At 45.2% G+C, this 51,294-nt stretch overlaps 5 protein-coding genes across 6 annotated transcripts; 1 reads left to right on the forward strand and 4 right to left on the reverse strand.

The window, feature by feature from the left end:
* Positions 1–1,512: 1,512 nt before the first annotated feature.
* Positions 1,513–4,530, reverse strand: LOC130115899 (protein FAM181B). The gene is given in 4 exon segments (XM_056283756.1): positions 1,513–2,716; positions 2,719–2,780; positions 2,782–2,822; positions 4,510–4,530. Coding segments are annotated over 4 exon segments (1,263 nt in total). The 3' UTR covers positions 1,513–1,577.
* Positions 4,531–8,964: 4,434 nt separating this feature from the next.
* prcp (prolylcarboxypeptidase (angiotensinase C)) lies at positions 8,965–21,507 on the reverse strand. 2 transcript variants are annotated; one of them, XM_056283668.1, is made up of 9 exons: positions 20,975–21,507; positions 16,806–16,946; positions 16,616–16,717; positions 16,164–16,345; positions 15,066–15,223; positions 12,682–12,854; positions 10,507–10,674; positions 10,205–10,392; positions 8,965–9,854 (listed from the first exon to the last, which is right to left on the reverse strand). In XM_056283668.1, the coding sequence occupies exons 1-9, from the start codon at positions 21,155–21,157 to the stop codon at positions 9,650–9,652; spliced, it is 1,500 nt and encodes a 499-aa protein (XP_056139643.1). In that variant the 5' UTR covers positions 21,158–21,507; the 3' UTR covers positions 8,965–9,649. The 2 variants fall into 2 exon arrangements, with proteins under 2 accessions (XP_056139643.1, XP_056139642.1); XM_056283667.1 differs by having other exon boundaries at positions 10,205–10,674.
* A 1,095-nt stretch (positions 21,508–22,602) lies between these two features.
* Positions 22,603–28,186, reverse strand: rab30 (RAB30, member RAS oncogene family). Its single transcript, XM_056284108.1, has 5 exons — positions 27,855–28,186; positions 25,748–25,849; positions 25,339–25,422; positions 25,055–25,238; positions 22,603–24,441 (listed from the first exon to the last, which is right to left on the reverse strand). The coding sequence occupies exons 1-5, from the start codon at positions 27,855–27,857 to the stop codon at positions 24,191–24,193; spliced, it is 624 nt and encodes a 207-aa protein (XP_056140083.1). The 5' UTR covers positions 27,858–28,186; the 3' UTR covers positions 22,603–24,190.
* Positions 28,187–28,374: 188 nt separating this feature from the next.
* ndufc2 (NADH:ubiquinone oxidoreductase subunit C2) lies at positions 28,375–34,025 on the forward strand. The gene is made up of 3 exons (XM_056283752.1): positions 28,375–28,605; positions 28,892–29,035; positions 33,830–34,025. The coding sequence occupies exons 1-3, from the start codon at positions 28,467–28,469 to the stop codon at positions 33,877–33,879; spliced, it is 333 nt and encodes a 110-aa protein (XP_056139727.1). The 5' UTR covers positions 28,375–28,466; the 3' UTR covers positions 33,880–34,025.
* Positions 34,026–34,176: 151 nt separating this feature from the next.
* On the reverse strand, positions 34,177–34,858 carry thrsp (thyroid hormone responsive). The gene has a single exon (XM_056283751.1). It carries the CDS (start codon positions 34,833–34,835, stop codon positions 34,416–34,418), a length of 420 nt encoding a protein of 139 aa, XP_056139726.1. The 5' UTR covers positions 34,836–34,858; the 3' UTR covers positions 34,177–34,415.
* Between the last annotated feature and the right edge of the window lie 16,436 nt (positions 34,859–51,294).

Here is a 51,294-nt window from a genome sequence, read left to right on the forward strand (position 1 = left end):
AGATAGATAGATAGATAGATAGATAGATAGATAGATAGATAGATAGATAGATAGATAGATAGATAGATAGATTATATAAAGTAACCTGTTAATATCTTTATTCCAGCATCTTTGCTCTCTGCACCACTGCACTATTGTCTTCCTGTTACAAAGTCATTGTTGTTTTCTGATAATATATTGTATATACTTCTATATCTGTACATAGTAGTTAAATGTTTTTGTTCACTTTGTTGTCTTTGTTTTAGCTGTATGTCTATTCTGTGTAAGTACGTGGAGAGTACCGGAGTCACATTCCCTGTATGTGTAGGCCTACAGGTACTTGCCCAAATAAACTGATTCTGATTGTTTTTCACTACAATTTTAAAACCCGTTGACGTCGTTTGTCCAGCACAAGGTGATCAGTACTCAAGAGCCTTCCCAGGCCTTTTGTTGGGATGTTTTGAGACCTCACATTACCAACCCATACATTATTCCAGACACATAGTACAAAATACCGCCAGAAAAAAAAACATTGCTCAAACAGTGTTAAGTGTGATTGCAAATGCATGTTCTGCCGATCATTGGACTTCCTTACACTATTTAATACCTCTGAGTAAAGGCTAAAATGTTATCTAAATCATGGAAGCTATAATATAAAAAAGGTCCATAATATACACAAAATCCATTTAGGCCACATAAAAAGAACATGCTTTAGCTGCTGTGCGCCTGCCGCTGCTCCTCACTGATCATCACGTCAAACTTGAGGACCACGTGACAAGTTCATGCACCATTTCTCATTCATTTCTTGGAATTTTTACCTGCCGAAGACATCTGGAGCTCTGTGCAGACCGCCTCGCCCACCGTGATCAGAGCTCCGATAAGAACAGCAACAAAGACACCATGATTAAAATAAAGACCAGCTTTATTTTGTCTTCTCTCGTTATCTACAGATCATTGCAGGTGTTCCCAAAGCACCGGCTTCAAGCGGTCACTTCGCCACCTGGAAGTCAGCTTGACGTCGATCTTGAACGGCACAACTCTCATTGTAATCACGGCGTCACAAAGTATTTTAGCAAATGAAATATCCCTTTTACTTAGGCTACACACGACCTCCATCCTCACCACACATGTACCCTCCTTTTTATGTAGACCAAAAGAAAATGTTCCTTGTTTTCTGAATGTTTTACAGTTTGTGTCATGTGAAACATGTAGTGGTTATTTGTCACTAAACATTTCTAAAAAGAAACAGACAAACAAATAGTTGTGCTTTCCACAAGAGTGAAAGAGATGCGCTTTCTCTTTAGGTGCTGGAACTATTTTTCTAAATACCATCCTTTTGGCCTGAGGTTGAGAAAACCAAACCCATACAAAGCAATTTTCTATTGTAAAAAGAAACTGCAATATCCTTGGGGGGGGGGGGCTTTTATGACTGCTGGGCAAAGATTATACAAAATACTCAGACTCACTTGTGACATCTCTTCCACAACTGATAAGCAAACGGATACAGAAACATCAAATTCTCTTAGACCACGGTTGAATTCTTCACAATTTTATATCCTCTCTTTTCCAGCAGTACTAAATACAACACTGGCAATGTCTCATAGAGATGAAAAGTTCGCTCTGCTGTAACCACCGATGGAATCATAAGTGACCTGAGGTACGGGGCAGTCTGTGAAGAAGTTAGGAAAGGCCAAAGTGCACAGCGGGTTGTCCTCTGCAGGCCCAGAGACCGAATCTGGGGGACAGTAGACAGGAGGCTGGGCTGGGCCTGTTCGCATGCTCTCCCCCAGTTTCTTGGACGGGGCTGTGCAAGTAGTCCACGGCTCGCTGTAGAGGAGGCCACCAACTAAATGATGAGACTCGTAAAAAGTAGAATCTGGGCCTACGATTTCCGGCTGCATCCGAACAGGCATACTTTGAAAAAGGTCTTGGTCAGTGACCATATTGCTGTAATCCGGCCCCAAGAGCTCAAAGAAGTCTGCAGCGTCTGGATTGCCACGTTCCAAATCCTTCAGCGTCATCCCGGATGTGGAGCTGACTTTAGAGCAGTTGGCAGGTTCTGTAAAGAATGAGGGGGGGAGGTTGCGGTGCCTCAGGGGTGGCTTCTTGGCTTTTTCACTCCTAATATCCTTCACAGGGTTGAAGAGCGCTGCCAAGCTCTTGCTCTGCAAATTGGCCTGGACTCCATCACGCTTAGGTAGAGTTTTGCCTTGCAAAGGGCTAGGCTGTGCTACAGGAGAGGCCTGCCTTTTTACCGGGGTTTCTGCTGAGTTCCCTGGTGTTATAATGCCGGTGCACCTTTTGATCTGCTTTTGCAGATACTTACGATGGTTAACTTTCCTCTTGGACTTAACTGGCTTGTCCAGAGCCAATTTAATATTGCTGGAGGCTGAGTCAATAAAACTCAGCAGGTCCCTAGTGGTTTCTCTGTAGTCACCCTCATTGTCTGTCTCACCCAAGAGACTCCCATCCAGACTTTTCTCCATGTCGTACTCCATCGCCGATCCAGGAAAGCAGAAACTCATGAACTGGGAGTTCATGATGGCCGTCTGAACAGCCATTACTCTGTTGAGCCCGGCGGCTTTACCTGTGGCATCCGCTGTGATCCCCAAAGCAAACGTTTCATCAAAGCATGTTCCTTTCCTCTTATCGAGTCACTTGCAAACTCTTTGGTCCTGATGCTGCTCATGAAGTTCCTGTAAACACTTGGGAGTAGAAGTGAGGGACGCTGAGGAAAGCGGGGAGATCTTTCGGGGGGCCGGACCAATGATGTCAGAACATCAAAGAGGAGGAGCCGAGGGACCACACGACTTAACTCTTTGCTTATGCCTGACCACCTGCAACTAAGAAGGATTTGTCTGAAATTCCCCGCTGTGTCAAAGACAATAGCCACTGCTAGAGCTCTCCTTCTCTAGTTTAACCATTTATATGTGCTCTGAACCAAAAACCCTTTCAAGGAACTGGAGGATATTACTGTAACCCCAGCCAGGCAACCCTGTTTAATGCATATGAAAGGGCTTTTCTGCTCTATGGAACGTGGTTTTTTTTTCCTACATGTTTCTGTGGATGTAAAGCGGCACTCGCTATTCATTCATACTGATACTTTGTGGGAAACCATTATGTCACAAACGTATGAATAAGAAATACAGAATTTTAAACTTACAAAAGAAAAAAAGAATTCTGGTTCGATTCATTTCCCAAATGAGCGAGCGGTAATCTACCACACATTTCCCAACACATCGACAACATGCCGCTAAAGAATAAAGTTAAGACTACAATATACATATATGTTTTCTGTGGGAAAATCTTTGTGCCTAAACAGATGCCAGTGTTTGGGAGAATCTTCCCAACTGCTTGCTTGTGTCTTAATCTGCTCATGGCAAAAGTTGATTTCTAGTGCATTCCCAGGCCAGTGGGAATTTCTGCCCTTGCTTGACAACTATTATGGGCTGCCTTTGACATAAAGCCCTACAGGGTCTAAATAGCCCCTATTCTTCGCCCGGCAGTGAAAGGGAGCTTTGTGCCAGGGATTCATTAAACTGCACCTCACAGCCCCTTCGTAAAATGGGTCTCAATAATGAACAGTCGATTTAACTAGAAAAGCTGCCGGAGCTGTTAAATTAAAGGGGAATAAAGTGCAGTTCAAGCTCAGTGTGCCAGAAGAAATGTTGACCTTAAGAAATCCTGGGTATGAAACTTGTGCTGTAAACAATAATGCATTTACAGCACAAGTTTCTTGGGCAACAGTGAATGCGCTGGAAGATGCGTCCAAGTCTGGTCGTTTCATGGTGCAACTTCTCAAGCGACATTTCTGCAAGGAAACGGGTCTTTGTGAATTGTTCCACACAGGAAAAAGATTTAAAAAGAAATCCCACTTAAAAACACACAGTGTTATGCTGTGATGGGTATTTTTATCTTATATTTACTCGTAACTCAAAAGCTTTAGCTTTTTCCTCCCCCACATCATTATCACTGATATCTGTTTTCCATGTCAGCTTGCAAAGTGTTCAGCCAAATTGAAAGAGGATCTTTCCTTTGAAAGTGTACATTGAAGTGAGGAAGTGAACATGAAGAGTCACAACAGAGGGGGGGTTAAGCATTGACGTAAAGGGACTTATTTTCATGTAAATTCCCAAGGAGAAAAGAGACAGTGAAACTGATAACACTGATCTAATTATCACCTCGCACAAGCTGCTGCCTGAAAGAAACCCAGAAAAGCAACAATTCAACAAACAATATGAAACAAGGAGCGTTTTTAATCCGTTTCTTTGTTCTTCGAGTCAAGGAAGATCCAAAATGGCATGTGGGAGGAACTTTTGGACACTCCAGAAGTGCAGTCATTGCTTTTTCTTTCTCGTACTTGGTGACATTTTCAGGGAAAATTTCACACAGTTAAATTATTTTGGCTTGTAAGAGTTAAAGGTGCAAGGGGAAATGGAGGCCCACAGCTGTCCCCATCGTGGAGATGTGCAATCGTGTCGGAGCTATTTTGGGGCGTTTAACACTTGTCCGATGCAATTTTTCCCTCACCCTCTTTGGAAAGGGTGCCATTTTGGCAAAGTGACATCACCGCAGACATGGGCACCCATAACCCCCTCTTTCCAGTCAACGGGGCTTTAGTTTTTGTGCTGGTGGGTTATTCACATCACAGAGCCTCAGATCCCGGAAACAAGCCTCTATTGTCACATAAAGGCCGCGAGCAGGAGAAGGGATTGGCTGAGGCAAAATAACAGAGGAGAAAAAAAAAACATGAAAATAAATACAAGCACAAGAGACAAAGGAGGTTTTTGACTGATTTCATGTTACTCCTTTTTCATGAGGTGACCAGGAGTTCATTTTTTACAATTCCACCAATGCACAAGTGTTTGCTTTTAAACCATTAACCACAAGGGCCGGTTTCTAGAGTATGATTACAAACACTCGCTGCGGAAATGTTAGGGGAACTTCGGTGTGAGGGGGAAGGGAATGAGCGGTCACGTATGCCTCTGCAGTTATTCCCGCAGACAGGTGCTGTGCCAAAAAAGTGGTCGTCCGCCAAACACTCATTGCTGCCCACGATTTCCGCTTGCCAAAAAGTGATTGCAGCTCCTACCTTGAGACTGAAAGGTTGTTTCTGCCTCAAAATGACTTGATTTCATTCATGGTGGTTATATTTCAGAGGTTATACCTCACCCAGTCCTTTTTGCCGGTTGACATACCTTTAAAAGGGATCATACAACCCCATAAAAAGGCCCTTTTGCACTTGCAAAAAAAAAAGGGGGGGGGGATTGATGCTCTAAACGGTTTCCGCCTCGGAATAATTTGACCCACATTTTTAAGACAAGATTTAACGAATATAAAAACGGAATACTTACATACTTAAAACTGATGGCCTACTGGTTTAGCAGCAGGCTATCAGGCTTTTTGGAGGACGATCACTTTTTGGCATGACACCGGCAGCGTCGTCGAGTACATGGATCCATATTGTCGAGATATTGTTAAACACGACCACCACGCCCTCTGTCGCGGGAACTTACCCATTCAGCCCCCCGCCCGCCCGCCCCCACCCCATCCCCCAAGGCGGTGGAGCACAACGGCCCTCGGCTCGGCCCGTCCCCGGCTCTCGACGCGATGGGTCGTGACACACACACACACACACACACACACACACACACACACACACACACGGGCTTAATCTCTTCCTACTGGTGTGTGGTCCCTGTCTGAGCAGGGACATATACGCAGAGCACAGGGTCAGCCGAATACTAATAACACCTTTGATTGATGGCAGTGTCGGGAGATTTAGAAAAGGCTTGCGAAATTAATGACCTCTCAAAGTCCTGAGAAAAGTTTAAGGAGGGCTTTTAGTGACGGGGGACCCCCCCCCACACACACACACACACACACCCCACCCACCCCGTTTAGCTGTATTTCTTTCGGCAGGGGTGTCTGAAATTCGGTCAGCCCTGTGACAAGATGTGGGGAAGGGAGGCTTTTGTCCCCCCCCCCTCCCCTCTCCCCTCTTCCCTCTCCCAACAAAATAAATCCACAAACTGGGCGCAGGGGCACTGCTTCACCTTCTGCCCGACCGGGTCGTGCGAAGAAGAACCGCCGCTCGTTCCACACGAACGGGGCGAAGGAACACGGAGCAAAAATAGTCCCCGGAAAAATATTCACGCGAGGAGACGTTTTGTAGTTTTTTTTATTCGATGAGCTTCAGTCCCCCGCCATTTTTTCCTCTTGTAAGCCAGAGTCTTTCTGTCTTGCAACTGACAAAAAAAAGGGTTAATGGTGAAATGGGACACGCTGGATCCATGGCAAGGGTCATAGTACTTGCATTTGAAAGTGTATCCAGCAGCTATACAGTACATGTGCATACTATGAACAGCTGACCATGCATGTTATTCGAGTCATCCATTAACCCCAATGCACCGCTGGGTGTATACTGGCATACTATTACTACATATAGATGTACATAAATTAACATATTTTATGTCCATTTCTCCACAATTGTGATTTTTTTCCCTCTCCTTTGGTTGATTTACCATTTAGAGCTGTCTTGCATGGATGTTTGAAGTTCTGTGTTTTGGTAGTATGTACTGTGTTGTCATGCCATTGTTTTAGTTTGTGCTACTGCTATTGTAATGTTGCAAATGTCATTATATAGACCCCAGGGAGGAAGAGTAATGTTTTTCTGCAGCTATCAGGGGACTGAATAAAAGATACACCACAAGAAGCCTGTTGCCACCCCTTTCATCTACTCGCTGCCTCACTCTTTAACCTTCCATCAACTCCTCCAAACCTCTCTGGCACCCCATGTGTCGTATTAATAATAATACTAGCAGGGGGGGAACAAACCGTGGACCACGGGCTGTCTTGGTACTACATTTAAAGCCTTAGAGTCTGCCAGCGAATGAATAAGGGCCAGGGGGAATCCCACAGGTTGGTCCACAGGAGCAAGGTCAGCCGGCGTTGCTGCAATAACCTCCCACCGGCCTCTTTATTGGCCTCCTCCGATTGAGCTCTTATTAAACCACAAGCACATGGAATGACTTCCACTGGATGGACGACACCAGAGTGACCCAGCCTTTCCAACATTTTCAAAAGATCCAGCTGGCAAGTTGACATAAGAATCATATCCACACCAGTGGCGGTTGCTGACCAAATCTTTTGGTGAAGCAACCACCCAACCAACCAAACCCCCCCCCCCCCATTATATTTTTAAAACATCCCTCACTGATTTCAAGTGAGCAGCCAGAACATCATCATGGCGGGAAAACGCCTCTGCCGTCTCTCTGCAGTTTCCTTTATTATCGGACTTTTCACTCTCATCATGCCCCCTAAATGCCTGCTCCTGACGACCCCATAATGACACCGAATCAATCAACCTTTTCACAATGTCACGGTTTTTCCGGGCCGCGTCGTTATGCTTTGCCAACTGCCTTCATCAATCCGCATACCAATGCTCGGATTTCCCAACAGACTTCATTGCACGGCTGCACTGACATGCCCCTTTGCTTTTTCGTGAAGCTTAACAGATCTGTCAACATTTCGCAGATCCTCACATCGATCTCTTGAAACTTCTTCTGAAGAACACCCACCTCCCCCAGCAGCACACTTACACGTCACGCTGGGCCAGCCATACAAGCGCTTTGTTAGCACACTCCCCGATAGCCACGCCACCTCGTCATACCTAGAACACTTAACATTCTGACTTACCGAGCCCACTCTCTGCGCCAGCTTGATGGGGGGGGGGGCGCCTTTGGTCGCCGATGTGCCTTCACTCCCAGCCTTTCCTCATAGGAGAAAGCGTGAAAAGATTCCCGTCGGATCCAGTCCACGGTGTTTGCATCCATGAAAGACAGGACAGGAGCTAGCAGCTAGCTAGCAACTACTAACGTTGGCCGAAACTACTGCAACAGGTTATTTTCTTGCCCGGTGCGGGATTCGATACGGAGTGTACTGCACCACAAGGCGACGTCACTAACCGCTCGGCTAAAGGGTCAGACCCGTTAGCTAGGGGCTAACGTGTCTTATTAGTAGTTTACACTACTATAGTGTAGAGGTGCTCAAGCAGGAGTCGTGACAACTTTATCTTTCGGCTACACGACGTGCACCATTTATTCCTTCCACCATTACAACAACAAAAAAACCCGCGCCGCGGAAGTGTGTCACTGTAAACCCGAACCGAGGAAACAGCAGCTGTAAACTAACGTTCCTACTAGCTCAATAAGGGGAATTGTGTAGCCCCATAACCACTAAAATAGTGCTAAAATTATCTTAATTTATTTTTCCTCATCTTATCTTTCACCGTGCTTCGAATACCAAAAGGTATTGTCGTTACCCGATGCCCGTTTCAATGTTACTCGGGTCTGTGCGATCAACGTTGCAGGCAAACACGCCTTTTAAGAGGCATTCCTGCAAATGACGGTGGAGGCAGAAGAATCTATATCAGACGAGGGGATGAACTTTTCCGACAATGCCGTAAAACGATAGCGGTGACAGGAAGTAGACGCATTTTCACACATGCGTAAAACAAATCGGGTTTCCGTAACGAACCGGGTAATGACAGCTATGATGAAGGCTGAGCTGGTGTTCTCTGGTTAGATGGGTGTCAATCATTTTCAGGTCGAGGAAAGTCTAGGGTGAAGCACCGCTTCAGTGGGCGGGCATTAAAACGCGTCATAAACCATAACTGTCCAATCAACAACGTGTAAGGTACTACGTCAGCTTAAATTCGCTTACGTTGGGTTAGAGACGGAACACTCCCGTGTCACCTGAAGATGGCGCTGTTTTGCACAATATCCACGACACATTTAACTGACACGTTTTTCTTTTTGATTCAGAGGAAATGGTCATTCTAATGAAATGTTGGCATCTGAAAAAAAAGACGTTTTATGTGATACGTTTTGTTTTCTTTGGTGAAGCACTGCTTCACCTGCTGTCTTATCAAAACCTCCTCCTACCCACACGAGGGAAAAAAAACCCAACAAAACTGAATGCAAATGTCATACTTCCATTTTTAATCAGCCTCATTGGTGGATATGTCCCTTGACAAAGATGGCATGTAAAAAAACACGATTTATTGGAGTGTCCTTCATAAAGCACTGGAAGACACACGCTCTGTAAATAATTACAAATTGTGTTTAACATTGTACATAGAATAGTGCAAAATACTCCCAAACTGAAGTCCCTTTGACACATTAATCACTTCCTGAAATTGCTCCTGAGACTTGGTTCAAAGAGTAATTTCTTTTGGCTGTTTAAACACAAAATGGCAACAAGAAGAAAGAAGAAAAAACACACTGATTGGAAAAGGTTTTGTTTGTATGGCTCACAAAACTATGAAATTAGCCCTTTCATGCACTGAGAATTTCAAAACATTGTTTGGTATGTTGCATTGAGATAGTGTCCGATTAGGTAAGAACACTTACTCATATTCCAGCATTTGACAGAAATAATAAAGCCAAAAACTCAATACAAAAGAACTACAATCAAAAAAACAATTTTTCCAAAGTAAGGCTTGAAATTCATGTTTTCACATAATCTGACAGTACTTAGAAGAGTAAACTCTGACATGTAACAAAGAGCACCATAGAAAGGAAATCAAATCCAAACAAAACCTGAACATAGTCAATATCTGATTTGGCTAAGAATTGTGCTGCTCTTAGAAGCATGTAAGCAATGTAGATTAAGGTGCCTTTTTAGCCTGCATGATCCACTTCTTAAAGTACATCAGCTCCAGGGCCCGGGCTGTGCGGACTGAAGGAGGATCATTGGCATTGTTGTAGCGAAGGTCCAAGTGATGAGCTCCTTCAGGAATCATGATGGCTACAAGAGAATCTGATATGTTCCGAGTCACACCACCACTTGACCAGGGATCAAGTCCTCCATTGCTGAGAGAGAACAGCAGAGGGAAAAGCAAAATGTCACTCAACACTGGATGATACGAGTACAGGTGTTGTCAAACAAAACAAAAAAAGGGCTTTTCAAACGGTTTTATTTTTAAGGTACTATTTTATAGGGTCATGTTACTAGTCAAAAGTAAGATATGCAATCATGCTACAGACATGGGTCAATGATGCATCGTTTTACTTAGCCAGGAAGATGATGGAAATATTGAACTTTAGGAGAGTCTAACCAGTATTACTGTACCAGACAAGATCCAACAATTCCAGAAAAGCTGTGGAGTCAAATTCAAACTATGATGTAGCCTCAAGTCTGGCATATTACATGGAATATTTACCTGAAGATGATGTTGCTGTGAGAGGCTATATCTTTTCCCCCATAGACTGTGCCTGCCCAGTCAGCCCGAGGCCTAATTCCAAACAGGGAATGGCACTCATCTGAGAAGGCCTGGAAGTTCCACTCCTGGGGCTCAAACATGTCCTGGATACCATCCGTACACATAGGCATCACCATCTCTGTGCAAGCCTGGAGGATGAGAGATTGAGCTTGAATCAAGTCTGACAACTGAACTTGCCCACTTACAGCTCTCACTGTTGAATAATTCACCAAGGGAATAATGATTTCTGTCCTCTGTGCTACCTGATAATACCAGCCGAGGAAGCCAAGGCTGCTAGTTGCCGTCTCGGATGTGTTTAAACAGGAACTTCTTCCGGTGTAATTGTAGTACAACTTGGCTGCTTGTGAGATCCCATGAAGTAGCTGGTAGTCCGATACCGCAGACTCAAATCCAAGGTACTTGCACACAACCTTTGAAAAAGACCACATTCATTGCTTTTAATGGCATAAAAGAAATATGACAGAAGTTGATGAGAACATAAGTTCGGATAATACAAGTGCTATGTTGGTACATAAGTAGGAAAGAAATCAGACAAAAACAACTACAGCACCAAGATCAGAGTAGGTTACAACACTTTTGTAGCCCATGAAGCGTTTTTCCACAGAGAGCAGTGGCGCCTGATTTGCATAAGAAATTCACTGGAATGGAAATAAAGCCTAACTTGAATTTATTGCTCTAGAGTTGGCACTAGAAGCAGAATGATCTGTTTAGCTAATGCAAACAATTAAAAAAAGTTTAAAAGTTGTCCTCTGATCAATTGTGTCATTCGACCACATTTCATTCATCACAGTTAAACGTGTGGTCGTTATTAAATGCACTGGTTGCAATTTTTACTTGATTTCCCTCGTCACCAGACTGCTTGTTGTTATGGTTGCAGCAGCCGTGTTGGCTTTGGCCGTTGTTGTTCACTCTTTGTGAAGCTGAGAAACCGGGCTGGCTTGTTTGGCGGTTGGAGGGGAGCAGCGCTAGTTTGGAGTCTGTTACTAAAGCCTTTGTCTGCAGGCTGGGGAGGAGTTGGTGGTCGATGGATGAGGAGGGTTACAGACATGTCCAAGCAAAGATTTATACGGTGGAGGGAAGAAAAAAAAACTGCAATCGCTCCAAAGCATCTTCTCCCTACTTTTCAGATAGGATTAGGCTTATACATTCATCTCTGCCAACAGATTTTCCTCCTTTAAGCCCTCAATACCCCGTTCTCACACTCACTCAGATAATCACATTAGCTTTGTCATTAAAAAAGCTCCTCTCTGCATCCCACTGCCTAAACCGCTTTAACCACCCATAGGGGTCGTATACATTAAAAAGCAAAGAGCCAAAAAAACAAAAAACAAAAAAACACAATCTCTAAATGACCATTTAAGCATTTATCCCACACCTACCTTGTTGCAACAAGAGCTACTTGTGGCAAAAACACATACACTGGTGCAATGTAAAAGTTGGAAAATAACCAATTTTAATGGATATACAGGACAAACAAAAGATCTCTTGCGATAGTAAACAGTTTTGTGTATGGGGCCAATCTGTGGGGCACCCCAGAAGGCTGTTCAAGCACTAGACTGAGAGCGGTGGGTCAATAGTGGGGCTTGGTTTATGCACGTGATGTGCCAGGGCACCCAACTGCATCCAAGTCCATCAGGCTGCTCAAAACAGCCGCCGGGCTATCGCAAGTTCTTTTCCAATAAAAAACAAAAAGGACGGTGATAATGTCAAGCAGAAAAAGAGACCCAATTAAAACACCGAAAACAAATTAACTTTGCATTTTGCCACATTTCACAAAACGTCTCCCGTGCAACATTTCTGAAAATTATTTTTTCTCCCCCTCCACACGAGACATGTTTTGTTTAAGCTAATCATTCGTTAGCGAGCCGGTAAAACGACTGTGCGCGGCGAACCTTTGTCTAGTGGCGTCACAAGTTGTGCGGGTCAAAATGTTCTGTCAAGCCATGTGACCAGCCTCTGAGGAACACCTCAGAGATCTGAAGAAGTGTGCGAATGAAAAGGACCATTGATAAGAAGGAAGAATGGTGGCTTACTTGTAGCTGCCCATCTAAAGAATACTTAAACACTAAATAAAAACTGGACCCTTATGAATATTAATGAAGTTAAATGACAACAGTTGTAAACAAAAGATTGGAAAACCACAGCAAACAGTTTTAACACTTAATTTTTTTTTCTGAATGGCAACCATTTTAATTAACGAGACGCCGTCAAGCCAAACCGAGCATTAAACCAAAGACAAACACAAGCTTAAAAGTTGTGATTAAATTGAACCATTTCCAAACTAAATGAACTTCATGATTTAATGTTTTGGGTTTTTTTTTTTTTTTTTAATACTGTTCCACAATTCTCTAGCACCCAGTGCACAAATAATCCTGTAATTTTACTTTGAGGCATTCTCATTTGGTGATGAAATTTACCTGGATTGGCCATCGTGGAAGCGGCTGGAGGAAGCTGGCTTCGTAGGGGTAATCCACCATGGCCAAATTCACCCAGGTCTCCTGAAGCCAGCCCTTGAGGCTCAGAGCTTCCTCCCTTTTTTTGAGAGGGACGCATAAACCAAATTGCTCCGATAGCCACTGTAGGCCTTGATCTTGTAGAAAAGACAAAATAATAAATACGGTCAGTGAAAATAGATGACATTTTGCTGCCAGTTTTTTTTTTTTTTTTTTTTTTGCTGTTAACTGCCTTATTCTGTCCTTTAAATATTGCATTATGCCATAATATGGAACCAGCAGTTGAACCTTAGACTCTCACCACAGACCCAGCACAGCGTCTGTTATGGTTCAGTCCACCCAAGAGGCTGAGGGAAGCAGTCAGGAACTTAAATATATAAACAGCTTGTTTCTGCTACGATTTCATTCCTGAGATAGCAAATCAATCAACCCCAATTGATTTTCCTCCATCCACCAAGCCCTCAACTAACCACAACTTTCAGTGTTTTTCCCCCTTCAGTCTCTGGTGTCCCAAGTGGGGGACAAAAACAAAGATATTCTAGCTAATTAAATAGACAAGAAGACAACAGTCAACTTTCAAGCCCAGTTTTGTGGATCAGCGCGATTGGTTACATATATACCAGGATTGTGGATGTTGTTTCCAAGATTGATTTTTACCTTACAAATGGTACATGGGTAGGCTATCTCCCCAGTTATCTGCTTGCCCTTCATTAGAGGATTAGTGACCTTTCAATAAATGTTTTTACGTGGCTGGGCTGCGATAATGAAAGATTGGCCCATGAGAGTGTTTTTTTGTTTTGTTTTTTTATTTATCAATTCCCCCACCCCCTTTTCGCCCCAATTGTACCTGGCCGATCAACCTCGCTCTCTTGAGCCGCCCCGGTTGCTGCAGATCCAGGGAGGGCTGCAGACTACCACATGCCTCCTCCGATACATGTAGAGTCACAAGCTGCTTTTTTCCCCTGACGGTGAGGAGTTTCGCCATGAGGACGCAGTGTGTGGGAGGATCATGCTATTCCCCACAGTCCCCCCCCCCCCGAACAGGCACCCCGACAGACCAGAGGAGGCAATAGTGCAGCGACCAGGTCACATACCCACATCCAGCTTCCCACCTGTAGACACGGCCAACTGTGTCTGCAGGAACACCCGACCAAGCCGGAGGTAACGTGGGGATTTGAACCGGTGATCCCCGTGTTGGTAGGCAATGAATAGACCTCTATGCTACCCGGATGCCCATGAAAGTGTTTTTTAAGCTAGTTTATAGTAAACGTATGTGACCCAATCTGTTTCTCAATGCCGACTACAATCCTCTTCTTCTTGGACTGCATTTGGCATGAATCTTCACCATTACATGAGACAACAGCATTTTCAAATTGTTGAAAAAAAATTTGTGGAAGTTCCGTTTGTTGTTCTACTGCCAATATTAACCTAACAATAGAAACCACAAAAGTCAAACAATTTAGAAGTTACTCTATGGTCTAAGAATGCAAGATCGGGAAAGCACTCATGGAGGGATTTTTGATAGACACACTGCTGTGGAGTTAACAGGGAAACCATGGAACAAAGATTTGAACATCAAGAGGTTATAAATGTTGTTATAAATTAGGGGTTTGTGCTGTTCACAAATATTGAATGGAATTTTTGCCCTTTGTTCCCCTTCCAAAAGAAGATGAAATCCAGCTCGCTTCATTTGTTTCAATAAAGGCTCCAAAGCGAGCAGGTCTATAGATTATTTGGTATAAATTAAATTAAACAGCCACCTTGAGGATTATGTCCTTGAAAAATAACATAAAATCAGCCATCCATCCATCTTGTTTACCCGCTTACTCCATTTGAGAGTCATGGGGGGGGGGGGGCTAGAGCCTCTCAGCATACTTGGGGCAAACAGAAGGGAGACGTCCTTGACAAGTCTCCAGTCCATCACAGGACCAACTCACAATCACACCTACGAGCAATTTAAATTCTCAATATATTTCTGAACCTTAATTACTTAAGAAAAACAAAGAGGCGTAACGGTATGGAACATGTATGCGTCCACATACATACACTGGGACCACCATGTACATGGATTGATAAATAATACTGGGCAAATAATTGGGTTAATTGGCGAATCTTAATTCGCCAATTAACCTGACAAGAATATCTTTGACTGCTGATGGGGTATGAAGAGGAAAGCCTCTCAAATGATAGCTACCAAGCAGAGATGCATGGTTTAAAAGTCAGCTTTCTCCTTATTCTCAGAATATGATGCTGGCAGGCAGCCCATTCAAAACAGGCAAATATCTCCCCCCAGTCTGACAGCAACTCACCACTAAAACTACTTCCCACTGTGGCATTTCATGACTCACCAGTAGAGGAGACATTATCAATAGCTCTCCACGATCTTCTGACATTAACATCACAGTTAAACCCGCTTTTGGCAAAGTCTTGCGTCACTACTTTGTAGAAGTCTCCACATGGCACCATACCAGGAAACTGCCATATTGGAGCAGAAGCTGCCAGAGCTCTGAAATATGAAGAGACAGCTCTGAGAACACTTCCAAGGGGGGGCACCATGAAAACAGCTCAGCCATCATCTCAAAGCTACCTAAGCAACAGAGCAACAAGCCAATTAGCGAGGTCAATTAGTAATGGAAGGCTTGCTAGTTTATTCCACAGTGCCTTGATACTACCAAAGGTGCCCCTGAGAAAGGGTAATCCAATAAATATACACCAAGGGTTGCATTAACAGAGAATTTCCCTTCATTTACCGAATTCAAAAGCACGACTGGCAAATTCCAAATGTCATACATAATTTTTGATGGAATCAACATAGGGAATCAGCGGTTGGCTTTTTGAGAAGAACTATTAGTGTCAATTACAGCGCAGTATGATTTTAGCTTTTATTTTTTTAACTACCATTTCACTTTCTGCCAACTCCAAGAAATTACACATCCATACAATTATGATTCTCAAAACGTATATGCGGGCCCATCTTTACTAAAGCATTATCAAAAAGGTAGCATATATGACGAACACATTTTGCTGTCTGTTTGAGGCAGGCTAATAGCATTAAGAAAAAAAAACATTCAATATTGTTGATGCATGCACAAGGTTCAAGTATGAATAAGTTGCCTTTAATTTGATCTTTCCATAACTTTTAATCTTATTGCTAAGCCCTAGTCAAGCCTATCTGCACATCCCATCAGCACTGACAGACAGAGCCAGCACTAACAATTGTCTGTAGCATTATCAGTGCTGGTTCTTTGGCACACCTACACCCAACAAACTTATTTATTGTTATTAGCTACAGCTGTGTTTATCCTGCTATGCTTACGTCACAGAGTACCAAGACCAGCCTACCATGTTTTTAACCGTTACATAGTTTTTAACTTGTAGATGTCAACAAACTCACTAAAATGGTCAAGGGTTTAGTTGCTCTAAAGATCTACCCACAGACTTCTTACCCTACAACTATATGGGGGTATTTCATCCTCATCCAGGCAGACAGCATTCCTCCATAGGAACCTCCGAGAGCAATGACAGGGCTTAACTGAGCTCCAGTCACTGTGCTCTTCAGCTCCTGAATTAGCACTGCAAAGTCTGCCAGGGCCTGCTCTGAGGTCAGGTAGTTCAGGTGTTTGCTATCCTGCAAATAAACAAGGAGGTTTTGCATCAAACAAATGTTCATCCATCCATCCATTATCCAAACCACTTATCCTTACTCAGGGCCGTGGGGATGCTGGAGCCTATCCCAGCAACAAATGTTCACCATTTTAAAATTGAAGTCTCATTTCTGAATTAAAACATTATGTTGAGTAACAGCTTGCTGTCTCAGGATTCAGCAAACAACAAAAGACAATTCAACAGATTTTGTAAAATTATATGCTCCACATGTGATGGCAACACCTTCACTCACGCTGTACGAGTCTTGTCCAAATGGCAGTGACTCTCCATAGTAACGATGTTCAGCAAATACAAGCATGGCACCCAACTCCTCAGCAATGTCCCACATGAAACCCTAGAAAATAGACAGAGATTGGCAGTGTATTATGACGATAGAGCATTTCACATAGAATAAAGCAGAAATGAGTGGAGAGAACGTTTACAGTATTGTTGCAGAACCAGGCGATGTCCCCTTCATTGCCAGTGTAGAACAAAATCGGTCCTCCTTCTGGATTCCAGGATTGGTTGGCCACAAGGTACCTGTGCTTGAAAGTGCCATCCTCTAAGAAACCAAAGTGATCAATCTAGGGAAGAAAAAAAAAAAACACTTGTAGAATGAGATCATAAATATGAACTACTCAAAAACAAAATATTGTTACCGTTTCAAAAAAAAAAATCATCATAGAGACTTTGGTTTGTGGTTCTGTCAATGTGCTATTATTTTGGATGCAAGGGCCGGATCAGGATAGTTTTGGATGATCCAGTCTACTCAGCCCTGCTGCTGTGAGTTGGGTGTGATCTATGGACACCTGGCACTGAGCCAACCCTGGTGTTATAGTTAAAGTGACAACCCAGAGGTTGGATACTGGGGGTAATTAGCCTCAATTTGTATTAAAAAAAAAATAATCTGGAGACAGTTTAAGGGATGCCACATTAGTTCTGCTTTAGGTGAACTCCGAGATATCCTTCCATCAAACCTTAGGGATTCTCGGGTATGCTCCCATTTACACCGAACCTTCTTCACACAGCATCAAACAAAGACCGAAAGGAACATAACTTCACAGAGTAGGCAACCCCATGAGACTGCCGAGTGCCATGCTGGAGTCGCCCAGCTCTTGAAACTGACCCAGCACTTAATACAAAATGTTTTTGTTTTATTCCCACCCCCCTCCTCCTCTTGCACAATCCCTCCTCACAGAATATAAAAGGAGCCAGCAATTTTATGAGCCAATGACAGCAAAAAGGATCCCAAGGTCTGAATGTGTTCATTCATCCTCCCACTCCTTAGAGCTTGGCCGTGGGTTTAAGTGCAAGAGGACCATCAGACAGTTCAAAAAGAAAGGTTTACTCTTTCAACAGCAAAATTCAAATTTTCACTGACGAAAAACTGAAGGGCCCCGATTCCAAAATGCAGTATATCTCCTATAGGAAAAAGCACAACAACAGAGCCAGAATGTAAAATTCATTTCTTAACGAGGCATCTACACCCGGTCCTCTAAAGAAGTGCCATAAATGTGTTAAATTTTATGCTACTAAATATGGCAAAACCCTATGTTTCAAAACTATAACCATCTTGTTCAAGAAACTCTTTAATAAAAAGAAAAAACCAGCTTAGCCTGCAATCTTAAAATACTATGCCATAAAACACCATGGAGATGAGGATCAACACTACAGTATCTAACATGTAACTTCCAACCATGAGTTGACCAGATTATCCATCATCTCCTTCCACCATGTTCCAAGTCTACAGCACAGAAAAACTATTGAACTGGTTTCATAACATGCACATCTACATCCTGCTAAGTAGTGCCACCCTGTGGTTATTACAAGTGTCACTTAAACATTGACTCAGATCTAAAGGTAAACCACACCACAGTATGGAAGGCTAAATCTGCTGTTAATGCTGCCGTGCCAGGAAACCACCTCAGAACAAATTGTAAACTGAGAGCAGATAATTTGCCAGAAGGATGCTAAAGGACACTTCCATTCATTGTCCAGGAGCCAACTGCAGTCAAGAGGATTTCCTCTGGATGACTGCTGGAGCACTTGCTGTTGCTTGTCACGGCACACTGCAGCAGAATGAATAAACAGAATATGTAACGATGTATAGACATGGGGTACGATTGTGAAAAAGGGGCAAGAGAAGGTGACTGACAAGATTTGCCAAGTCACAAATGCTCCATTACAGCTAAAAAATAACTACTAACTAAAACTAACCCCCCCCCTCCCAAAAATAAGAAGGCAAAGTGTAAGCATCCTAGTTTCTCTTGAGTAGCTGGAAAGAAGAAAAAAAAAGACAAGACAATGGACACCGAAATAGAGGAAATGATCTTTTCATCCTTCTTGGTGGCTTCGTTGATTAGCAGGATGGCGTGGGTTGGAGTAGGAGGGGAACACCGCCTCTGCGCTCCAAACGCATTTAAAGCCGTTCATTAACCCAACAGTAAAGGCTGCTCATATAAAAACAAGCTGTAAAGATGCAAAGGCTACCGTTAATACCCAGTCTGGTTAACTATTGTGTGTGCAACAATTCACTCCTACACTTAAACGACAAGTAAAGATGCTTTACAATGGAAAGCATCACTTTATTGTATCGACTATGAATTATATACCCTTTAAGCATGGAGGGCCCCCCCCCCTTTTGCCATATTCATTTTGGGACGGTACAGAAGCAAATATGCCATCTCCGGGTTGGCATAAAGTTTCAAGCATTATGATAAATGCACTCACTCCATTTCAGCTGGTTGTATAAGTTCAGTCATGCGTTATAATGAATAGCTGTAAATACTATTGCATCAAAAAAGGGCACTTTCAAGCCCTTACCAACACTGTTGCTGACATTAGCAGAAGTCTTAAAATATCAATAAATGGAAGGTAAATTTCCAGTTACCAAGTTATGAGTGTCTGAATGCACCATCATTAGCTTTGTTCAAATTCTGTCGACAAGCACTTTCCATAGCATGTGTGTGGTATCCCAACAATGTGTGAAGAATACTATCAAAGCTTCAATCCCTAACATTTATCCATTAATAAAATCAGTATCCCCACCCCCCCACCCCCCAATTAGACCAGTGGTATTCAATGTGCCATGGAGGCCTGTGTGCATGCAGGTTCTTTCCAAATGAACACGATTAACACAACGACAACCAGAAGGGAGGAGTAATCAGTGAGGTCAGCTGGTGCGGTGTTGGGCTGGAAGGAAAACCTTAACACACACCGACCTTCATGGCACATAATTAAATACCACTGATCTACACCCTGGCCCATGGAGTCAGGTTGCATATCTTTACCATGGTTGGAGACACTCCAGTCTCCCAACACACTTTTTTTTTTGTGACCAGGTAAGACAACACACCATAAATGTGAACAACACTAGCAGGAAAAACATATGTATTACATGATGCCGATGTGGTGATGCTTCTGTCTGACACTATAACCGTCGAACAAGTTGCTGATGTAGTTTGATGAAGTTTAGACTGCAATACACTGTCCAGATTCTAACAAGGGTGCAGCCCATTTACTGGCAACCTGACACACGAGCCACTATGGCTGATACACTTACTTTGTAGATGGAGAAAAAAAATCACCTTGTATAAAGGTCCATTTCTCTCTGGCTCCTACATCCAGCTATATGTTGGGATGCTGTTCTGCCATAATACCGATTGATTAGCCAGCAGAATGGCCATGTCGTCATCACATTTCAAATGGATAAAATCATGCAAACTTAGATGTTTGTCTACTTTGGCATTAATACTTTATGTACAATATGGTGCTGTGCTCAAAAAAAAGAAGAAGAAACGAATTCAAAACAAGTTAAGACTAACAAAGAAATGAATGATGGAAAAGTGCACGCAAATTTAGAAATGCATGGTATGGTCAAGACAGGTGTAGTCAGGTGACTGGTCAGACAGGTCAGCAGTTTAGTAAATGAACAAATGAAACACGCAGAAACAGTATGCTGGGGGGGGGGCAAAAACCAGAGGAGTCATTGTGGGCACCTCGGGACACAGAAGATCAGGCCTACTCTGGCACAAGCACTCTTGTGATTGTGTGAGTCAAGTTCACGCGTCACCACACATGACTATACACCAGCAACATCACCCAATGTTATTCCTATTGAAGATTTGCATTGAGCTGAACTGAACAGATGCACAACATGCAGAGGCTGCGGGTTGAAAGAAGAAGAAGAAGAGTTTCTTTCACCTTTCTTCAGAATCACTGGTCCCTGCAGACCTTTTTAGGCAAGGTGCCAGAGGAAAGGGCAGTTGTGCCTGAGGGAACTGGGCCAATTGTTGTGGCTTTCCCTCACTACAGGAAGCCCAGAGGAAAGCACCTATTGTGTGCGGATTCAAAACAAGAACTTTCAAACGTATCAGCATATAATCACACTAAAGACGCAAGGGGGTTTCGAGTTACGAACACGACTCTCACTTGCCAATTAGCCGTACCCCTACGCTGCGCCGTGCAGAAAATGCACAGAGCGAAGAAGAAGAAAAAACAAAAAAAAAAAAGGGGGGGGAGTGAAAACAGACGATGCAATCGGCGCTGTACACACACGTCGTAAAAGACGCGATACGTCGTAAAAACAAGCAAAACTTTGAATTAAACTTACCTTCTGCTCAAAGTAACGCGTCTCGTAGCTGACGGCGTGCTCGGCGGAGTAACCTGAGGCGCCCCGTCTCGTGAAAAGTTGAGGTTTGAGGGCGGTCACGCGCACACCACTAAGACACAAAGTTACAACGATGCTAACGAGCGCGGCTCGCCCCAGACGCGCCGTCCCCACTTCCTGCTTCATCGCTATGGCTACCACTACTCCCTCAACTGCGACCACCGCCGTTAACTGCGACCGCCGCTGTAGCCGACTGCCAAGCTCCCTTCACAAGCTGGTCCCAGCAGAACGAGGTCGCATGACCCCCGCGCACCGCCCCGGGAAGATGAGACCTTGTCTGGTTTTCTTTGAGAGGAAGTAAGAATGGCTTGTCAGCAAATCGGGAGAGGTGTGTCAAGACCAGACTTGTGACACGCAAACACACACAAGTATAAAGCTGCGTGGGAGAAAACACGCCGTGCGAGACCCTCACGCATCAGGTGTCGCCTCCGCACAGATTTATGATCTCCGGCCGAACCGCGGCTCACCAAGCACACGACCTGTAATCTGGGAGAGCGCGGACAGGCAGGAGCTTCACGAGAGATACTCGCGAGGGCTGATGGGACTTTGAGTTCCAGGTGCGCGTTCAATCACGGCTCAGCCGCGCGCGCGCTTCCTACTCGCCCCCTCCCACCCGCGTATGTCCCTAAATGGTGCTGTTTCAGACATGTTAGGTTCCCCTTTTTTTTAATATAAATTTAACTCGGTTCTCTTTTAGCGGCCTGGCAAAAAAAAAAAACTCGGTTCTCTTGGCGTTCCTATTTTTTAATTTACTTGGAAGGAAGGCTCGGTTCCCTTTGTGGTTCACTTGGGCTCTGGCGGCGCTTTCTACCTTTTACACGAAGTGGACCGAGACCTGTCAATCATCAATAAGCAGGCGCACAATCTGCCCCGCCCACTTGATTGGAACAGGGGATGCTGTCACAGCTAATTTTCCATACAGGCTTTAATTGTTTCCCTCAGGGATGCGCTCTCACCTCAGACACACCTGGCGGGTTGCAGCAACCACACACCTCTCACTGCCTTTAGAACTCAGGCCCTTGCCGCTTTGGATTGTGGGTAAATTCTCATCCGCAATTGAATCAATTATATACCTGCAATAATGATAATTAAGTAACAAGCTTCTTGTAAAAAAAACAAACTGCAAGGAACGAGGAGATAAAGAAACAGAAATGTAGACAGTCCGGGTCATTTATCCATATTCTTATCAGGTCCAAAGTATGTTACCATTTCATCCCCCCCCCCATTAAGTTTAGTAATTTGAAGTAATGACATTGTTCTTTCTGAAAGCAATGAAAAATGACTTTCAACCATCCTGATCGATGGTAAACTCGCTAAATCAAGAGTACAGTAATGCACAAATCATACGTTGTGCATAGGCTAAGTATACAAAATGTTTAATTTATTATTTATTATCATTATAATGTTTAATTGCATTATCAGTCAAATGGCAACAACTTCCACTTCATTTCTTCTGCTGCTCTGTGTAGTAATGTGATTCAGCTCCAGAAAGCCTCAAGGACCAAGGGAGTGCAGCAAAAGGTGACAGGAAACCAAATTAGAAATAATGAAATACAAAAACCTGTGCGGTATTTAGTATAATTATTTAATGTTATACAGAGTAGCTTTAGGGTTTACTTTGTTCACATAAGGTAGAAGAAACACAACCCCGAGTGTTTTCCTTTGTATTCCCACCAGTTTTCGTAAAACAAAGATGCAAGGGGTTAACAATGAGTTACTGTTAAACTTATAGTAAAAGACAAAATAAAAATAGTATTTGGCCAGCTTTACAAAGGAGTTTGACAAAATAATATTATCAGCGTAAAAGCAAAGTGCCAGGATAAACTACAAAGCTGTACAACAAAAGACAAAATGTAACTCTACAAAGTAAGTGTGCAGTATATGGCATTGTGCAATACAGTACGTTACAATTATGGCGAGAATATAGTAAAGTTAGACACCAGAAATCATGGAAGAACATGCTAGACAATTAATAAATTCCACAAAAAGCATATGAAATACAAAGACAAGTAGCATACAAAATTATGTGAACATACCTATTAAACACAAAGTGATATAATTTCATTGTTACGCAGCAACAGAGGCATGAATACACACTACTGTGAGTCAAAGTAATGGATGGTAGCTTAACAGAAGTCACATTTGATGAGACTGTATAATTTCAACTGACTAGTAAAATATTTAGGTCGTATTCTCATCTGCGGCACACAGGTTCAACTGTGTGACCACAACAAGTGTGTCAAAAACGAGGCTCAGCAGCCACTCCTGTTGTCGACAGCTTCACAGAATACATTTCCAACGTAGTTTTAATGTCAAGTGTGTTTCACGTCATGTTGTTTTAAACCTAACCCTTTTAGCAGCGGGGAAACGTTTGCTATTGGAGAAAAAAACATTTCACAGTTTGTAATAACAGACAGGTGCAAATGACCACAGAACAGAATTCAGTTACTGTCAAGCTTTGAAAAAAGGGTCACTGTATACAATTCTCAGGCGCAAAGGAAAACGAGGAGGGAATTACATTGATTGTGCAATGGATTTTCGGTAAGGTTTCGACGATTCTGCAACTTAACCACACTTGGTAACTGCTAAATATCTGTAAACACATGGTTACCATGGGGCGATAACCTTTCGCCAATGATCATGAACATTTCAATGTGTTCTATTTTGTTACAAAAGAGTTTGCTTTTTAAAACTAAAATAGTTGTTTGAGCTCTTAACTCACATAATACTGCTGGTGAATGTTGACATTTGATGAGCATGAATCCTAAGTCACAAATGACAGGAGATAATGCCATTTCACTATAAAGAGGATAGAAGAGTCTAGTGTCTAGCACAAATTCGGTGAACTTCCTACACATATTAAAGAGCTCCTGTGGATGCTTCAGGTGTCTGGGATACTCTGCATCCTGTTGCACCGAGAACAATTTTATCCATAATGGCAGCTTTTAGTTTCCTCTGAGCACATTTGCTCTTGGAAAGCCAAACAAAGGCTGACTAACTTCCTTGTACAGCTGAAGGTTAACAAAGGCATATGGGACTAAAAATGATGGAACTGACAGGCGACCTTATGCCAGCTCAAAAGGACGGAGGCATTGGGGCTCTGCCACCTGCCCTGTAGTCAATGGCTACCTCGTTACCAAAGTCATGAAGCTGAGCGCTCTAATTGAGGCTACAGCAGCTCAAGTAACTAATAGTTTTACCCTCACCGGGCACAGGGGCAGTGTCATTGTCGTCCAGCGTGTTCTGCTTAGCTTCTCGAATTAGTTCGCAGGCCAGATCGAGGAAGAGTTTCTCAACATTGTCGGACTCTTTGGCTGAGGTCTCCAGATACAGCATGCTTTGAGCGTCCGCAAAGTCCTCAGCCCTCTGTCTGAGCACCTCTCTTTTCTCTGCGAGATCAATTTTGTTACCTGTCAGGAATACATATTTCATTGTCAGCTAAACAAATGAGTCTCTGGCATCTCACATCACAAGCTGCATTGTGCTTGTGTCTCAATAGTGGGTGGCTGATATATGGAACACACGTAAGGAGAGCTCAGTATGTGTGCATGCACTGTTTATATGTGTGTGCAAGTATGAGACTGCATGTGTAACAGCAAGAGTCAGGTCAAACTGGTGGCAAGAAGCCACGCAATGCATTTCTGTTTATCATGGTTTTGCCCCCATCTTTAAACACATTTTTTTCTGACCAGATGGATTTCACTGCTATGGGATGATTAAATATGAAACATAATTAATCAATCAATCAATCGATTAATTAATTAACTAATTAAATGTGTAAATTGGACATGATCTGCACAATGGCAAAATTGACTTAACACTAACAAGCATGTCCAGCAACTGCATTATTATCTGCTTTCTAGTTCATATCCTTATTTAAGTGGGCTTATAGTCATTTCTTTCACTATTTGAAAAAAGGGCATATCCCAGTGAGAAATACCATACCATAACTTCCTTTCTCATAATTAACATGACAATACAGTCCTAAAACAAATCCTTATGTAAAGAATAATATTTTCTCACCGACTAATATAGTCACCACTTGGTTGTTGGCATACTGCTCAATCTCCTTCAACCATTCTGGAAGGCACCTGAAGGAGTCCTCACAGGTTATGTCATAAGTAAGGATGAGGGCATTGGCACTGCGGTAATAGCTCTGAGTAATGGAGCGAAATCTCTCTTGCCCAGCTGTGTCCCATATTTGCAGCTGCAAAACAAATATGTTTGTTATGACAGTCTGCCAATCCACGCTCCTGTTTCAACATCAGAAGGGCACCCTTTTGAGAATAATTTGCCACTCATGATACCTTGACCTTTTCCCCTTTGATTTCCACAGTCTTAATCATGAAATCAACTCCAATGGTAGCCCCTTGTCCAGGTGGAAAAAGGCCCTAAAATGAACAGAGTGGATTCAAATGTGTACAATTTTGCAAAACTTTAGCTCCCTACTTTTTCCTCGGGGGACAGAAAACAAAAGCATTGTTAAGCCAAACTTTTGACAAATAAAGGAAAACTAAAATTTCAGTTGTGGTAGTATTTACACTTTTTAAAAAAAAATCCAATTTAATAGATTTTAATTTCACACATAAAAACCAACCATTTTAAAAGTATTAGTAGGACATTTTTTAAATATTAATGTGGGGAAATTAGTTTGATACCTTGTGCCCTGTAATCTAATAGTTCATAATTCATTCAAGTGCATAGGTCTGTACAAACCTGAGTAAAGCGCCGGACAAGACACGTCTTCCCAACTCCTGCATTTCCTATTAGAACTATTTTGAACAGGTAGTCATAATCTTCCATGCTCATGCTAGAATGCTGATGGAAATAAAGGGAGAAAATAAGGGAAGGTGCTGGAAAAAAAAAGTGAACATGGGCTACACCAAATAAAGCAGTTTCTACCAGTATATTAGTGCTACCGGCAAGATATAAGATGCCTAAAGGTCCTAAAACGTTGTTGAATCTGCTCCATTTCTACAACCAACATATAATTAGCAACACCACATTTGTGACTGCCGTATTGTAAGAATGGGCAGGTAATGTCAGGGCATGTCATGGGTTAACATTTCGGCATAAAAAAAGTAAATAAAAAAAGACTTGTGCCCAGAATGAGGGCTCGATTATGTAACGTGATTAAATCCCTAATGTCTGGAAACGCAAACATCAGCAGCCGAAGCTGCCAATTTTAAATCCGGCCTCTCCCAGCATTTGGGCTTATGCGGACAGATTGCAGCACAAGTGACAGCAGAGACCAGCGGCTGCAAATCTCTTACCAAAACAGATATACTGTCATTCAAGTACACTTAGGTGGAAGGCCTTCTAGCTCGCTCACAAATACAATTTGCTAGGAAAGACTACTGATCAACCTGTACCTCTCAATACTCAAGACACCAGCCATGCGACTGCATCATTAAATACGTCACAAGCATACTGCCAAACGTTACGCACAGCCGCACATCACTTAGAGCAGTGGTTCTCAACCTTTTTGGGGTCCTGGACCCCTGCGTATTTTTTATTTACCCTGAGGACCCCTCCACCTGATCTTGGGGGAGGGGGGGTTGCAATTTGATAGAAACAGTAGAAACTGCATTTTAAATTGCATTATAGCATTTATTCACTCTTGGGGCAAAAATAAGAGCTTTCAGTTGTAACTTAGATATAGTTAACAAAACAGAATTCTTATGCAGTAACTTTCAGATATATGTAACAAAACAGAATATGTATTCAGTAACTTTCAGATATATGTAACAACAGAATTTTTATGCAGTAACTTTTAACAATGCAAACGGGAGCGAGATCTCTTATTAAAATACAATAAATTACACTTAGGAAACAGATGTAATTAGAGAAAAAAGTCCTGTTACCCTTTATAGTTTAGGTGGATAAAGGTCTCAGTCACATTTGAGTAAAATAATCCTATTTCTATAAATGTCACAGGATCTTTTTCTTAAAGATATTTTATTTTCACGGACCCCTTGCAATTACACCACGGACCACTAGGGGTCCGCGGACCCCCAGTTGAGAAACACTGACTTTAGCGCTACTTCTACTACTCGTGCGGGCTGCTCGCCGCGCATGTTGTGTTTTCGCTTTACCCGCCGGCTGTGCGACGCACTGACAGGCGCGTCCTCGTCGGCTTACTAATTAGAATTTATACGAGTGGAAAAACGCAATTCACAGCGTGACGAACCGCCCGACGATCCAGCAGAGACAACAAACTCTGCGCCCTCTCGGGAGCTTACACAGACGCGCAACTTGTGTCATTCAAGACCCGCACAACGCCTTCCTCCAGCTCCCCCCCCCCCTCTGAGGTTCGGGGTCCCCCCCTCTCTGAGGTTCGGGGGAGTCTGCAGCAGCCCTCGCAGAAGACGCGACAAAACCCTCGGAGACGTCGCTGACATGGCGGAGACCGGGCAAACAGGCTCGCGTCTGCCCCGTGATCGATAACGGTTATCGACGCTGTGAATGGGACGCGCGCGTCTCTGTGGTCGGCCCGGCTGGCCGGGCCTTTACACACACAGCGACGGGAAGCTAATGTGCAACACACCGGATAGGACCCGTCGACCCATCCGACGGCGTCGGAAATATGCAGCTGCTCCGCGGCGCGCAGATTCCCGAACGGGGCAGGGTTCACCGGCGGGGGTCGAGGCCGTCGGCTTCCCAGGCGCGTCGCGTCTCCAATCAGGGCGGCTTACGGGACGAGGCTAGCAACGGTAGCAGCTAGCGGGCTACCGCGCGACTAGCCGCCGTCGGGAGGTGTACGGCGCTAATATCAACGCCGGAGACGCGGTGTGAAAAGGGGGGGGGCGCGTTTGAAACTTACCATATCGCGGGGATCATTCCCCAGTGATAGACTACTTGGTACGCATGGGTCAACTCATCAAAACGGGCAAAGCGACCGCCGGGCTCCGCATATCACGCCTCCATCCTCAGCAGCGGCGCTCTGCGCTGCACGGATGCTTTGCCGTCCGTCCGGGGGGGGCTGCGCTCCCAATGATGTCATCGTTCAGAGATGGATACGGCTCTGGGGTGTGCGGTAAACCCCGCGCTAATGCGGACGGGGCTGATCACAGGACAGATAAAACACGGGGGGGGTACACGCTGCTTAAATGCATAACTTCCACTCGGTTTTTTTGGGGGGGGGGGCAAAACTTTTTTTTTTTCCAGAAATTCTGCTCGAGTTTGTAACGATCTCCTTTTGAAATTTGCCAGTTTATATATTTTGGTGTTTCTGTCGAATTATTTTTTTTGCGAACGCGATGAGATTATAATTTGGTGCTCGCGACGGCATGGGCGGAACGAAAAATTAGAGCGTTCGCGTTTTGCAGCCGGCGTCTTTTCCATGTGACACATTGTGCCCTTGACTTCCTATGAGAGGTGATCGCTAGGTGGTGGGGGAGTTGAGTACGTTTGCGGATTGGGAAATAACGTCGCTATGGGCTTGCTACCCGACGAGGCAAAGGGTCTCGAACCTCCGGGGATCGTGAACAGGAACTCCGTGGCGCTGGCTTTCATGGGCTGGAGCACTGCAATGCTGCAGAACGCCATCGTACGGAAACCGGCGTTGGGATCAGGTTAGCTCGCTCCCTCCTCCCTGCTCCCTCCTCCCTGCTCCCGCATGCCTGTTAGGCTTTACCTTCACAGCCCAGCCGCCTTTAGCCAAGGCGCGTACGCTCGGCAGCGCGCCTCCAGTAGAGGCGACTTTAAAACGTCTTGGGTTTATAGCAGTTAGACACCTGTGTGTGTGTGCGTGTTGCCATCTGACTTGGAGTGTTACGCATTTAAAGATCACGTGATGTGGTGATACCTGATTTGAATGTGCTCACACGATAAATGTGATTGTTTTGTTTGTTTTTGCAGGTGTTCATCGACAGTTGTTGTTTGCAACAATTGGGTGGTTTATTGGTTACCACATTACTAAATATGAAAATTATACCTATGCCAGACTTGACCGGGATATGAACGAGTATATGAAACGGCACCCAGAGGATTTTCCAGTAAAAGGTAAATTTTGGTTTTCAAGGTTTGTTTTTTTTTTACAATGAGTATTTAACAGAACCCCCCTAGGACCAAACAACAGTAAAGCTCTCTTTAAACAGTCCCCACACACAAAACCTTAATTGCAATCAGTAGATTGGATGGATAGATGAATAGATGGATACTTGGATGTATCACTGAAGGCAAAATAAATGAATGCACTTAAATCCAACTAATACAATTAGATTTTGTCATGACTGATTATTTTATTATTTTTATTATTATTTTATCAGTGGCACAGTGGTTAGCATGGTCGCCTCACAGCAAGAAGGTCCTGGGTTTGAGACCCGGGTTAGTCCTACCTTGGGGGTCATCCCGGGTCGTCCTCTGTGTGAAGTTTGCATGTTGTCCCCGTGTCTGCGTGGGTTTCCTCTGGGGACTCCGGTTTCCTCCCACAGTCCAAAGACATGTAGGTCAGATGAATTGGCCGTACTAAATTGTCCCTAGGTATGAATATGTGTGTGTGTGTGTGTGTGTGTGTGTGTGTGTGTGTGTGTGTGTGTGTGTGTGTGTGTGTGTGTGTGTCGGCCGGCCCTGTGTGATGGCCTGGCAGCCTGTCCAGGGTGTCTCCCCGCCTGCCACCCAGTGACTGCTGGGATAGGCTCCAGCATCCCCTTGACTCTGAGAGCAGAGCAGGATAAGCGGATGGATGGATGATTATTTTATCCTTGGCATCAGAGTCATTGCACAAGAAAAAAACATGAACTAGCCATAACGTGACCTAATGGCAGCTGGCCTTACATTTGGGAAAACAAATTAGTGAGTGACTCATAAGACCTATAAGACAGGCTAACATTATTTTGTGAATTTTAGTTATACACCCTAACAAATGATTGCTGGTACGGAAATTATTTAGTTTGGAGAAAATGTTGGCCCGTGTGGCGCTCAGATTGGCACGATAATTCAATAATGAGAAATATAAAGAATAAGGTATTGTCTCCCATATAGTCTTCTATACTGGATGCTGCACAGAAACAAAGTCTATGTATTATATAAAACTATGTAGAATTGATTGCTAAGGCAATATGCCCAGAAACGGCTCCCCTTTAAAAATTTGCTATTGTGACTGTCTAAAATCAAAGGAAAATGCTGAGCTCTTAGCGTTTTGTTAGGTACAAGGTTGAACAGATACAGTGCATCTGGAAAGTATTCACACCCCTTCACTTTCCCCACATTTTGTTATGTTACAGCCTTATTCCAAAATGGATTAAATTCCTTTTTTTTTCTCATCAATCTACATACAATACCCCATAATGACAAAGCGAAAAAGGTTTTGTAGAAATTTTTGCAAATTTATTAAAAATAAAAAACTGAAATATTGCATGTACATAAGTATTCACACCCTTTACTCAGTACTTGGTTGAGGCACCCTTGGCAGCGATTACAGCCTCAAGTCTTCTTGGGTATGACGCTACAAGCTTGGCACACCTATATTTGGGGTATTTCTCCCATTCTTCTCTGCAGATCCTCTCGAGCTCTGTAAGGTTAGATGGGAAGTGTTGCTGCACAGCTATTTCTGGTCTTTCCAGAGATGTTCAAGTCTGGGCTCTGGCTGGGCCACTCAAGGACATTCACAGACTTGTCCCGAAGCCACTCCTTCATTGTCTTGGCTGTGTGCTTAGGGTCGTTGTTGTGTTGAAAGGTAAATCTTCGCCCCAGTCTGAGGTCCTGAGCGCTCTGGAGCAGGTTTTCATCAAGGATCTCTCTGTACTTCGCTCCATTCATCTTTCCCTTGATCCTGACTAGTCTCCCAGTTCCTGCCGCCGAAGAACATCCCCACAGCATGATGCTGCCACCACCATGCTTCACTGTAGGGATGGTATTAGCAAGGTGATGAGAGGTGCCTGGTTTCCTCCAGACGTGACGTTTGGCATTCAGGCCAAAGAGTTCAATCTTGGTTTCATCAGACCAGAGAATCTTGTTTCTCATGGTCTGAGTCCTTTAGGTGCTTTCTGGCAAACTCCAAGCAGGCTGTCATGTGCCTTTTACTGAGCAGAGGCTTCCGTCTGGCCACTCTACCAAAAAGGCCTGATTGGTGGAGTGCTGCAGAGATGGTTGTCCTTCTGGAAGGTTCTCCCAGCTCCACAGAGGAACGCTGGAGCTCTGTCAGAGTGACCATCGGGTTCTTGGTCACCTCCCTGACCAAGGCCCTTTTCCCCCAATTGCTCAGTTTGGCTAGGCGGCCAGCTCTAGGAAGAGTCCTGGTGGATCCAAACTTCTTCCATTTATGAATGATGGAGACAACTGTGCTCTTCGGGACCTTCAAAGCTGTAGACATTTTTGTGTACCCTTCCCCAGATCTGTGCCTCGATACAATCCTGTCTCGGAGGTCCACAGACAGTTCCTTTGACTTCATGGCTTGGTTTCCGCTCTGACATGCACTGTCAACAGTGGGACCTTATATAGACAGGTGTGTGCCTTTCCAAATCATGTCCAATCAATTGAATTTACTACAGGTGGACTCCAATCAAGATGTAGAAACATCTCAAGGATGATCAGTGGAAACAGGATGAACCTGAGCTCAATTTTAAGTGTCATAGCAAAGGGTGTGAATACTTATGTACATGCAATATTGCAGTTTTTTATTTTTAATAAATTTGCAAACATTTCTACAACACCTTTTTCACTTTGTCGCTATGGGGTATTGTGTGTAGATTGATGAGAAAAAAAGGAATTTAATCCATTTTGGAATAAGGCTGTAACATAACAAAATGTGGGGAAAGTGAAGGGGTGTGAATACTTTCCAGATGCACTGTATGTTGTGTTCACGATAACATTGTCTAAACATAATTTGGATCTACTCAGGATTGCAGTGTTCCTGTACGCCTCAAAAATATCAACAATGGATTTGATTATGTCATTAAGCTTGGAAATTTAACTGAAACACGGGGGGGGGGGGGGGCGAGAGGAAACTATTCCTTGTTGTTTCACAGTCTAATATCCCCAGTTTTTTCATAAATTCTTGTATTTATTGTGAGTAGAAATATCTAGAGATGCACCGATTGCAATTTTTTTTGGGGGGGTCCCCCTTTTTCTCCCCAATTGTACCCAGCCAATTACCCCAGTCTTCTGAGCCATCCTGGTCGCTGCTCCACCCCCTCTGCTGATCCGGGGAGGGCTGCAGACTACCACATGCCTCCTCCGATACATGTGGAGTCGCCAGCTGCTTCTTTTCACCTGACAGTGAGGAGTTTCACTTAGAAGATGTAGCACGTGGGAGGATCATGCTATTCCCCCAAGTCCCCCCCCCTCCCGAACAGGTGCCCCGACCGACCAGAGGTGGTGCTAGTGCAGCGACCAAGACACATACCCACATCCAGCTTCCTACCCGCAGACACAGCCAATTGTGTCTGTAGGGACAACCGAACAAGCCGGAGGTAACATGGGGATTTGAACCTATGATGTCTGTGTTGGTAGGCAACGGAATAGACCGTTACGCTACCCAGACGCCCCGAATTGCAATTTTCTCGGCTGATTCTGATTTTGGATTTTTTTTACGTCTGACCTGCCAATTCCAATTTTGGCTGATTCAGATGTTTTTTTTCTTCCCCTATGAACTATAAGATAAAATAACCTTTATTCATCCCCAAATGGAAATTCAGGTGTAGAGAGCAGCAAAGAGGGTAAAAAAAGACCAACAGGGTAGACTAACAGAGATAGATAGATAGAGAGATAGTAGAGGTCAGTCACCTCGGGATCAGAATACTAAAGCTAACATTAATACTAACAATACTAAACAATATCATAGATATGAGATCAGCATCTACACATATATTATGTATAAATATATATTTAAATAGCATATACACATGAACATTATCACCTTGTACACTGTAAAACAAAAATTAACAGCATACACAAAATGTCTTTTTTTTTTTTTATTATTATTTTCTTTAACGGAGATTTCAGTTGTATGTTAATAACAAAACACTGACTTTTACATTTTCTCCAAAACTGCACCAGGTTACAGGACCTTCTGTCACTCAAACAAATCTCAAAATACAAAAGTTCTCCAGGTTATTGGACAGATCTCTTTTGTACAAATAAAATGCAACTGAAAATTAATTGCAGTATACCCCCCCCCCATTTTATCTTAACATCTTTTACTTTCCCACAGTAAACAACAGTTTTTGACAACATGTTTTAGAGCGTGTGTGTAGCTGTGATGTTGCTGTCTGTGCCGTTGTGTGCGCAACGTGAACCATCGTGCGGTGCATGCGTATAAATTTGACGGCCACAAAATCTGATATATCTGAGACTGACCAGCTGGTCACTAGTCATGGCTGGTTAAGCTGAAAATCAGCCGATTCTGGTCACCGGCCGATTCCGGTCACCTCTAGAAATATCCTGTATGATGTCGCCTTTTTAACACTCATATTGCCCGGTTCATGTCAGCAAAAATTTAGTGAAGAACAGACCAAAATAGGGGGGAAATGGCATTTTGATGTTTGAGAATATGTTTAACTGAAAAGGCAGCACAGAGGTTAGGTGGGTAGCACGGTCATCTTGCTGCAAGAGGATCTCAGCCTGTCTGTGCGGAGTTTGCATGTTCATGTTCTTTGATTTAAGCTACGGTCCAGATGGATAACTAATAGTTGAAAATGTGTAAGGACCTTAAAGTTTGTAGACTGTGCTGTCATTTCTGCACTCAGTATTGTAGTTCAGGGCATCTTTCAGCCTGCAGTGTAATTGTATTTAAAACACATTGGCCCAACTTTGTGTGTAATCAAATTGCATTTTCTCTCCTTTCTCTTTCACCAGAAAAAAAGACCTTTGCAGAGATTGTCGAGCCCTTCTGTCCTGTCCGCTAAATGTAGGCGTCTGGCAAGAGGGAATGAGAGAGACCAGGAGAGAACATTTTTGCAGACTTCCATCTGTCTGCTTTGTCCTTTTTTGCAAATGCATCCTGTCACATGTGTGAAATATATGTTAAGTATATAATAAAATGTGAAAAAGAGGTTTGAGTTTTATTTCCCTCACTCTCAAATTGGGTCATTATAATAGATAACAAATTCATATTCCCTGGAAGGATATGCTTTGCTATGCAAGCCAAAATAAAATACACAAAGCTGCACCTACAGAAAGGACAACAGTGGCAGTTCATCGTTACAAGTATACATAATAAATGTATTTAAATTAAATGAGACAAAGGGCTTTTCTTCAAGATATTTTTTGCAAATTAGCTCAAATATAGAGATGATCAACCTTGGCATAGCACTTTTCCATTCCATCTCAGAACCACATTGTTACTTAAATTGTAAAGTCAGTTTGCCAAATACACTGTGGTTTAACCCATTCCAAGTTTTTCTTCATTTCTTGATTGATACTGAAACGTCCAACCAAACATCTAATTTGCAATTCCGATGATGTCCATATATTTATCTGTGAGGTTGTGAGTCTTCTCTGTCAGGTTGCTCATCACAGAATACAGTCCTTTCAGGTGGAAGTGGAAGAGGGCTTCGGGATCTGTCTCCGAGAGAGGTTCCAGGGTCTTGTTCACAGATGTGTTGGTCTTGGCTTTGCAGCCATCCAGGGCAACGAGACCGCACTCCACGGTGGTTCTTATGGCCTTTAGCATCAAGTAGTTCTCATACAGGTCTTTGCAGGATTCCTCTGCTGCTTCACAGTCCCACACCTCATCTGAGGGCACATCCCGCAGCAGGCTTGGGAGAAGGATGGTCCGCTCCATGTCACTGACAGCTGTGTTGTACTGCCGCAATGTCAGGAGCAGGCTGTTTTTGTTGAATTTGGTCTCGGCAGACTGCATTGTTCCAGGTGGTTTTGGCTGGCTGTCCCTGCTTGGTCAATGAGGTGGTATACGAGGCAGCTCTCTGTGCAGTGCAAAGCCGAGAGCGGGAGACCAGCAAATTTATATCAGATAACCGAGGTGGGTTGATCAGTTCAGTTACGTGACTGTGGGCTGACTGGTTTAGAAATGCTGAGAGTGCTATGTTGAGGCAAAGTCTTATCTGTATTTGATTTTCACAACCTGCAAAATTCTTTTCATGCGACGCATGAAAGTCCACCAAAATCCTACCCTGTTGAATTTTTAACTTTGCATAAAAGATACTCATACAAATACTTTACATATGCATTCATTACTTTGGTTCACTTTTGATCCATGTTTAAATGTGAGCAGGTGGATGGCCGCTCTGTTTAACCCAGCGGAGAGAAGCTTGGTGTTAAGCCAAGGTTATCTTTGTTTGATTTTGTCTCTTATCAGACATGTACTCTTCGTTCTTATCCCATCTATTTGCACATAATATTGCATGGGTAAACTCAGGTATCACTTGAGCAAGCATGAGACTCTAAGGTAAACTGATTATTTGTCTCTGTCCCGATTTTATAATTATAAAAGTGGGGTGAAGAATAAAATGGGTCCAGGTGCAAACATTTTGAGTGGGTTTAGGGCTGCACGATATTAATAAAATGTGACATGCGATAACGTTATGACTCACGACAAATTAAAAAAATTGAAGTATAGTTTTAACGTCTTTCTGCTGTAGGTTTGCTGCTAACACAGACCCCAGACAATGAACAGCCTATGCATGCTGAATAAAAAAAATAAATGCATTATTTCCATTCCAGCAACATGGTTTTATTGGGGGGGGGGTGCACCTGGCTAAAGCTGTTATACTGACTGAACAAATACCACCAACTTGGTTGCATGGCAATAGTTTCATCACTTTAACACAACATCTAGACCTATCTAAATATGGCAGCTACTAGGAGTTTACATTATACATGATTATGTAACAGCCTCCATTTAAAACTGATGTCTTACCAGTTTTGTAGAGGGAGTAACTAATGTTAGAATTGTATTTTTTTTACATTATATTTTGTTACTGAGGAGAAATCTGCAAAGTGACACTACCGCCTTTTTTCCAGAAGGGGGCACCAAAGTCAACACAAACTCCTAGAGGTATGCAGGGCGTGAAGGCATGGCACGTGCGTTCCATTTATCGCAGTCCAAGCAGTCTTTTGCGATACGTGTATCGCGCATGCTGACATCGCCATGAAGGCAAATTTTGGAGATATTGTGCAGCCCGAGTCCCCATCTGAACCGCAAACAGAGAAATGCAGACACCTCCGCTATGCCACTTTAAGCGGGGTTTTCCCCCACATTTTTAACCGAGAAACGAGTTGACACTGAGCCTAGCTGGGGCCCCCCACACCTAACCTTCAGTAACTGTGATCTGAAGTTTTGTATTTGTATTATTTATAACGCGCTTTGAGGGGCTGTTGCAGCTAGAAAAGCCTTATATAAAATGCAACTTTACTGATTGATTGATTGATTGATTGATTGATTGATTGCTTTCACTGGGACTTTTAACTGTGAGAAGCTCTGTGCAGACAGCCATCTGTTAGAAGAAGTTCAGTGGGTGAGCTGATGGCCATGCTGTTTTTTGGTTTTTGTTTTTTTTTAAAAAAAAATCAGAACAAGGCAACAGCTCGGGTCAAAATGTTGGTTTTTGGAAAGCGCTATGAGATATTTCGATGACAGCCACCATGATTGGTTTACATTTCTGACATCTATTTTGATAATAGAAAAACGAAAATTGACCATTTAACTAAATAAGAGGAAGACGAATTGGCCTCTGAACACCAATCGCCCCACAAGTGATGAAGCCTACTTCAACTGGAAGGCAATTTGGGGGCCAAGCAGCGACGCTGCGTGTTTCTACCTTTTCTTATGGTAAAAATTTGTGAAAATTGGGGACAGTCCAATGACTCTTCCCAACAATTTTCACGCCTGCGTTTGAGCACTCTAGCTTCACCAACGGGTCAAAGTTTGAGGTACGTTCATGCATGTAAGTTGAACATGCCCGATTTTCGAAAATGAGGTACCGTTTGGATTCTTCTGATCAAGCCCAGTTCAACGCACCCCATGACGCCAAGGTCCACCATAACGGATTTTATGGTAAAGTTAAAAAAAAATCACAGGCCATACATTTGGCCCAGTTTTCACCAGATTTGCTACAGGGGCTCTTCAGAGCAACCCTCACAAAAGTTATCATATGGATTTTTGATTTTGGAAACTTTCTGACCGTTATAGCCAACTGAATTCGACAGGAAACGGAGTGAGGTCACGTCTCACAGAAAGCTGAATCAGTTCTTCTGGACACGTTCTTATGATTAACTGATTCAAGTTTCTGTGATTTCCTTAGCTTGTGGAAATTGCAAGAACGGAGCGACGGACAATTTCTGTCTCTGACTACATGAACGCATGTGTCTTTTATTTCTCTCGGCAAAACCAACAGCCCCAGCAACATGGCACTGCCCCAGCCAATCATCATCGTAGCTCACCCTGTTAGCCCGGAAACACTTTCTTAAAGCGACCAGAATCGGTTATGGGGAATTATGTCCATAGAGTCCGCTACATAGGGCCCCCCAGAATTCACCATAAGTCAACGTGGAGGGGGGCGGACGGCCCGGCCGCAATGGCTTCGCCGAACAGGTGCGGAGGCCGGAGTGCCCAAAAGAGGGGCCTGAGGGACCCTACGGCAGCGTGGGGGTCCGGGCGGAGGAACCTTAGGGGCTGTAGTATCTTGACTACATGAAACAAGCGCCACCACAGGATTTGTTTACTTGTATATTGATGAAAACTTCGGGAGCACAACACAACACAGCCATCTCGGCAGGCATTCATTACACGAATTACATCCGGAAAAGGTTCTGGGCAGTAATGGGTAAATCAATTGACTGCTACTGCCACCTAGTGGACATACAGGTAAGTGGCTCTGGTTTATTATACAAGTTACTACGCTACCCCACCGTTAGGCTAACAAAAGCTTTCTCCACAGGGATCAACAATACTAATAATGATGAAACAAAGTAGGCATGTGCCAAACGTGACATCCAACTAGTGTAATGTGATTCAACATGACTCATTCTAGTCAACATTTAACAGTCGCTTTCGAGGAAACAATTTTTGTTATTGTTGTTGTTATAACATGTTTTTAATGCTACCTAGAAAGTTCAGGGTGGACTACCAGACTCCCGTGAGATCAAGGCACATTCTTGCCTTTCCTGGAACATGATCTCACCACTAACTATCAGTCTTTCAGATAAATTGGGGGACACTTCTCCCGGGTGGATTGACGAACCTCCTGTGGCGATGGTGCGACAGGTTAAGACCACTCTTTCAGGGATCACCCTCTCTGGCCCGAGGTTCAACAGCAGGCCGCAGGGCTACTTTTGAACTGCGTTCCAGCTCCCCTGGAGGTTCCATAGGTTGGTCTGGATATTGGCAGGACTCGGGTGACGTGCTCGCACCTGGTCAATGTGTCTCCTCATCTTCTGTCCATTGCCAAGAATCACTGTATAGGAAACAGCCAGAAGACGACTCAGCTGCAGCTGGAATCCATTTTAGTCCTAAGCCGTAATTCCTTGTGTACACGGCATCCCCGGGCACAAATCTTCTCAGCTTGGCCGTTTTGTCATGATGTTCTTTCTGTTTCAGCTGTTTGTTGAATTTTCAACTTTAGGTCAGGTTTCAGTAGGTCAAACACAGATCTCAGTTGTCTGGACATCAACATGTCTGCAGGCGACAACCCTGTCATCGCCTGAGGGGTGATGCAGTAGCTGAACAAGAACCTGGAAACTCTGGCCTCGATGCTATCTCCTCTCATATTTTTCATCCCCTCTTTAAAGGTCTGCACCACTTGCTTTGCTAAACCATAAGAGGTGGGGTGGAACGGCGCTGAGGTGACATGCTGAATCCCGTTCTGTGGCATAAAATGGCTGAATTCCACACTTGTGAAGCAACTGCCATTGTCGGACACAAAGATCTGTGGCAATCCATGAACTGCGAAGCACTGCCATAGCTTTTCAATTGTTGCATGTGTTGTAGAGGCATTCAGCGGATACACCTCTAGCCACTTCGAATTTGCATCGATTATCACCAAGAACATCTTGCCCAAGAATGGCCCTGCGTAGTCCACATGAATGCGAGACCATGGCAGCTTGGGCCATTCCCAGGGGTGCAGAGGTGCATTAGGTGGCGATTTTCTGTTTTGCTGGCATTCCACACATATGCTGACCTCCTTTTCGATATCCTCGTCCATCCGCGGCCACCACAGGTAAGACCTTGCTAAACCTTTCATACGAGACATGCCCGGATGTGACTGATGGAGCATCTTCAAGAGAACAGACCGCCCCTGCAGAGGAATCACCGTTCTGGCTCCCCACAGGACACACCCATCTCGCGTACTCAACTCCAGACGGTGGGTATGATATGACATGAGTTGAGGATCCTTTACCTCTGGCCACCCATTCAAGACATAGCTGTGCACAAGGGACAGTGTGGCATCCCTCGCCGTAAACTTCCTGACTTGTGACATGTTCACCGGTACATTGTCCATATAATCCATCATCAGCTCTTGATCCTGTAGACCGTCATCCTTGACCAGCTCTGGAACCGGGAGTCTACTGAGAGCATCAGCGTTACTATGATACTTGCCCGGCTTGTAGATTATCTGATACTCTTATGCTCAAAGCAGAACTGCCCATCTCTGAATTCTTGGGGAAACCACCCAGGGGACAGGCTTCGTCTCATGGAATAAGGATAGTAAGGGCTTATGGTCATTGGTGATTGTGAATCTACAGCCATAGAAATATTTATGAAATCTCTGTATTCCAAAGATCACGGCCAGGCCCTCTTTATCTAGCTGAGAGTACCTTTTCTCAGAAGGAGTGAGTGTCCTTGACATAAACCCCAGCGGTTTTTCTGTGCCATCGGGCTTCGGTTTTCTGTGCCATCGGGCTTCTTGTGCGAAAGCACTGTTCCAACCCCATACGACGAGGCGTCGCATGTTAGGATCAATTCACTGTCCGCATAGTAATGGACTAGCAGAGAAACTCTTTTGACTTTTGGAAAGCTTCATCTTGCTTTGTAGTCCATGCCCATTTTTCATCTTTCTGGAGGAGCTGGTGCATCGGTGCAAGCAACGTGGAGAGGTTGGAAAGGAAACAGTTATAGTAGTTAAGTAAACCAAGACATGCCTTGAGCTCTGTAACACTGGACGGGGATGGAGCTTCCACAAAGGCTTTAACCTTCGACTCCATGGGATGCAAACCCTGTGCGTCTACTTTATGTCCCAGATAGTACACCTCATTTTCCAGCAGTTGGCACTTACTTCGTTTTAGCCGTAACCCAGCCCCCTCCAGCCTACTAAGCACTTCATTCAGGTTTCGCAGATGTTCTTCCTTGCTAGCCCCGGCGACGAGAGTGTCGTCTAAGTATACTGCGACCATGGGTATGCCCTGTAGAAGGCCCTCCATTGTTGTCTGAAACACGGCCGGCGCCGATGATACCCCAAAGCGTAGGCGGTTGTAAGTAAAAAGGCCTTTGTGAGTATTCACCATGTGGTACTTTTTAGACTCATCATCCGTAAGAATTTGAGTGTATGCATGGCTCATGTCTAATTTAGAAAATTGCTGCCCCCCCCCCCCCAACAAGGCCGCAAACAAATCTTCAATTCTCAGAATAGGATACTGCTCTAGCGGAGAGACACAATTGACAGTTAGTTTGTAGTCTCTGCAGAGTCTAATTGAGCCATCCAGTTTCAAAATTGGAACCACAGGACACGCCCACTGCAAGTGTTTGACTGGCATAATGATCTGCTCTTTTAACAGTCTGTTGATCTCTGCTTCCACTTTGAGGTGCATTGCGAATGGAACAGATCGTGGGCGGAAGAATCTGGGCGTGGCGTCAGGTGCAACACGGATTGTGGCCTGAACCCCCTTTAAGGTCCCAAGCTCATCTTTAAAAACATTCTCGTGCTTTGCAAGCACCTGTTGCAATGTCAGCTCTTCTACTTTCATATGCTTAATTTCTCCCCAATTAAGGTTTATTTGCTCTAGCCAACCTCTACCCAGCAGACTTGGACCAGTACCACCCACTACATAGAGAGGTAAGATTTTCTGTTGGTTCTGGTCTTGGACATTTATCTCTGCGACCCCTAACACCTTTATGCTTTCCCCTGTGTAAGTCTTTAATTTAATTGCTGAGGGCTTTAATGCAGGCTTCTTCTTTTTTGCATTTTTCCACTGCACCTTAAATTTTGACTCATTCATCAAAGTGATGCTACATCCAGTGTCCAGCTCAAATTCCACCATTTTCCCATTGATTCGCATGTCCACTGTAAGGGTTTCACTTTTGCGTGGCTACTTTGTACGCTGTACACTGAAAACGCTTGTTCCGAGCCCTCCGATTCGTCTGAATCAACTGTGACATGATGTGAGCGGCTGCTGTGGCCTCTGCCCTGCGCATTGCTACGGTGCCTTTGATCTCTGTTCGTTTTCGCTTCACTGCACTTGTTCTTGTTTCTGCACGCCCGCACAATGTGGCCCATCATTCCACACGAATGGCATTTTTCTTGTTTATATCGGCAGTCCGACGGTGAATGTTGGCCTTTGCAACGGTAACAGTCTTTCATTTCCCCCTCTGCGAGGTTCTCAGTTCTCCTTTGCGATGCCAGCAGCTCACTACTGTGTTCCCCTATTCTACTGCATGCCGCTTTCCCTTGCCCATCTTGAGCATGTTTGTCGGCGGACCCCATGGCTATTGCTGTTTTAAGTGCGTCCTCAAATGTGAGATTGGTTTCCAACAATAACCTCCTCTGAATGCGTTCGTCGTTTCCTCCGCATACGAGCCGATCGCGGAGCATTTGTAAAAGCGTTTGTCCATAATTGTAGTCCTGAGCTAATCTCCGTAGCTCTGCCACATACTCAGCAACAGCTCGTTGAGTTTTCTCATGCGCGAATCGAATGTACGATTTGGCTGGGTTTTGGGTTCAAGTGGTCTTTCAACAACGTCACTAACTCTTGGAAGTGCGTTTTCCTGGCTTATCGGGGTTTGGTAAACTGCGCATCAGAAGATACTGTAGCGAATTCGGGGGACAACGCAACCACAGGAACTGCCGCGGCCGGGAATCGAACCCGTAGCGCCCGCACCGCAGGAGACATCGCTAACCGCTCGACTAAAGGGTCAGACCCGCCACCCAGCGGCCAGCGTGTCTACTTATCCATGCACGTTACAATACGTTTGTGCACTGACAACACTTATGAGAACTGACTTCCGTTTGGCTGCATCCTGTATTCCGCTTACGATAAAGACATGTTCCACAACCTCACAGTATTCTTCCCAAGTTTGAACATTTTAATCAAACGCTCCCAGAGCTCCTATTGTCCCGGCCAAATTCAGTAAAGTTAACTTTCGCCCCCCCGTTCTTCCAGGAAAAAAAAAAGTTCCTCACCCAGACGTTCCTCTCGTACAAGCAGCGCTGTCCGGCTCGAACCTCGTCGCCAAGTATGTAGTAGCTTGACTACATGAAACAAGCACCACCACAGGATTTGTTTACTTGTATACTGATGAAAACTTCGGGAGCACAACACAGCACAGCCATCTCGGCAGGCATTCATTACATGTGAGAATTACATCCGGGGAAGATTCTATGTCGTAATGGGTAAACCAACTGACTGCTACTGCCACCTAGTGGACATACAGGTAAGTGGATCTGGTTCATTATGCAAGTTACTACAGGGCCTTGGGGGCTGGGGCAGGGTGGGGCAGGGTGGGGCAGGGTGGGCAAGACCAACAGGTCGGACTAAGTCCAGGTGAGGTGGTTTGAGGCGATCCAATTAAATGTGCTCTGGCTTGTTGCCGACTTGTTGGAAGATCACGTCGGGGTCACCATTGTGGAAACTGCAGGAAAGAAGAGACGGACAATTACTCTCATTGACTACACGAACGCGTGTCTTTTATTTCTCTCGGCAAAACCAACAGCCCCAGCAACATGGCGCTGCCCGAACCAGTCATCGTCGTAGCTCACCCTGTTAACCCGGAAACACTTTCTTAAAGCGCCCAGAGTCGATTATGGGGGAATTATGTCCATAGAGTCCGCTACAGCCAGGATAATTGAGCATGCATGAAGACTGTCTGCTGTATTGACACCAAACTTGATACATGGACTCGAGATCGGGAACCCTCCCCGAGATTGTGCAAAACAAATGCGTCATTTGACCACTGGAGGGCGCTGTAATAACCAAAAACGTGTTTCCTATTAACTTCTGATTTCCTTTCTTTCCTATTTCTTTCTTTCTTATTAACTTCCGTGTTTGCCTTACAAAGGTAATTCTTGTGTCAAATCGAGCGGCTCGGCACCACTCGCGTTGCTATTACTATGTGGAAGGATTCTTCCGGTGGTTTTCCCGGTATTCCCGTTTTAGGGCGTTTTCACATTAGATATGATTGCTTCGTACCACGCCTGAGTATATTTGCACGAACCCCGCTGGTCAGCTGTCACATTAGTAATGTTGTTCTGTACCCGAGTGCACTTGCTTATCTACACACGAGACTGGCGCGTGTTGAACGCATGCGCATATTGCGGAGGCGACAGGCGGAGTTGAGCAATGCCTTTGCAGCACAGCAGTCCACTTCCATGTTTTGGTACAGTTGCTTTCACGCCTGAGGCGAACCGTACCCGAGTACACACGAACCGGTACGCAGTGTTCACATTACTCAAACGAACTGGACTTTGGGATCAAGTGTACACGGATCCGGTCCCAGGCACGGTTGAAGGGCGTTTTCAAACCTATAATCCGTTCGCTTTGGTCCGAATTAGTGGATGAGTTGCTATTTTATTGCATTTTCCCTTTGGCTCGGTTTGGTTTCGTACGGTAAAATTTCAAAGGAACCAAAATATAGCAGCAAAAGCCACGTGGGAGCTGTCCCTCCGTTCATTGGTCAGAAGTATCGCGGGGGTTGGCGGGTGGAAGGAGTTTGTCTTTCTTCCGGGATCCAAAATTGACCATTGGCACAACTGACCTTTCGCAAAGTACCGCCCCAGAACGGCTCTTGTCCAATCCTAATTTAGCATCAGTTTCCATGTGGGGGAGGTCCGTCAAGCGTTCAGCCGTTCCCACGGTGTGCCTGTGGGATCTGCGAATCGGATACCAAGTATCCGAAAAGTTTGGAGGGGGTACAATTTTCTCTCCCTTCGAAAAAACCCAAAACGCAAGAAGAGTGATGTCAGCAATGGACTACGCAGTGTGGCAGACCCCCATATCCACCTTAATCCATCCAACAACAAAAAAAACCTTCGTCTCCTCCAAGGTAAGCTTGCTACTACAGCTAACACAGCCAACGTATTGTTACTGTTCTGTTCTCATTTCCCGCCCGTTCGCTCAACTAGACAGACAGCTAGCAGCTAACACATCCAATGAACTTCAGAGGCAAGATATCGTTTCCAGGCTTTTACTTGTCTTTTGTTCAGCAATGGAGTGTTATTCTTTTTGTAAAACTGTAAATAAACATTATAAAATGTATCTTGTCATTACATCTCATATTCCATACAAACAGATATGCACTAGCCGAGCCTATCAACCAGGTGACATAGAATAGCTTTCGAAGCTAACGTAGCTAACGCCATTTAAACGAGCATTCAAGACATTCTATCGATATGTTCTTAAATACATTTCTAAGTCAATACTTACATGCAAAGCCTTCCCAAGGCATGAACGCTTTTAAGGGTTAGTGGGAAATTTAAAAGATTTCCGCGTAATCACACAACTTTTCAAAATAAGCCACGTAGGAGACTTGGTGGTGGAATGAGGAAGTACAGCAAAGTATACAGAGGAAGTGGTTGACAAAGAAGAAGTAGGATAGTCAGAGAGATGAAGAAAGCAGACAGGAGTACAAGGAGATGCAGCATAAAGCGAAGAGAGAGGTGGCAAAGGCAAAGGAAAGGGCGTATGGTGAGTTGCATGAGAGGTTAGAGACTAAGGAAGGAGAAAGGGACTTGTACCAATTGACTAGACAGAGGGACCAAGCTGGAAAGGATGTGCAGCAGGTTAGGTCGATCAAGGATAGAGATGGAGATGTGCTGACTAGTGAGGAGAGTGTGTTGAGAAGATGGAAGGAGTACCTTGAGAGGCTGATGAACGAAGAAAATGAGAGAGAGATGATGTGGGGATAGTGAATCAGGAAGTGCGGTAGATTAGCAAGGAGGAGGTGAGGGCAGTTATGAAGAGGATGAAGAGTGGAAAGGCAGTTGGTTCAGATGACGTACCTGTGGAGGCATGGAGGTGTTTAGGAGAGATGGCAGTGAGGTTTTTTAACTAGATTATTTAACACAATCTTGGAAAGTGAGAGGATGCCTGAGCAGTGGAGAAGAAGCACACTGGTACAAATTCTCAAGAATAAGGGCGATGTGCAGAACTGTAGCAACTATAGAGGTATAGAGTTGATCAGCCACAGCATGAAGATATGGGAAAGAGTAATAGAAGCTAGGTTAAGAGGAGAGGTGATGATGAGCGAGCAGCAGTATGGTTTCATGCCACGAAAGAGCACTACAGATACGATGTTTGCTTTGAAAATGTTGATGGAGAAGTATAGAGAAGGTCAGAAGGAGTCACATTGTGTCTTTGCGGATTTAGAGAAAGCATATAACAGGGTGCCAAGAGAGGAGGTGTGGTATTTTATGAGGAAATTGGGAGTGGCAGAAAAGTATGGAAAAGTGGTGCAAGATATATATGAGGGCAGCGTGACAGTGGTGAAGTGTGTGGTTGGAATGACAGATGGGTTCAACTGCTTGGCCCCCTCGTCGCTGTATTTCACTTAAATAGTGCTTACTGTTTCATGGTCAGCACCGCGGCTTAGTGGATAATTTAACTCACAGCAGTAGAGTCTGGCCTGGGTTTACTCCCGTCTATGGTGCGTGTGGAGTTTGCATGTCTTCTTCATGTTTGTGTGGGTTTCCTCTGCATGGGAGAGCTGATTTCCTACACTAGACAGTTCAGGATGTATCATTTGAATTGGAAGTCATGTAATTTCTCATATGTATGAATGGGACTTTGAGTGACTGTGTGTCCACTTGTTGGCCCTAGCTGTGACCTGTCCAAGAAGTTTTCCTTCTGCCTACAGAATGTGATGGGCTTCATGGTTATTCAGTCGGGTCTGTGACTTTAAAAACGAGTAAGTGGGTAAAAAAACAAAAGACAGTGATACATGTTATCCCCTTCCTTGAATGCATTCAGAAAAGTATTTCATCACAATGGATGATGCAGTCATCATTTTTGAGAAAATATGGCATATTGGTCAAAATACACTAGATTTGAAATTAACACCACTCCATGTGTACTACAGGACATTTAGGAGGTTTATGATTCTTGGGGGAAAAAGGTGAACGTATTAGTTTGTCTTTTAAAGCTCTGCCCCCAGCAAATTGAAGTAAACAACTGAGTTCTTACATGCACAAGATGGCGCTCCAGAGCAATGCACGTTGCCAGGTTTGCAACTGACCCATAACAAATGATGCCGTTGATGATTTTTGATACCCTTGTTAACACTGACTGATGAACACTATCCACCATTTACTGATGTTTTCTGCACCATGTAATTGTTACATTAGAAAAGGATGAAACATTAACTAATAGATGTAGGCTGTGTCTGATGGGAAGCCCAAATTTGCTTTTTTTTGGAGGGTGCAATGTAGATACAGGCCTGTAAATAACTTAAAGTACTATTTTTATTCTAGTGAAACTTATGTAGAAGTTTCTGTGAACGGTACAGTAAGCAGTCATACATTGGTGGTGGATACCTTTGGAATTGTGCTACCCATCATGTCTTTTGCCCCAAGTATCCCTCTCCTAAGGAATACACACATAGCAGCACAGCCAAGTGTGAAAATGTCTGGCTATAGCAGCTGGTGTGTAGAAAATAATTAGCTGAGAGATAATTAAAAAAAAAGAATGTGGCAGGAATGAGGAAAAACACAGGAGACCAAGGCGAGTTTGATGTTTATTCCTCAACTCCAAAAACCAACTGCAGCAGGAACAACCCTGCACCGCCGAGCCCGGGAACGTAAACCACACCCCCAGCTCACAGTCCTGCTGGGTGAGAGGCATAGCCCCTAGTGTCCGCCACACAGCCCCCCCCCCCCCGAACACCCAGAAGGGACTCCTGGAAAGAAAATTAGTGTCTCACTGGAGGCTTAAGCAGCCAGCCATAACGGCTGCGCCGTCCCTCAGCCGAAACAGTAGGTGAAACACTGTCCAAAGCCGGCTGAGAAGCAGAACGCTGAACCCGTGAAGACACTGCCGGGGTCCTGGAAGGAGGACGACCCCGACGGGGAACCTGGGCCGGAAACACAACTTCGCCTGCCACCCTGTGCGCCGGTTTATGCCTATCAAGCGTGACACGCTCCCTACGCCCACCCATATCCAGCACAAAACCCTTAGGACCCGTCTCAAGAACCCGAAATGGGCCATCGTATGGGGGTTGGAGAGGCGAGCGGTGAGCATCATGCCGTACAAAAACAGAACGAGCCGACATGAGCTCCGCAGGCACGAACGACCGCGGAAAAGAGTGGTGAACGGGGCCTGGAACCCGAGTGCTGTCGGACAAAAAAGGATAAACGGCCGGACGGGGTCGAGGAGCAGAACTCCCAGGCAAAAATTCCCCAGGGACGCGGAGCGGCTGACCGAGCACCATCTCAGCGGGTGACGCGTCGAGGTCCTCCTTAGGAGCCGAACGCAACCCGAGCATAACCCAAGGTAAACGATCCACCCAGTTACCATCCGAGAGCGCAGCGCTGCCTTGAGTGACCGGTGAAAACGTTCACACAAGCAGTTAGCCTGAGGGTGGTACGCGGTAGTGCCGTGTACCTGCACACCCAAGGATCGCGCAAGTGCCGACCAGAGCTCTGACACGAACTGGGGGCCCCTGTCTGAGGTGATATCTGACGGAGTGCCGAAACGGGCGACCCAGGAGGAAAGAAAAGCGCGTGCAACATCCGAGGATGTTGTGGAGGATAGAGGGACAGCCTCTGGCCACCTGGTGGTCCGATCCACCATTGTGAGCAGGTGCGTAAAACCCTGTGAAGAAGGTAGAGGGCCCACCAGGTCCACATGCACGTGGTCGAAACGTCTGGCCGGGATCGGAAACAGTTCGAGGGGCGATTTAGTGTGCTGGTGGACCTTAGCGCGCTGGCACGCTACACACGCAGCTGCCCACCCCTTGACGTCCTTGCGGAGGCCAGGCCAGACGAACTTGGAACCGACCAACTTCACCGACGCCCGAACTCCAGGGTGCGAGAGGGAGTGAATCGAATCGAAAACTCGACGGCGCCAGGCCACTGGAACAACGGGGCGGGGACGGCCGGTGGACACATCGCAGAGTAGGGCAGGACTGCCTTCCTGCATCACAGCGTCCTCCAGCTTGAGACCGGTACGCATTGACCTAAGGGCAAGGACGTCCGGGTCGCTGGGCTGGTCGGCAGCCATAGCGGAGAAATCCACACCGAGGTGCACAGGACACACAAGCACACGCGACAGACAATCAGCAACAGGGTTGGACTTCCCGGCCACATGCTGAATGTCCGTTGTGAACTCGGAGATCGTCGCTAGGTGGCGCTGTTGACGAGCAGACCACGGCTCAGTCACCTTGGACATGGCAAAAGTCAGTGGCTTATGATCCACATAAGCCGTGAATGGGCGACCCTCCAGCAGGAAGCGGAAATGCCGGGTTGCAAGGTGCAGTGCCAGCAACTCCCGGTCAAAAATGCTGTACTTGCGCTCGCTATCCCGCAGTTTGCGGCTAAAAAATGCGAGTGGCTGCCACGCATTCACCACACGCTGTTCAACCACAGCCCCCACGGCTATGTCAGACGCATTGGTCATTAAAGCTATGGACGCCGTGGGTGTGGGATGGGCGAGGAGGGCAGCGTTAGCCAGGGCGCACTTAGCTCCGTCAAAGGCCTGGACCTGTTCGGGAGTCCAGTCGACAGGGTCGTTAGCCTTCTTGAGCCGCAGGGCTTCGTAAAGTGGCTGAAGGAGGTGGGCAGCGCGAGGGAGGAAACGGTTATAGAAATTCACCATTCCCAAGAATTCCTGCAATGCCTTAACAGAGACCGGGCGGGGAAATTCCGCCACCGCTTGCACCTTAGAAGGCAACGGGACCGCGCCTTGCGGCGAAATGCGGTGACCCAAGAAGTCAATCATCGGCAGTCCAAACTGACACTTGGCCGGGTTGACTAGCAGGCCGTGTTCGTCCAGACGACGGAAAACCTGTTTCAGGTGCGCCAGGTGCTCTTCAGCTGACGGACTGGCCACTAATATGTCGTCGAGATAAACGAACACGAAAGCAAGGTCACGCAACACCGAGTCGATCAGCCTCTGAACGGTTTGCGCTGCCCCCCTTCAAGCCAAAAGGCGCATGCGCATGAACTCAAAAAGCCCAAACGGGGTGATCACTGCGGTCTTGGGCACGTCCTCTGCGCGCACGGGAACCTGATGATAGCCGCGCACCAGGTCCACCTTAGAGAAGATAGTGGTACCTGCCAGGCGTATGGAAAAGTCCTGTATGTGTGGGATGGGATAGCGGTCATTGGCGGTGACGTTGTTCAGGTGGCGAAAATCGCCGCAAGGCCGCCACGACCCATCCGCCTTGTACACCATGAGAAGCGGCGAGGCCCACAGGCTGTTGGAACGCCTCACTATACCCAGACGCTCCATGATGGCGAACTCCTCCTTAGCTGTATCCAATTTTACCGCGTCGAGGCGCCTTGCTTTGCCGCCGAACCGCCGGTGGAAGAAACAGAGGCCACTCCCGCGCCGTCTCCGGACAGTCACTTCAGCCACCACTGCCGGGTCCGCGTCTTCCGACGTCGGCTGCAGAGGCTCCGATGCCACACTCTGCACAGAGAACCGTCTGGTAGCCAGCAGGACCCGATCGGCCTCCTCAGCCAAACCTCGGCAGTCACCAGCGGCCAGACACGGGGAGTTAGCCAAAGCCGCGCGCACAGGAGACGGGAGCTGGCGCAGGAAAACGTGCGGGAAAAGGAACCCACCTTCGTCTGAGCCTAGCAGCGACAGCCTATTGTCCATGAGATCCACAGCCGTCCCGTCGCCCAAACCGGATAGGGAAAGGATTCTATCTGCCCTCTCTGCGGTAGATAGGTTGTACCTCCGGAGCAGAAGATGTTTGAGGGCGACGTATTTATCGTGTTGCGGAGGGGCGCGCAACAGCTGCATGGCCCGGCGTGTGGACTGCTGGTCCAGCGCAGCGACGACCAAATAATATCTGGAGTCGTCCGCGGAGATTCCACGCAGGTGGAACAGCGCCTCGACATGCTGGAACCACGAGGCCGGGTCGTTCTGCCAGAACTCTGGGAGCTTCACAGCCGCGGCGAGAACGGCCAACTGTGAGAGTTGGGGCGGCGTGGCCGAAGTGGATTCACACTCCTCTTCTGCTCCAAACATGTTCAATTCGGGGTCACCAATGTGGCAGGAATGAGGAAAAACACAGGAGACCAAGGCGAGTTTGATGTTTATTCCTCAACTCCAAAAACCAACTGCAGCAGGAACAACCCTGCACCAGCGAGCCCGGGAACGTAAACCACGCCCCCAGCTCACAGTCCTGCTGGGTGAGAGGCATAGCCCCTAGTGTCCGCCACAATAATAGCATTGGTTTAAGATGAGATTGGGGAGATGGTAGGTTACCAGTAAGCACACATGGCCTCCATACAGCTCAGCAAACTCACAAAACATTGGTTAGGGAACGTCCATCCATCCATCCATCCATTATCAGAACCACTTATCCTGCTTTCAGGGTCGTGGTGATGCTGGAGCCTATCCTAGCAGTCATTGGGCAGCAGGCAGGGAGACACCCTGGCTAGGCCGCCAGGCCATCGCACAGGGCCGAGACACACACACCCACACACCATTCATACCTAAGGACAATTTAGTATGGCTGATTCACCGGACCTACATGACTTTGGACTGTGGGAGGAAACCGGAGCACCCGGAGGAAACCCATGCAGACACGGGAAGAACAGGCAAACTCCACACAGAGGACGACCCGGGACGACCCCCAAGATTGGACTACCCCGGGGCTCGAACCCAGACCGTGCTAACCACTGCGCCACCGTGCCGCAGTTAGGGAACGTGCTCACATGATAGCCCCAGTGGCAGGTCTCTACCCACAGCGCTAGTTTGGACACTAGGGGGACTGAATCCCATTGTGCTAATGAGATTGAGTCATTAGACTCATGTATAGTAACCACTGATAAATTAGCACTTTACACAGTGTCAGACCAAGTTTGTTAGCTTGTTTTTTTAATTGAACTTCTGTTTGAATGCTCACTGTAGAGTACTGCACAATTGTTGTTACTTAATGGCTTTGTGTTGTTCTAATTCAGCTGAGTTAACCAATGCAACCAAAC

This window comes from Lampris incognitus, chromosome 7 (genome assembly GCF_029633865.1).
Source record: "Lampris incognitus isolate fLamInc1 chromosome 7, fLamInc1.hap2, whole genome shotgun sequence".
NCBI classification, from domain to species: Eukaryota; Metazoa; Chordata; class Actinopteri; order Lampriformes; family Lampridae; genus Lampris; species Lampris incognitus.

Excerpts from the sequence above, each read along its gene's own strand:
- rab30 (XM_056284108.1), bottom strand. Across the intron at positions 25,423-25,747 it reads TTGTCCGGCGCTTTACTCAG|GGCCTTTTTCCACCTGGACA; the intron begins GTTTGTACAGAC and ends TGTTCATTTTAG. Across the intron at positions 25,239-25,338 it reads TCAAAGGGGAAAAGGTCAAG|CTGCAAATATGGGACACAGC; the intron begins GTATCATGAGTG and ends TTTGTTTTGCAG.
- prcp (XM_056283667.1), bottom strand. The coding sequence starts at position 21,157 with ATGAAGCAGGAAGTGGGGACGGCGCGTCTGGGGCGAGCCGCGCTCGTT. Across the intron at positions 10,675-12,681 it reads TTCCACGATGGCCAATCCAG|GTTGTGTGCAAGTACCTTGG; the intron begins GTAAATTTCATC and ends TCTTTTTCAAAG. Across the intron at positions 9,855-10,204 it reads CACAGCAACATCATCTTCAG|CAATGGAGGACTTGATCCCT; the intron begins GTAAATATTCCA and ends GTTCTCTCTCAG.
- thrsp (XM_056283751.1), bottom strand. The coding sequence starts at position 34,835 with ATGCAGTCTGCCGAGACCAAATTCAACAAAAACAGCCTGCTCCTGACA.
- ndufc2 (XM_056283752.1), top strand. The coding sequence starts at position 28,467 with ATGGGCTTGCTACCCGACGAGGCAAAGGGTCTCGAACCTCCGGGGATC. Across the intron at positions 28,606-28,891 it reads GAAACCGGCGTTGGGATCAG|GTGTTCATCGACAGTTGTTG; the intron begins GTTAGCTCGCTC and ends TTGTTTTTGCAG. Across the intron at positions 29,036-33,829 it reads AGAGGATTTTCCAGTAAAAG|AAAAAAAGACCTTTGCAGAG; the intron begins GTAAATTTTGGT and ends CTCTTTCACCAG.